The 72,089-nt window shown below is 43.3% G+C and overlaps 1 protein-coding gene across 2 annotated transcripts; it reads left to right on the top strand.

Annotated features, from left to right (window-relative positions):
• The first annotated feature begins 3,465 nt into the window (after nt 1-3,465).
• On the top strand, nt 3,466-49,396 carry CDC42EP1 (CDC42 effector protein 1). 2 transcript variants are annotated; one of them, XM_077278277.1, is made up of 3 exons: nt 3,466-3,542; nt 45,877-46,701; nt 48,309-49,396. In XM_077278277.1, the coding sequence occupies exons 2-3, from the start codon at nt 46,293-46,295 to the stop codon at nt 48,845-48,847; spliced, it is 948 nt and encodes a 315-aa protein (XP_077134392.1). In that variant the 5' UTR covers nt 3,466-3,542; nt 45,877-46,292; the 3' UTR covers nt 48,848-49,396. The 2 variants fall into 2 exon arrangements, with proteins under 2 accessions (XP_077134392.1, XP_077134393.1); XM_077278278.1 differs by lacking the exon at nt 3,466-3,542 and adding an exon at nt 30,508-30,592.
• The last annotated feature ends 22,693 nt before the right edge of the window (nt 49,397-72,089 follow it).

Consider the following 72,089-nt stretch of genomic DNA (forward strand, 5'->3'; position numbering starts at 1 on the left):
TATTTTAAAGTACTGTTAGTGGATCAAGAAATGTTGGTGTAGTAGTTCACGGATTGTGTCAAACTCGGATTTTATAAATATGGCATGGAAAATATTGTACTTCCATTGTGATGTGAGGCTTCTGTTATGATTAGCATCTCTTTTGTAATGAGAATGTACACAGTCAAAGTTTTCCCTTCCAACAACTGTCAGCTACTGGTTAATTACTTTTTGTACACACTACATGTCTGCTCTCCATCAGATAACCTGCTTCAATTACCTGTTCACAGCAGGTGGGGAGAGCAGGAAGTGATCCAGTGACCCCTGTCTGTATAATTCACAACTCTATATATAACAGGCATTATTATGACACTGTGTTTTTTAATGGCACTGTGTTGTGATGTTCTGCAGAAGACTGGAAAAGAGGAAAGTCTGCAGAGATGTGACCCGCAGCTGTGAAAAGTCACCCTGGCTTGAGGACCAGCAGGAGTATAAAGAGCCTAGGGCAGCATTAACACCAAATATGGCCCTGTCTATTAGCCACAAAGAGTGTGTCATTAATATGAATGATATCTCATTCAAAAATTCTCCTGTGGTGTTTGCTTCAAGAGGAATGTCTGATTAGATGTGGTTTATCCAAGGAGATCAAGCATCGCTGTGGGCTACTAGGAGCCAGATCTATGCCACCAAATTTGAAGTAAGTTGTTTATGGTTAGAAAATCCCTTTAATTACAGCTGTTAGGAGAATATGATAATATAATTCTGTAGCGATTATTAAACTATTTTGTCCTGTTTTCCCATAGAATGCAACTGGGGTGATTGAGAAGCAGGATCAGTTTACTACAAACAGGAGACCCCTTTAACAAAAACAGATCATAGTTGGCAACTTCTTAGCCCTTATTTTTTCCAAGAGTACACCTTAAACGAAAGTCGGCAGAACCTACCGATATCTGTAGCATTGTCCGACAGTCTAATATGTGTGAAGGCCTACTATATCTCTGACAGATAATGTAGGGACAAAGGAGGGACCAGTCAGTGGAATTTCAATGTTTTGTTTTGCGGGGAGATAATCTCCAACCAGAGGAATGTCTCTCATACAGAACACAGAAGCTCATGACCGAGGTGATTATTCCTGTACATGGGGGAGATAGGGGAAAATAGCTTTCAGACGAGGGCCTTTAAGGGGCTGTCCGGTCTAAATTGATAAATATGCTGTCACTTTGTGTGACTGTAGACTTATGAATCCTTCCAGCACACGCATTGTGCGCTGCTAAAATTCGTCAGTTCCTGAGCAGGGACCAGCAGGTATGTATGAGTTATGCATACTCCTGGTCAGAGCCACTCTAGTGTGCCTGGTCTTGCTTTGTACAGACGGGCACTGGCCAGGAGTATGCTTAACGCATACGTACCGGCAAGTCCCAGCTCAAAAAACGGTGAATCCTCGCAGCGCACAGTTCGTGTGCTGGGTGGATTCATAAGTCTACAGTCACACAGAATATTATACAACTGTTCAGTATTCAGAGGCGTAGCTAGGGGTTTATCTGGGGGGGCGAAAAAGGTAGTCATTTGTACAAAAACGACGATGCACCCTACTCATACGTATATGGGAACCTCAGCAGATGACCGCACTGTTACTGAAAATCCCTATACAAAGAGTAGCACCGATATTACCACCATACGGTGACCATATAGTGGTAGATGCCAGTCCTGCAGAGATTATACCAAAGACACACTTCTCGCATTTCCTGCACCATCCCCATCTATTTCCAACCTGCACAAACTCCTTATCCTGCTGTCACCCAAATGATGAGCTGCTGTTGTATGTATCCCTATTTCTGATCCTCTTAGCACCCCAGATAATGGTGCCCACCACTGTACCTCTTACATAGTAATAAGGTCTCCGTGCTCTTTAGATGGTAAAATTGTGCCCTAGAAAATGTTAATGCCCTGTGCAAGTGCCCTAGAAAACAGTGCCCAAATTGTGCCCCTGGAATGTACTAATGCCTCCACTGTACCCATTAGACAGTCACAATACCCTAAGTGCCCTATAACAATTATGATTCTTAAGTGCCCAATTAACATTTAATATTCTCTGAGTCTCCCCATATATAGTTCCCCTCTACACAGCATGATGCCCCACACAGCTCCAACATACACAGCATGTTTGGCTCCAAACTCCCTATAGACACCATGATGGGAACCACTGTAGCCCTCAGACTGTATGATGGTCCCCAGTAGTCCCCTCACCCTGTATTATTGCCCCCAGGAGTCCCCCCACACTGTATAGATGGCCCCCATTATTCCCCCATGCTTTTCGATGACCTGCAGAAGTCACCGCACACTGTATGGATGGCCCCCAGAAACCCCCTTCACACTGCACATATGGCAGTCAGTAACCCCCACACTGTATATAGAGCCCCAATTAGCCCCCCAAGATGGTATGCATGGCCCCAGTAGTCCCCCTACACTGTATGCATGGCCTAGAGTATTCCAATAGCCTCTCACACTGTATCCATGGCCCCCAGTAGCCACCCCCACATTGTATGTAGGGACCCCAGTATTCCAGTAGCACCACTAAATTGCATGGATGGGCCCCAGTATTCCAGTAGTTCCCCACACTGTACGCATTGCCCCCAGTAGCCCTCCACACTGTATACAGATTCCCCAGTAACCCCCCCACATTGTATGCATGGTCAGCAGTAGTCCCCCCCAAACTGTGTGCATGGCCTCCAGTAGTCCCCGCACCCCCACACTGTATGCATGGCTCCCAGTATCCTCCCACACTGTATGCATGGCCCCCAGCAGCCACTCCCATGCTGTAAGCATGGACGTCAGTATTCCTGTAGCCCCCCATAAACTTTATGCATAGCCCTCAGTATTCCAGTAATTCTGTAGACCACAGGCTTAAATCAACCTGTGGCCTGTAGAACGTGGAGGCGAAGCGATAGTGCAGGAAGATCGTGTCTCCCTGTTCCACCCCACTGTTTTGGTATGTTGAGCACAGCGATACAGTTTACATTAGCATAGGTCCATGTGGAACCATCTGGGCGCGGGGCCTGGGGCAACCGCACACTCTGCCCTCCTGGTAGCTACACTGCTGATTGCAATGACCAACGTTTCCACTTTCGGATCAGTTCTTTTCATGCATTTAGAGAAGTATATTAGACAAGGTTATCCTACTTATTTTGTTCCCTACACACCCACCCAAAAACTATATCAAAAGTGTGAGCACCAGTTATTTGGGAAAGCAGCATATATCACCCACTGTAAACCTTTGCAGAGAGCTCCTTTATCTTTCCTTATTCATTTTTTATGTGGTAAACCTTCTGACCTAAATTCTTCATCCATTCTCCGCTTGCTAGTACAGGACTTCCTAACTTCCCTCCTTTCTTTCTCCTATCGCCCTCTCTTCTCCGGATAGGCTCCTTCCCTGCTCGCTCTGTCCCAGCCTACTTTCCTAGCATGCTCTGACTCACTTTGTGGACCCTTATTCTTCCAGCTGTTATGGATTTCTCCTGAAGCTGTGCACTGGCAGCCTGGAACATAGACAGACGGACAGACAGGTAAGCCCTACAACATTCCATATGCTTCATATAGATCTACTTTTGAGCAACTTTTCAGTTTCCTCTCGGAGGATCCCAAAACTTGTTGAAAGCACAATAGGCATGGAGTGACGTGACAGCACAGATATAAACCCTGTAAGCCTTAAATCTCCTTCAATGTTTTATATTCATTCCTTAACAATTCTAAATACTTAATCTGCTATAATGCTGACAAGTGTAAATGGATATCCATGGCTGGGGTTATCTATCTGCATAAAAGTTCTTAGAATAACGGAGAAAAATGAATATGATATATTTCATGAAATTTTGCTAATTTTATTACTAGGATTTTGCCAATTTCTGCTGATCCAAGTCTATTTGGAAGTAGACAATTAACCAAAAGCACAGGGAGCAATGATCCACCTGACTTGATGCCAGTCATAGAATGAACTTATATCTTATATCATATATGCAGCACTGTAGCTTTGGGGTCCTGGGTTCAAATCCCACCAAGGACAGCATCTTCAAAGAGTTTGTATGTTCTCCCCGCGTTTGCGTGGGTTTCCTCCAGGTTCTCCGGTTTCCTCCCACACTCCAAAGACATACTGATAGGGAATCTAGATTGTGAGCCCCAATGAGGACAGTGATGATGATGTCTGTAAAGCGCTGGGGAATATGATGGCGCTATATAAGTGACTAAGATAAATATTATTAAGATATAGCTACACCATCGCAGGTCCTAGGTCATATTTACCTTTTTAAATCAAATGCATGTAGACTTTTGTCTTACTACGTCAGAAACACTAGAAATGAAAAGATTAGTTTAGGACAATGTTCACACAGGGCATTCAGACCTTACGATCTCTATGCCATTGACTCCCATTGAAACCACTATGTTTACAGTATCAGTGGGGAAATGGCATGAAGATCTAGTCTAGCAAAGCTTGTCTAAAAAATGCACTACTTTGGCATATTTTTGCCTGATAAACATATTATATGTAGGAAATGGATATGCTCCCAACATATATGCTACAGATGAAGGCCGAACTTGGAAAACAATGTGATATAAGTGGCAACTAGTGATGAGCAAACGTGTTTGGATGAGGTGTTATCGGGGCTTGCTCGTGTTCTAACATGTGCGTACTCGAAATACATATTCGAGTCCCCACTCCTGCATGTCTCGCGGCTGTTCGAAAGCAGCAACACATGCAGTAATTGCCTAACAAATAGGCCACCCTGCATGTGTTGAGGCTGTCGAACAGCCGCGAGACATGCAGCAGTGGGGACTCGAACATAATATTCGAGCACGCACAGGTTAGCGCACGAGCAAGCTCGGATAACAACCGATCTGAGCACATTCGCTCCTCACTAGCGGCAACTGGATGAACCTGGCTTCATAAGCAACCTTCATGCCATTAGCTTAATAATTATAACCTTTATACATGCGGTAAGTGTATTTCATATGCATCAGGCTAGGCCAAAGGAGGTTACAGCCTGAAAATTTGTCTTGTTGCTGCATTGGCCAAAGTAAATTTCCTGCACATGACGGACATTTGCGTTTTCCCACCCTGTGTCCCCTGCAGTCAGCAATGTCCTCTGTGTACTATGTTCTGACTGCTCTCTTATCTGCCCTGTATAAATAACTTTTACATTTGTTCAACTGTTTATTATTAATCTGCGCTGCCCTCTTTAAAAGAACTCGCTCCTCTCCTGAATAGTACATAGTCCACCTACTTTCACTGTAGTAGCCACCACAATCTAGAGATCAACTTTGTCATCATCTGTTGTCAGGCCACTGTCCGACTTAGAAAGTCCAGAACAAATCACAAACTAAAAATATATATATATATATATATTTTTTTTTCTATTCTGCACACCCCTATTAAGTGACAGGTCTAGTCACCTGACTAGACCTGTCACTTAATAGGGGTGTGCAGAATAGAAAAAAAAATAAAATATATATATATATATATATATATATATATATATATATATATATATATATATATATATATTTTTAGTTTGTGGAAAAAAAAAATACCAAGAAGAAACATTTCAGAATTTTTTTTCACCTTTAATGTCACCCATATTCTGTACAAATCCATTGAAAATCTAACGGAAAATTTTTAGGTGGAAAAAGAAAACTAAAGAACTAAAATAATGTGGCTGCATAAGTATACGCACCCTTAAACTAATATTTTGCTGAAGTACTCTTTGGATTTATGACATCATTCAGTTTTTTTCGCAGGAGTCTATCAGCATTGCACATCTAGAATTGGCAATCTTTTCCCCCCTTTCTTACATCAGCTCTCCAAATTTGTAAGATTGCAAGAGCATCTCTTATGTACAGCCCCCTCTTCTGGTCACCCACAGATTTTCAATTGGTTTGAGATCTGGGATCTGACTGGGCCATTTCAAAGCGCTGATCTTCTCCTGGCATCGCCATTCTCTTGTTGAATTGAAGGTATGCTGAGGGTCAATGTCATGGTGAAAGGTGAAATTCCTCTTCATCGTTAGCTTTTTTAGCAGATGACTGAAGGTTTTGATGTAGAATTAACTAATCTTTGGAACTGTTTAGAATTCCTTCCTCCTTCACTAAAGCTAAAAAACAGCATGAAAACATAATGATGCCTCCCCCCATGCTTCACTGTGGATATGGTGTTCTTTTGGTGATACAGTGTTGGCTTTGCACGAAACATACCTTTTCGAATTATAATCAAAAAGTTGACCTTTGGTCTCATCAGGCCATAACATGTCTTCCACATGCCGTTGTCAGATTCGATGTAGATTTTTGCTAAACATATCTGGACTTGAATGTTTTTCTTTGTAAGAAGCTTCCATCTTACCACTTTATCCCACAGGTCAGACATATGAATAATTCAGGTTTTTGCTGTCACGTGCACTACAAAATGTGCCTTCAAAAACTATGTACCGCGAAGAATGAATGCTTTGATGCTGTTTTGAAGTAATTTGTCAGGAAGGTTGTTCTAAACATCTTTAAGAACAAACTGCAGATGTTCTGTAGATGTCACTTGTGCAAATTCTTGTCTCTTCATATAATCCTGCACAGTCTTGATGATGTTGATATCATGGCTCTGAGGGGCCATATCATTATTTCCAGGACTCCTCTTTCTTTACGTGGCAGATAGTCCTTAATGACATTTTCTGTATGTTTAGGGTTGTTATCATGCTGCAGAATTAATTTGGAGACAATCAAACGCTTCCCTGACAGTATTTAATGATGGAGAAGTATTTTTCTGCATTTCTCAGTATTGAGGACCCCATTAATCCAAATAAAAACCCCAACTCCATTTACTGAAATGCAGAGCTAAACTTGCAAGGACCCTCCACCATGCTTCACTTCATAAACTGCCTTCATGTCTCGTTGTTTTGCCATGATGTTTGTGCATGTCTCTCACATCTTCACCTTTGCTGCATAATTTTGCTGTCCCTCGCCCAATTTTTAGACTCCTATACAGCTATTTCCATTAATAGCTGTGTTTCAACCTACATGTGAAAATAATGATCATTATCACCTATTTGCTATAATTGGTTACTCACACACCTACTAATCCCTCAAAATCCCTCAAGCGTTACTTTAAGAATTGATGTGGTTTTGAAAGCAAAAGACGGTCACACCAAATATTGATGTGATTTAGATTTCTCTTTTTTTTGTTTATTCACTTTGCATTTTGTTAATTTTTAAAAAATAAATTATTAATAGTAAAGAGCGAATATACTCGTTACTCGACATTTCCAGAGCACACTCGGGTGACCTCCGAGTATTTTTTAGTGCTCGGAGATTTAGTTTTCCTCCCCTCAGCTAAACGATTTACATCTGTTAGCCAGCTTGATTACATGTGGGGATTCCCTAGCAACCAGGCAACCCCCACATGTACTTATGCTGGCTAACAGATGTAAATCATTCAGCTGCGGAAATTAAAACTAAATCTCCGAGCACTAAAAAATACTCTGAGAATGCCCGAGTGTGCTCGGGAAATCTCAAGTAACGAGTATATTCGCTCATCACTAATTATTAACACTTCTATTTTTGAAAACAGTCTTACTCTGCAGCATTATTTCCACACCTTCCTCACACTTTTGCACTGCACTGTGTAAAAATAGACAACGGAAGTGGGTGCGTGGGTTCAAGAAAATCCTACAATGGTATAACGAATGTTACAAATTATTGAAGTAATGATATATACAGTGGGTGAAATAAGTATTGAACATGTCGCCAATTTTCTAATTAAATATATTTCTAAAGATGCTATTGAAATTAAATTCTCACTGGATGTCGGAAACAACCCATCCAATCTACACAGGCAAAGAAAGCAAACCATAGATGTTCATAAATTACGTGTAATAATGAGAAATGAAACAGGGAAAAAGAATTCAACACGCTTACTGAACTTTAATTAATACTTTGTACAAAAGACTTTGTTGGTGATATTGTGGCGCCCCTGAGGGTCCAGTCGCCACAGAGGTACTGCACCTCAGCCAGAGGTGTGGTATCCCACTCTCGGGTAAGGAGGAGGCTCTATCCTGGACCCACACACTAGCATCCAACACCACTCCAGGCCAGGGGATCTGGGTGGACCCTTTAAAGGGAGGGCCCCATCTCAGGCTGGAGGGGGGAACTAGGTTGAGAGTGTAGGTGGAGGAAGTAGACAAGAGTAGGAAGCAGGAAGTAGTTAGTCAGTGAGTGGTGAGGAGTTGATGAGAGCAGATGTGGAGAGAGGAGCTCCTAAGAGAGAGAGAAGGAGTCCTAGGGGCCAGGGAAGCGGGGAATTCACCCGTGGCACCCGAATCCAGACCGACCGTAGTCGAGTGGAAGGACCAGGTCGCAGTGGGGGGACCGACCCCCAAACTAGTGGAGGAATTACAAGACTCAGCTAGCAAACCGGAGGCTGTGGTATCTGTATGTACCACAGCCAAATCCACACACATTCGCTGAAAAGGCAGCCATATAGATCAAGGGGACTAGGAAGACATCGCCCAACAGGATCCGAGGCTGCTGGCTTGGGACACTATTGTGAGGTGCAGGGCAGGAGGGCGAGAGCCAGTGCAGAGAGATGGCCAGGGAAGGTAAACAAGAAGGGAGTCTTGGAAAAGTGCACCCCAAACTACCTGAGAGCTGGCTGGACCACAGACCCGGAGGACACAGCACCCGGCTGGTGACTGTCACCAACTGACTGTGAGTAAAGGTGTGAAAACTGCACCCTGCTGTGTCCTCAGAATTATTACTGCATCACCTGCCTTGCACTACAACATTTACCATCATCAAGTTTACCACATAACTGCCCTGGGGTCACTGATGCCGTGACATCCCCCGAAGAACTGTCAGACCTGGCTCGAGTACCCCAAGACCCTGAAGGGTGCTCCAATATCAACTTCAAGAAGCCTCCTGTATAGAGAAACTAGTCGCAGGCATTGCTCAGGTGTGATTTTGGCCCATTTTTCCATACAAGCGCTCGCTCATCAAATATTGAAGGTCTCATAAGCTTCCTCTATGCACTCTGAACTTTAGTTCCTTCCATAAATATTCTATTGGATTCAGGCTGTGCCATTCTAGAAGCTTTATTTTCTTTGTTTGAAACCAATTGAGAGTTTCCTTGGCCCTGTGTTTGGGATCATTCTCTTGCAGAAATGTCCACTCTTGTTTCATGTTCATCATCCTGGTCGAACGGCAGCAGATTTATATCATGAATGTCTCAGTACATTTGTTAATTTATTTTTCCTTCAATTATATGAAGTTTGCAAGTGCCTTGTGCTGAAAAACAGCCCCATACCATAATGCTCCCACCTCCAAACTTCACTGTTGGTATGGAGTTTTGGGGTGATAAGCAGTGCCGTTTGGTCTCGAAGCATGGTGTGTATTATGGCATACAAAGAGTTCATTTTTGGTCTCAACTGACCACGCTATATTATATTCTACCAGTATTTCACAGGCTTTTCTACATGTTGTTGAGCAAACGTTAAACATGCTTGAACATGCTTTTTTGTTCAGCAATGGAGTTTTGCGTGGTGAGCGTGCATACAGGTTGTACAGGTTGAGTGTATTACTTATCGTTTTCTTTGAAACAATTTTACCTGCTGATTCTTGGTCTTTCTGTAGCTTTACACAGGTGGTCCTTCGCTCTTGGACAACTCTACTATTAAGTAGTTTCACTCCCCTGTCTGAAATCTTGCGAGGAGCACCAGGTCGTGGCCGTTTATGGTGAAAAGATGTTCTATCCACTTGCGGATTTCGCTCCCAACAGAGCTCAGAGAAATTCTTTATTAACCAATGCCATCAGTATGTTTTGCAACAATAAGGTTGCAAAGGTCTTGAGACAGCTTGCTGGTTTTACCCATCATGAGATGTTTCTCGCGTGGCGCCTTGATAATAAGACACCTTTTTATAAGCCATCAGTTGAACCAGTTGATATTTCTCACTAAGTGACAGGATTGCTTTCTTATGACTGATAGATTTCAACTGGTGTCATGACTTCATGTGTTCAATACTTTTTCCCTGTGTCATTTCTCATTATTACACATAACTTAATTTCGGGACATCTATGGTTTGATTTATTTGCCTATATGGATTGGATGGGTTGTTACCGACATTTGGTGAGAATTTCATGTCAATAGCACCTTTACAAATATATTTACTTAGAATATTGGTGATGTGTTCAATGCTTATTTCACCCGCTGTATATATAATTAAGAATTAATTGATTCTTTGTCTGTATCATTTATGTTTCTGGTTTTCCTCTCTATAACTAATAGTTCTCTGCTTCATTCAGGGTATTGACCTGGTCCTTATGCTTTTTATTCTGTATTTTTTCTATGTACTGGTAATACAAGGGTGGATCTTCTGGACAAAGCCAAATATGCTGCAGAAACTGCTGATTATACCAAATTTAGCTCAGCCTCAAAATGAAAACTGCTACTGAAAGCAAAGAATGAGAAAGTGAGAGTGAATGAGGGAGTGACTTCTGGAGAGAAAGTATCTGGTGGGCATGAGAACTGTACTTTTGGCAGACCCTGTATATTAATGTAACTCTTTCATTGCTGCAAACGTCTGGAATGCAGCAGTATAAGTGTCCGTCCAATTTGGCAGCATATATCCTAGCTTTTTTTTATTAGATGCAGATAGTTATAAAACTGTTATCACATTCTTATTACTATGTGCCCACTTTACTAATGGTTTTGGCACACACACACAAGTTAGTGCCATAATAATATATAGGAATGAATGTAATGGCTCAGGCATTATGTCGAATATAGTAAGAATGTAAATAAAATACAGACATAAAACGATATGCAGTATAGAGACATTGCATTTTTTTTTTAAATGACTGTAAGAAACACCAGTGCCGTGTCTCGGATCTTAGTACATTTCTGATTTGTGAGCAAATGTTTCCCGTAATTTGCTTTCCACAATTTCTCAGCCAGTAGGATCTATTAGGCTATTTGATTTGTATATTTAAGAATCACTTTTGGTAACTTTTCAAAATAACGAGTGAATATTTGTCCCTTTGCGTTCTATGGCTGGTTAACCATAAATCATTTATGAAGCATAAATTCACTTTCCTATGCTGCCTAACTCCAGCCTCTCAGTTTCTTAGAGAATCTATCACATGCCATAAATACTTTATGTCATTTTTTGACCTGGTATAAATGTCGCTGTACTCCTGTATGTGCCATTTTTTTGTTTGTTTGTTTGTTTTTTAATTTTAGCTCTTGCACCTCTCCATTTTTGAGATATGGAACCCTCTTTCTTATAACCCCAATTACAAAAGAGTTGGGAATCTGGGCTATATGTACAGAAAACAAGAATGAAAACTCTTACGGAGATAGATTATTCACTACAGAACATAGAACACAGATCAGAAGGTGAATATTAGACACTAGATGGTGGCCGGATTCTAACGCATCAGGTATTCTAGAATATGTATAGTAGTATATAGCACAGCCCACGTAGTATATAGCACAGCCCACGCAGTATATAACACAGCCCACATAGTATATAACACAGCCACGTAGTATATAACACAGGCTATGTAGTGTAATGCACAGCCACGTAGTGTATAACACAGCCCACGTAGTATATAACTCAGGCCACGTAGTATATAACACAGCCACGTAGTATATAGCACAGCCACGTAGTATATTGCACAGCCACGTAGTATATAACACCGCCACGTAGTATATAGCACAGCCAACGTAGTATATAGCACAGAGACGTAGTATATAACACAGCCCACATAGTATATTGCCGAGCCACGCAGTATATTGCACAGCCACATAGCATATAGCACAGCCACGTAGTATATAGCACAGCCACGTAGTATATTGCCCAGCCACGCAGTATATTGCAGAGCCACGTAGTATAAAGCACAGCCCACATAGTATATAGCACAGAGATGTAGTATATAACACAGCCCACATAGTATATAGCATAGCCCATGCAGTATATAACACAGCCCATGTAGTATGTAGCAATGTGGGCACCATATCCCTGTTAAAAAAAAGACTTAAAATAAAAAATAGTTATGTACTCACCTTCTGTCGGCCCCGGATCCAGGCCAGGCGTTTACCAATGGTCCTCGCGATGCTCTGGTCCCAAGAATGCAATGCGGCAATAACATGTGATGATGTAGCGGTCTCGCAAGACCGCTACATGATCTCGGGTCATTGCTTAAATGCATTCTTGGGACCGGAGCGTCGCGAGGAGCGGGAAAGGCGCTGGAAGGTGAGAATAGAATGATTTTTTATTTTTTGATTATTTTTAACATTATATGTTTTTACTATTGATGCTGCATAGGCAGCATCAATAGTAAAAAATTGGTCACACAGAGTTAATAGCAGCATTAACGGACTGCTAAAACCCTATGTGGCCGCTGACTGGAGGGAAGTATGGAGGGGGCACTGACTGGAGGGGAGTAGGGAGGGGCCAATTCGCGGCCGGACTGTGCCTGTCGCTGACCAATCAGCGAGCCGGGATTTCCGCGACAGACTGACGGAAGTACCCCTTAGGCAATTATATATATAGATTTTTTTCTTTTTTCACGTTAAAAAATGGACTCATTTAGAAACTGGTGGCAACAACTCGTCTCAATAAAGTTGTGACAGGACCGTGTCTACTGTTGTGGAGCATCCAATCTTTTGACAACAAATTGTAAATGTCTGGGAAGTGAAGAGACAATCGCTGGAGATTTAAGAGAGGAATGTTGTCCCGTTCTTATCTGAAGTAGGATTCTTGCTGACCAACAGTCCAGGGGTCGTTGCCAGGTTTTTAGTTTCATAATTTTCCAAATGTCTTCCATTGGTGAAAGGTCTGGAATGTCAGCGGCCGAGTCATCACCAGAACTCTGGATGCAGTATGTGGTTTACATTGTCTTGCTGGAATATGCGATGTCTTCCCTGAAATAGACGTGGTCTGGATGGATCATACGTTGTTCTAACATCTCTATATAATTCTCAGCATTGATGGAACCTTACATGTGTAAGCTGTCCATGTCATAGTCAATAACGCAACCCCAACCATCAGAAATCCAGGAACTGTGATCTGATAACAAGCTGGATGGTCCCTCTCCTCTTGAGTCCATAGGACACGACGTCCATGGTTTCTATAAAGAACTTTACATTTTGATTCATCCGACCTCAGAACAGTTTTTCACTTTGCCTCAGTACATTGTAAATACGCTTTGGACCAGGGAAGATAGAAGTGTTTCTAGATTGTGTTGATACACTGGTTGTTCTTTATACAATAGAGCGTTAATTGGCATTTGTGGATTGCACTGTGTTCACAGATAATGATTTCTGGAAATATTCCAGGGCACATGCAGTGATGTACACACTGCATGACTTGCAGATGTCATTGTGCAGGAAGGGGGAAGAAGTGAGCTGTGACACTACTTACTGTCAATGGTAGTTTCTGTTATCTCTCATTGTAATCCTTCTTGTTATGATAACGAGGTGACAGCTGGAAAGGGGTCTTTTCTGGACCAGTCAGTCTATTAGAAAAGCAGTTTCTGTTTATTATTCTATGATATAAGGGGTGGGCCACAGGGTGGGCAAGTGGGAGGTTGGATGCGGGAATGGGAGGTAGGACAGGCAAGTGGATGAGTGAGTGTGCTGGCGGGTGCGCGGGCCCTCAACTCCTGCTTACAATGTGCCACCAGAGTCTGGGGTGCACTGGCAGTTTAGGAAAAGGAGGTGGGTCGGCAATATCTGACGTCACTGATGCTGCGGCTGTGAGTGGCTGGCGCCCCGAGGCTTAATAACACAAAGTAAATAATTAGTCCAGGTCCCAGTGTGTTACGTAGTCTGCCAGACAACTTATACTGTGCAGCATGTCTCACCTGGTCCGGGCCCCATCCACCAGTAATGGCAGTAATGCCCTGATGGTGGCCCTGATATTCTGGTGTTGGATAGCAAAGCAGTGTCATATCCTAAGGATTCCATATAATTACACATATGGTAAAATCAAGAGTATCTAGATCTCTTGCAAAATTACCAAACAGGATCTATTTCCCAGGTATATATCCACCTCTCCTGTGGCCCTTTTCTATCCTGATATGGTCTGGTTATGATCAGAAAAAAAATATTATTAACCCATTCTCATGAGGGAAACTTGTGGGATCACTTTTTAGAAGCAACCATGTTTGGGTCTTTATTGCCTGAAAAGAATAGAGCCTAGAAAACGCACGATGTGGCTTCTATGTGACTTTAAATTGTAAAGGGGCATCCGAACTGTCTTGGCATCTTTCCCCTGCCCAGTGGGTGATATGAATTTGCACAAGGCTTTAATCTGCATAGGCATGGCAGTGTTAGCAAAAAAAGGGATGTAGGAACCGGAACAAAATGTTACAGAACTATTCTTTCATTCTTTCCTTGCCTATTTATAATGCAGTCTGTAAGTATAATTTTCTCTTAAGCTCTGTTAACATCTGCTTAACCATTTCTATTAGAAGTCTCCATTGCAGATATTGTAAAAAAAAAAATGCTGGTTTAAGAGTGCAAGATGCAAATTGTTGCCTTTGATATAACCTCCCTGACATTATTAGAGTCAATGAAGTTGTTGCATGCTGTTGGCGCAGCTGACTCCATCTGTATGCGTGTCCTTACGCAAGTTGGCACTTCTTTGCTTTTAGATTTTCCTCTTCACTTTCCTAAAAAAATGTATAAATAATATTTTCAATGACAATGCCATTGGCTTCCCGCAATCATGTTGTGGGGAGCTTGACACTTTCCCCGTTATTTCTAAGAGGTTAAACTGCTGCAATTGGAGCTACAACACACCCGAACCTATGCTATATAGAGTCGGCTCATGCATACATGCGGTGCAAACCTCTGTCCTACATAGAGTACTGTTCAAAAGTTTTAGGTAGGTGTGGAAAAAATGCTGCACAGTAAGAATGCATTCAGAAAAAGAAATGTTAATTGCATATTTTTATCAATTAACATGAAAGTACATAAAAAAAGAAAAATCTAAATTGAAGCAAATTTTGGCCATTCTCCTGGCCACCTCCTAATCCACACCCATTTACCATTTCTTTCTCCCCTGTCAGGAGGAGTTGTCAGAGGGGTGGTGGTAGTGAGGGAAACTCAGCAGATGCCTGAGACTGCAGGATGTAGACCCAAATCTGGGACTGTCCGCTGTGTCCAGGATAGTTGGGACTAGAGATGAGTGAATTGATTCACAGGACTTCGATGCAGTGTCCAGGTCAGTGCTACCTGATGGCTGGATGGGAGGCTGTGAATATCTTGCCTTCTGACGTCCCCACCACAGTTTTTGATTATTCAGGGCTGGTGCAACATACAAAAAAACATACATACAGCTCAGGAGAGGGAGGCCACACCCTGGCTTGCACAGAATGCAAAAAAATACAAATAAAAAAACATAAAAATAAACATAAAACATAAACATAAAAATTAAGCTTGGTTTGAGTTGGTATACATGCAGCACATAAACGCATGTTCACATTGGCCATAAAACATACAAAACCTACAAGAAACAAAATGAGCAAAAACCCTGCTGTGACTAAATAATTAAAAAAGCAAAAGTGCATTTAAATATCACAGAGTTCTTAGTAATACTGTTTTTGATCAAAAATAGCATAAAAGCCATCCCACCGTCGACTTCCCCTATACACAGTATGATGAGCCCACAGCTCGTCCAAACGACAGTATAATGGTCCACACAATGTATCACTGCCCACACACCATATAATTGCCCCCACAGCAGTACCCATACTTTTATTGGTCCCCACTGTAGCCTCCAAACTGCATAATGGCCCTCACATTAGATTCCACACTGTATAATGGCCATTAAAGTAGTCCCCACAGTTTATGATGGCCCCTACAGTAACTTCCACACTTTATAAAGGCCTGCACACTGTATAATGGCCCCAACAGGAACTTCCACATTGTATAAAGGTCCCCACAGTGTATGATGGCCCTCAGAATACTCTTCAAATTGTATAACGGTACCGCTTTAGCTCCCACACTGTATACTGGCCCACACAGTAGTCCCCACATGTTATGCCTTAAACTGTAATTCAGGATCCTGACGATTCCATCCCGCAAAACGCCGACTGACCAATGCGCTGTCATCGCACATACAGGACATCAGAGTCCCTTTGCTCCGCCATGACGTCACCGTGCTGGGACTTTGAAGTCCTGTGCTTATGCCGACACATCACCTACTATTCTGTAGACTGCAGGCTTAAAATGACCTCCGGTCTACAGAACAGAGAGTGGTAGTGCAGGGAAATCGTGTCTCAATGCTCCACTGCGGAGCTTAACTATATCGGAGAGCTGTGCACGTTCATAGAGTTATCAGTGGCAATAGCTCTGGGTGGGTCCATCCAAGCATTGATCCCCGAGCCACCGCACCCTCTGACCTCCTGGTAACTATGCTACTGCACTGAAGATACTTCTTAATGACATTGGCTGTATGTGTTGGGTCATTATCCTGCTGCCTAATAAACTTGGAGCCAATCAGACGCCTGCTTGATGGTTTCGTATAATGGATAAGTATTTGCCTATGATTGTCAACTTTGAGGACACCAACAATGGGCAGCGTCGAGGATTGTAGATATATTGGTCAGCCAAGGAAACCTAGTGCAGCAGATTATTATTATTATTTATTTATATAGCACCATTGATTCCATGGTGCTGTACATGAGAATGGGTTACATACAAGTTACAGATACCACTTACTGTAAACAAACAAACAATGACAGACTGATACAGAGGGGCGAGGACCCTGCCCTTACAGGCTTACATTCTACAGGATTATGGGGAAGGAGACAATAGGTTGAGGGTTGCAGGAGCTCTGGTGTTGGTGAGGCAGTATCTCCGGTAGTGATAAGGAGACAGCGGGGTCAGTGCAGGCTCTAGGCTTTCCTGAAGAGATGGGTTTTCAGGTTCCATCTGAAGGATCCGAATATGGTTGATAGTCGGACATGTTGGGGCAGAGAATTCCAGAGGATGGGGGATATTCTGGAGATGTCTTGGAGGCGGTTGGATGAGGAGCAAATAAGTGTGGAGGAGAGAAGAAGGTCTTGGAAGGTCTGGAGATTACGTGAGGGAAGATATCGGGAGATTAGTTCAGAGATATATGGATGGCTTTGTAGGTCAGTATTAGTAATTTGAACTGGATATGCTGAGGGAATGGGAGCCAGTGAAGAGATTTGCAGAGGGAGGAAGCGGAGGAGTAGTGAGGAGAGAGATGAATTAGTCGGGCAGCAGAGTTAAGGGTGGACTGGAGAGGTGCAAGGGTGTTAGCAGGGAGGCCGCAGAAAAGGATGTTGCAGTAGTCAAGGCGGGAGATGATGAGGGCATGCACAAGCATTTTAGTAGATTGACGGTTTAGGAAAGGACGGATTCTGGAGATATTTTTGAGCTGGAGGCGACAGGAGGTGGACAGAGCTTGGATGTGCAGTTTAAAGGACAGGGCAGAGTCAAAGGTTATTCCGAGGCAGCCGACTTATGGTAAGGGGGAAAGCATAATGTCGTTGATTACGATAGATAGGTCAAGTAAGGAAGATCTATGGGATGGAGGAAAGATGATGAGTTCAGATTTGTCCACATTGAGTTTGAGGAAACGAGAGGAGAAGAAGGAGGATATGGCTGATAGACACTCTGGGATTCTGGACAGCAGAGTGGTGATGTCTGGGCCAGAGAGGTAGATCTGAGTGTCATCAGCATAAAGGTGGTACTGGAATCGATGGGATTTTATGAGTTGTCCCAAGCCAAGTGTATAGATTGAGAAGAGTAGGGGTCCTAGAACAGAACCTTGGGGGACTCCAACAGAGAGAGGGTGGGATGAGGAGGTAGTGTGGGAGTGGGAGACGCTGAATGTGCGGTTGGAAAGGTATGAGGAGATCCAGGATAGGGCGAGGTCTTTGATGACAAAGGAGGAGAGGATCTGTAGTAGGAGGCAGTGGTCAACTGTGTTGAAAGCAGAGAACAGGTCTAGAAGGAGGAGTACAGAGTATTGTCTGTTAGCTTTGGCGATAAGTAGGTCATCGTTAGTGATTTTGGTCAGGGCAGTCTCAGTTGAGTGATGGGGGCGGAAACCAGATTGTAGATTGTCAAAGAGCAAGTTAGCTGAGAGGTGGGAGGAAAGTTCAGAGTAGACGTGCTGCTCCAGGAGTTTGGAAGCGAATGGGAGCAGGGATATCGGGCGATAGCTGGACATAGCAGTTGGATCGAGGGTATGCTTTTTAAGGATAGGTGTGATTGTGGCATGTTTGAAAGCAGAAGGGATGGTGCCAGAAGTTAGTGATAGGTTGAAGAGGTGGGTTAGGGATGGGATAAGTGTAGTGGTGAGGTTGGGGAGGAGGTGGGATGGGATGGGGTTGAGCGCACAGGTGGTGAGGTGCGATTTGGAGAGGAGATAATTAAGCCCCCCTTCAGTGATGTTGGATAGGGAAGTTATGGGGTTTGGGCATTGGTCTGGTATACAAAGGGGTTGTGGTGGTTGAACAATGAAGACTTGCCTTGTCTGGTCGATCTTATTTTTAAAGTGTGTGGCAAAGTCCTCAGCAGAGATAAGGGAGGTTGGAGGGGGCAGTGGGGTCGGGGGAGGGAGTTAAAGGTTTTGAATAACTGTTTGGGGTTGTAGGATAGGGAAGATACGAGGGTTGTGAAGTAGGCCTGTTTAGCAGAGGTGAGAGCAGATTTAAAAGCGAGTGTTGCTTGTTTGAATACAGTGAAGTCATCTTGCCAGTGTGTTTTCTTCCAACGCCGCTCTGCAACACTGGACAATTGCCGGAGCTTTTTAGTGGTGTTATTGTGCCAAGGTTGTCTATTGATACGTCGCACTCTGCCATGGACGAGAGGGGCAACCGTGTTAATAGCTGATGCGAGAGTGGCATTGTAGGAAGCAGGGGCACTGTCTGTGTCGTGGAGTGAAGATATGGATGCCAGTGGTAGGATGGAGTCAGAGAGTGTGTGGGTGTCTAGGTGTGCAAGGTTTCTGCGGGGGTGCGCATGTTGCTGGACATGGGTGACCGTTGAGGAGGACGGGGATGAGAAAGTGAGCAGATGGTGGTCGGATAGAGGGAGAGGGGATGTGGTGAAGTTAGATAGAGAGCAGAGACGGGTGAAGACGAGGTCTAGTTTATGTCCGTCTGTGTGGGTGGGTGCGGAGGACCACTGAGTAAGTCCAAAGGATGAAGTAAGGGACAGAAGTTTGGAGGCTGTTGACTGAAGGGTGAAAATGAAATGAAATGCACATCATGTTTACTTCCCTTCAAAATTGAAAGATGTCTAGTAGTACCATCAGCTCAAAACTAACAGAAGGATTGCGCAAGCCTGTATCTACAGATGATCTGTGGTTAGTTCTCCAAGATGTTTGGAACATGGATCTTGGTAATGCTTTAACAAAATTAAGTAAGGATTATGAGGTATGTGTTTGAGTAAATGCTACATAACTAAGAAACTACTCTAGCAGTGCTCTGAATGCTGAGCCTTGTAAAACCCCACCCACACCACAGATTGGCAGCTTTCTGTGTACACTGTACAATGACAGAAAGCTGCCAATCAGTGGTGGGGGTGGGGCTGCACCAGAAAGCTTGAGACACCTAGTCCTGTAGTGATAATCTCCTGCTGATAAAACACGGATTTCACTGAAACAGCGAAGCATCCTCGTAAGTGACACATCACTGGAATCAGGGTCTTTGCTCCTACATCATGTCAGATTACATAGCAAAAACCTGCTGACAGATTCCATTTAGTCGGGTTCACCTTGGCTACATGCAAGCTAATCCGCAGTCTTTTACCTTTTTAGACTAGCCAACCGCAATTCTATATACACAGAATGATCATTAACTGATTGAGGTTGCTTAAAGGGAATCTGTCACCTTGGAAAAATCTATTTACCTGCACTTATAGGGTTAATCTGCTGTTAAATAGCGTTACAATGCTGTCAGGCCACCTTACTTATAGTGCGGCTAATAGCCAAAAATTTAATTATTTCCTCCCAGGAACCACCAACTTTCAGTCATAGGATCGTGCATGGAGCGATTACAGTCACGGCTCACTGAACTGTGAGCGACTGGGGTAAACTTGCCCTTGCACTTTGATAATTAAATAAATCAACATGCAGCTGTAAAAAGAGAGCTGTCAATCAAAGTGCTGGGGTGTGTTTAGAGCCACCACTCACAGTATACTGAGCGGTGCTGTGAGTGGTGACTGGAGTCACTTCATGCACAACCCCGTGACTGAAAGTCGATGGCTCCTGGGAGGGAATAAGATCATTTTTTCCTGATAGCCGCGCTTTCAGCAAGGTGGCCAGGCAGCATTGTAGCATTTATCTACAGATTAGCCTTATATCTGCTGGTATATAGCGTTTTTTGCCTTTAAAAATCATCTCACTTGAAAATTTAGCATTTTGCTAGTTTGCTGAGTGATGACTGCCGCTCTGACACACCTGTCCAGAGCATCCCAGGCTCCACGACCTTTTCTTGTGTTCTCTGCCCTCTGTTGTGGTCCACATTAGGTTTTGCAGTGTTTCCCGGCTTGAATCTATGACATCACCTCCCTAGACCCATTTAAGACCCATTGACACACACCTGGTTCTTGGGATTGAGACTCTATTGTTCCATGTTTGATATGTTCCATATCTGTACTGTGCTTCAACTCGTATCCATCACTGCTGGGTTCCCCTCCATCTGCCATCTACACCTGAGTTTCCAGTTAGTCCTAGTCTCCACGATATCATGTGTCCTCTGGAAGCTGCACCAAATTCTGGGGTCCATTGGTCCAGAGACTTGGAAGATCCACCTCACTTGGTGAGCCCTTACAGCCTCCCTATTCTGACTGGTCTATAAGTGTGAAACAATTATTCGTAGGAACGCTCATTCCCAATCATGAGATTTTAAAACTTGGCCTAAGCAGAGAAAAACAGCTTTACAACCAATAATTTTGTATAAATCTACCTGAATTTTTAGAAATCTTGATGTACTTATAGAAAAAAATATATAAATTGTTCAAGTCTGTTCTGTGGGGGCTGTTACATACAAATAGACTATTGGAAAGTCTAAGGAGACTGCTCAATTATGAATTTGATGTATCAGAAGACCGGATATTGACTTCAAAGCGTTCCATTTCTAGTCTTTTCGAGGCTCAATAGTTGTGTGATGTTTAGCACAATACAACTCAGTGTCTGGAGGCCATCGGTACAGTTGTTCCATCCATGCTCCAGAATACATTTTACTAATATGCATCAATTTCCATGTGTCGGAATATTCCGTGCTGAAGATAAATTTGCTTTCATAAATGATAGAACTTTGGTAAAGGACGTGGAGATTTTTTTCTTAAGGATTTAAAGGAAGGAAGTCCCATTAGGTTCTAAGAATTTCACTGGGGCCAGAGGGAGCGCAGGAAAAGCAATGTAAACTTCCCCCTATTAACAGAGCACTGAGAGGGAAGAAAGAAGACAATGGGATCTTGGAGGGGAAGGGTGAGGGCACGAGTTGAACGTTGAAGAATGAGAACTGTTTCCACCTGGGCCAATAACGATATAAACAAGCAAGTCACCGAGTGACATTACAAGAGAGTTTAATTTTGGAGATGATCCAATTCCAGGACAAATAAGGAGTAATGAGCAGAATTTATCAATGTCCTCTGTCTCCAGGAGGTAGAATACTGACAGCTTTATCAGTGTACGTACAACAGTACTTTTCAACAGAGGATAGTTTGCACATGGATAAACCGAGAATGAGGAAAGCAGAACAAGATCTCATCAAAAGATACGTTCATGTGCAGCCATTGATAGTTTTACCGGCCAAATAGGAAGAACAAAGCCACAAAGGGTCCCTGATAAGTAATGATTGTAGAAGAAAAAATTAAAGTAAACCTTTTGCTGGATATTTGTTTAATTTAAACCAAATCTTTCCTCCAATTGCTGCTGCTCAACTGATTCTGGAACAGGTTTTGATTTTCTTCTGCGCCCCTCTGTTCCAAAGTTATGCTCCGCGGTTATAAAGGTGCAAATTTTAGCAAATTCAGCAAACTGGATGTTCGCCAAAAGAATTTTCCAGTGGGTGTTTGATTTTTCTCCTTTGATTCTGACCAATCAAAGCACAGCTACGCCCACAGAGAAGTTCTGTTGCATATGCCCCTTTGGTCAAAGAGAAAATTTATTACCGGGGGTCATAACTTCACGACGGAGGGGCACAGAAAAAAAACAAAAAGTGTTCCAGAATCGGTAGAGTGGCTCAAATTGAAGAGGTACTCCATGTAAATTAAAAACTACAGTGAAAGGTCATTTTTAAAACTATATCACTTTTCTCTTGGTCAGTGTTACTTGTCTTCTTGCATTCGGCAGTAGCTTATCTCTCAAAAAACAAAAGGATTGACCATTGGAATTCCAAGAGGTTGGATCTTTCTCTATCCCAGCATCATCTATTAAGAGAAAGTCACGAGACCGTGATACACATTAGGCAGGTTTCACACATCGTGATATTTCCAGTACCGGAAAAAATGGTACCGGAGATATCCGTGTCCGTGTGTGTACTACGTGCCGCACACGTGTGGTAACTGTGTGCGACCCGTGTGCCGCATCAGTACCACAAGGACGGCCGCCGGGGAAGAAGCGTTACAGTAAGCACAGTTCCCTGGCGGCTGGTGCTGAAGACGGCTGTCATCATTCTCCCCTGCCGGCGATCAGCGCGAGCAGAGGAGAATGATGAGAGTTATAATAAAGTCTGAACAATGACAGCAGGTGATGGCTTTTGGGACAATTACTCCCATCATCCAACACCTGCTGCCACTAATAACAGTGACAGTAGGTGCGGATGATTGGAGTATTCCACAGCCGCCACCTGCGATCTAACAAAATAAATGAATGAAAAACCTGAAGTGGGTTCCCCCCTATTTTCTTGAACCCACCAGACAAAATTCACAGCTGGGGGCTGCAAGTGCAACCCTCAGCTGTCAGCTTCTGCAAGGTTGGTTATCAAGAATAGAGGGGTCCCCATGCTGTTTTTTTTAATTATTTAAATAAATAATTTAAAAAAACGGTGTGGGGTCCCCCCCATTTTTGACAACCAGCCTTGCTAAACCTCACAGCTGGGGGCTGCTATTCTCAGGTTGGTAAGGGGCCATGATATAGGCCCCCTAGTATAAAAACAGCAGTCCGCAGCTGCCCAGAAAAGGCACATCTATTAGATGTTCCAATTCTGGCGCTTTGCCCAGCTCTCTCCTCTTGCCCTGTAGCGGTGGCAAGTGGGATTCATATTTGTGGGGTTGATGTCACCTCTGTTATGTCAGGTGACATCAAGAGAAATTCCAGAGAAACACACATTTATCTTCATATGCAAGTAAGATGCTAAGATCTAAGGGCTGGACATAGATCTCCCCGAGAATCTGCACTAGAGCTTATGTCAAATGAAAGTGGGTGCTAGCTGTGTGAGACATGTAATGGCTGACAGTCTGCTCTCCTGATCTACATGTCTCACACTGGTAACTCCCCCTTTCATTTGACATAAGCTATGGAGGCAGATTATCAGAGAGATCAGTGTTCAGCCCATAGATCTTAAAAGCTCATTTACATATTAAGAAAAACGTAGATTTCTCTGGAATGACACATCAGATTTCAGATATCAAGGTGTCATTTTATTCAGCTTCCTATGACCTGTATGCCCATATAGACAGTTTAGGAGGTTTGATCTTACTGACAGGCTCCCTTTAAAGTGAACGTGTCATGTGAAAATAATGCTTTTAACCTGTAGATATGGGGTTAATCTGCAGGTTAATAGTATTCTGAGCCTGCCCAGCGCCAGCACTTAGACCCACACTGCCGGGAGGAAACAACCTGATTGCCTCTGGCAGCTTTTGAGTTTCAGCCATAAGGGGTGTCACCGGCGCGCGTTCAGTGTATAGAGAGCGGCAGCTGTAACCGCACCCCCTGCACTGACTGACAGCAGCTCAGCATTATGGACGGCTGTCAGTCAGTGTCGGGGCTCGGATATTATACACAGAGTGGTGAGTAAACCTGTGCCAGCACTACTACCCCTGTGTCTGACACCAAATGCTGTGGCCCCGGCAGTGGAGCTCTGCGCCGGGCAGGCTCGCTCTTGACTTGCAGATTTACCAAATATGCGCAGGTTAAAAGCGTTTTTTCACTTGACAGGATTCCTTTAAAATGGATGAGCTATAGCATAGAGTACGAATGGTACAGCAACATCTCTCCTATCCACCTGTACAGGGATACAGTATAATTCATGGCCACTAAACACAATACAGCACTTGTCATTTTTAGAGCCCTGCGGCATCTTCGATCAGCTGATTGTGGGGCTACCAGGAGTGGGGCTCCATCGTAATGACCTGGGCATAGATAAAATTAAAGAACTGGAAATCCCTTTTTAATCCTTTTTGGAAGGTACTTTTGAAACTTTATTGATTACCTGTAAATATTTACCTGTGTAAGAACTTTCCCTATGTATGGAGTGAACCAGTATTAGAAATATGCCAATAGGTTAATAGGTTTTATGATGCACGTGTTCCGTATATGAGGCGCAGTGTCCAGTGTGTATGACTAATTGATAACCTCGCCCCGTGGTGATGGAGGTCAGGGTCTGAACAGGAGCCCATGACATGTGCCTGTTTACCGAAGCATTGATAACAGAACAAAGGGAAACTTGTGTGCTGCTGGATCTCTGGAGACTGGGAGGGGTGTAAAACAGTCCTTAGAGGACGCCCTGGGGGTTCATATGGAAAAGAGGAAGACTTACATGATTACGATTGATTCACGCCCATACGATGATTCACGCCCATTTTCGTTTTTGTGTTTCTGTTTTTTGCTCCCCTTCTTCCCAGAGCCATAGCTTTTTTATTTTTCCATCAATATGGCCATGTGAGGGCTTGTTTTACCATATCGTGTACTGGAAAACAGGAAAAAAAATTCCAATTGCAGTGAAATTGCAAAAAAAAGTGCAATTCCACGAAAGTTTTTTGAGATTTTTTTTTACCATGTTCACCAAATGCTAATACTGCACTGCCATTATGATTCTCCAGGTCATTACGTGTTCATAGACACCTAACATGTCTAGGTTCTTTTTTATTTGTTTTGAAAAACAAAATCCAAAGTTTGTTAAGAAAAAAAAAACTTGTGTCATTTTCCGAGACTCATAGTGTCTCCGTTTTTTCGTGATCTCGGGTTGCGTGAGGGCTTATTTTTTGCGTGCCGAGCTGACGTTTTTATTGATACCATTTTGGTGTGCATACAATCTTTTGATCGCCCGTTGCGGCAATAAAAAAACCTTAATTCTGGCTTTTTGACTTTTTTTTCACTATGACGTTTACTGATAGGATTAATTATTTTTATATCTTGATTGATCGGGCGATTCTGAATGCGGGGATACCAAAAATGTGTAGTTTTTATTTTTTTTAATTGTTTTATTTTGAATGGGGTGAAAGGGGGGTGATTTGAACTTTTATTTATTTGTTTTTATATATATTTTTAAAAACATTTTTTTTTAGTTTTGGTATGCTTCAATAGTCTCCATGAGAGACTAGAAGCTGCCATATCCCGATCGCCTCTGCTTTTTTCAGGGGATGATCAGATCACCTGTGTGTATCAGAAATGCTCACTTGCTATGAGCCCCGACCACAAGGTGGTGCTCATAGCAATCCGGCAATGACAATCACAAGGTCTATTGCAGACCTATTGCTTCCTGCACAATCACATTAAATGCTGCTGTCAGAGACTGACAGCAGCATTTATCAGGTTAACAGCCGCGGGTGGATCGCGATTCCACCCGCTGCTGTTAGGGGCACATGTCAGCTGTTCAAAACAGCTGATATGTGCCAGGAAAGATGTGGGCTTAGCACCGGAGTCCATATCAAAGTGGTTAATATTTCATGTCTGGTTCTTATCTCCCTAGTCCAGGTTACAGATCCATTGGACAGGATATTTGTTTTGAGAATCTAGGAAGTTATTTGCTTGGGGTTTTTTATGAGTTTTTTTCTCTTGAGGGTTTTGCATTGCTTTTGTTGATGGACATTTAGGTTATGTTCACACTGGGCATTATTTTCTTTGAGTTTTTTTAATGCTAATTTTCAGCTGTGTTCTCCTGTACCAGCAAACTATATCAGATGTCAGAAATCTCATGCACACAGCTTGTTTTTTTTTTGTCACAAGTATTTTGTGCTTTGCATGTTTTTTTTGCACAAGAGAGTATGTCACTTCTTTCAGCATTTTTTCGACTTTTTTTTCAGCGTTTTTCACCCATTGAAAGTAATGTCTTGTGAAAAGACACTGAAAATCTGCACCAAAAATGCAGGTATTAGGTTTTGCAGAGATTTTTGTGCCAAAACCTAATTAAATAGAATGAGATTTTTTTTCCACTAAACTTTATTAGCATGCATAAGAAACAAATGTAGCATGCCCAAACTGCTTTAAAAAATGCACAAAAACCGCAGCAAAAAAAGCACCAAAAACACAACAAAACCTGCGGTTTTTTTTTGCAGCTTCATTCCTGCCAAACGATCAGGTTTTTGCTGCAGAAAAAAAGGCTGTAAAAAACGCCTAGTGTGAACATAGCCGTAGGGTATGTGCACATGTTGATTTTTGCAGTGTTTTTTTTTTCTGCCAGCGTAGTGGGAGGAAAAACTCAGCATACAATCCACGTGTTTTTGTCTCATTTTTTGTGCATGTTTACTTGCACTATCCACTCTTTTATTTTTAAAAGGTGAAAAGCGCTGCAAAGACACTGAAATAATTGACATGCAAAAAGCGCCAGAGATCAAAATGAGTGCGGGAAAGAAAAATGCAGATTTCTGAAATCTCATTAATTATGCTAGTACGGTATAATCCTGCATACTTATTGCATAAATATAGAGAAAAAATGCCACGTGTGAACATAGCCTAAGGGACAAGGTTTTTTTTTTTAAGTCTACCAAATTCGTATGTGACTTCACCACTATTAATAGTTACTTCTATCTGAGTTGGGTCTTGGATTGACCACCAGAATGGCCGACTGAGATATGCAGCTCATTCATTTCCGATATTAATGTTTGCAGCCATTGTATCGTAGCCGCAGAGCTCTGAATCTTTTCACTTTCTCTCATTATCTCACATTGTAAGGAGCGAGTGAACAGAACGTGATTTTCCTCCATCCCTTTTGGTTTATTTGCAATTGGCATTCTGCTGGGGGAACATTATTTGTCTGCGGCATCAGATAATGTCCAAAGGAAATCTGAAATTGTCTAAACCAGTTCTGTCACAACTAAAATCATTCTACAGATAGCCAACGCCAAAGACAGAAGCTTGATTTCCCTTATATTTAAAGTTTTGGGGTTTTGTTTTATAAGTGGCTATCCCACCAACCAAGGATATTCATAGCATGTCTCCATAAGTAGAACCCTAGTGCCACAATTGGGGTACGTCGACCTCCGCCACTCAGTGACTGATGCATCCTAGTGGAGAGCGAATAATCAGCAGGTTTTTCCAATGTAATCTGAGAGCAGAATAATGTAGGGATAGAGACCCTGATTCCAGGGATGCGTCACCTGATCAGCAGCTCACTGTGGTTTCAACTGCCTGACTGCAGGACTAGGTGCCTTGTGCCAAACAGTCCAGATAATCTAAGTAACTCCACCAGTTGGCAGTTTGCTAACAACGAATGGTGTATACAGAAAACTGCCAATCTGTGGTGTGGGAGGGGTTACACCGAGCTCAGCATTCAGAGCACTGCTAGATCTGCAGTTATTCTATCAGAACTGCACCAAACAGACCAGTAAGTGATACATCACTGGAATCAGGGTCTCTGCCCCGTAATCACTGACATTGTGCAGATGACAGATTACTCATTACAGATTATTCATAATCTCCCAATACCTAGGACAGGCTGAAATGGCAAATACCCAGATTTCCATGGTAGTAAGCTCCTTCATTATTCTACTATAAAGATTAGCAGGAGTGATGCTGAATTTCAGTCCTTACAGTAGTGATGGGGGTTATCATGCATATAAACTGACCTAGATAGCAAGGAAAATCCCAGTATGTAGCCGGTGCTCCCGTATGGAGATTCTCATAGATGTTATATATAAATATCTGCTTTATTGAGGTAATAAAAAATTACAGGACAACGCATTTCGACTCCTACACCCTGGAGTCTTCTTCAGGTCATTAAAAAATAAATAATATAAAAAGATCAACCGCACTCTCATTTTATTCAGCTTCCTGTAATCTCAGATTTTATAATTATGTGACAATTTGGGTGTATGGAGGTTGGGGCTAACACACTATTAAAAGGAATCTGTCAGCAGGTTTTCGCTATTTAATCTGAGGGCAACATGATGTAGGGGCTGAGACACTGATTTCAGCGATCTGTCACTTATTAGGCTGTGTGCTGTTGTTTCAATACAATGAATATTTTATCACCAGGAGATTATCACTGCCTGGACTACAGCTCATGTGAGCCCTGGTCTGACCACGCCCCCATTATACAATGTACACATAAAGCTGTGGTGTGGGCGGGGCTAGCTTTCTGAGCTCTGCTGCATGCAAAAGCGCCAGAGATCAAAATGAGTGCGGGAAAGAAACATGCAGATTTCTGAAATCTCATTGATTATGCTAATACGGTATAATCCTGCATACTTATTGCATAAATATAGAGAAAAAATGCCACGTGTGAACATAGCCTAAGGGACAAGGTTTTTTTTTTTTAAGTCTACCAAATTGGTATGTGACTTCACCACTATTAATAGTTACTTCTATCTGAGTTGGGTCTTGGATTGACCACCAGAATGGCCGACTGAGATATGCAGCTCATTCATTTCCGATATTAATGTTTGCAGCCATTGTATCGTAGCCGCAGAGCTCTGAATCTTTGCACTTTCTCTCATTATCTCACATTGTAAGGAGCGAGTGAACAGAACGTGATTTTCCTCCATCCCTTTTGGTTTATTTGCAAGTGGCATTCTGCTGGGGGAACATTATTTGTCTGCGGCATCAGATAATGTCCAAAGGAAATCTGAAATTGTCTCAACCAGTTCTGTCACAACTAAAATTATTCTACAGATAGCCAACGCCAAAGACAGAAGCTTGATTTCCCTTATATTTAAAGTTTTGGGGTTTTGTTTTATAAGTGGCTATCCCACCAACCAAGGATATTCATAGCATGTCTCCATAAGTAGAACCCTAGTGCCACAATTGGGGTCCGTCGACCTCCGCCACTCAGTGACTGATGCATCCTAGTGGAGAGCGAATAATCAGCAGGTTTTTCCAATGTAATCTGAGAGCAGAATAATGTAGGGATAGAGACCCTGATTCCAGGGATGCGTCACCTGATCAGCAGCTCACTGTGGTTTCAACTGCCTGACTGCAGGACTAGGTGCCTTGTGCCAAACAGTCCAGATAATCTAAGTAACTCCACCAGTTGGCAGTTTGCTAACAACGAATGGTGTATACAGAAAACTGCCAATCTGTGGTGTGGGAGGGGTTACACCGAGCTCAGCATTCAGAGCACTGCTAGATCTGCAGTTATTCTATCAGAACTGCACCAAACAGACCAGTAAGTGATACATCACTGGAATCAGGGTCTCTGCCCCGTAATCACTGACATTGTGCAGATGACAGATTACTCATTACAGATTATTCATAATCTCCCAATACCTAGGACAGGCTGAAATGGCAAATACCCAGATTTCCATGGTAGTAAGCTCCTTCATTATTCTACTATAAAGATTAGCAGGAGTGATGCTGAATTTCAGTCCTTACAGTAGTGATGGGGGTTATCATGCATATAAACTGACCTAGATAGCAAGGAAAATCCCAGTATGTAGCCGGTGCTCCCGTATGGAGATTCTCATAGATGTTATATATAAATATCTGCTTTATTGAGGTAATAAAAAATTACAGGACAACGCATTTCGACTCCTACACCCTGGAGTCTTCTTCAGGTCATTAAAAAATAAATAATATAAAAAGATCAACCGCACTCTCATTTTATTCAGCTTCCTGTAATCTCAGATTTTATAATTATGTGACAATTTGGGTGTATGGAGGTTGGGGCTAACACACTATTAAAAGGAATCTGTCAGCAGGTTTTCGCTATTTAATCTGAGGGCAACATGATGTAGGGGCTGAGACACTGATTTCAGCGATCTGTCACTTATTAGGCTGTGTGCTGTTGTTTCAATACAATGAATATTTTATCACCAGGAGATTATCACTGCCTGGACTACAGCTCATGTGAGCCCTGGTCTGACCACGCCCCCATTATACAATGTACACATAAAGCTGTGGTGTGGGCGGGGCTAGCTTTCTGAGCTCTGCTGCATGCAAAAGCTAAAAACCCTGATTGTGTCACAACAGCTGAACCCAGTATACTAAGTAACTCATCACCGGAATCAGGGTCTCTGTCCCTACATTATGATGCTCTCAGCTAAGGTAGCAAAAACCTGTTGCCAGATTCCCTTTATTTCTATAATAGCAGCCATAAAACTTTGTCACCCAGAATTTCTTACTCTTATAGGGGACCAAGGTTGCTCAGAAACGGCAGAAAAGAATGTGAAAGACAAAAGCCAGCTGCTGCAATTTCTACATCATTCCCTGATTTGTGGGTAAAAGCTCTCTCCGATGTGTCAGCACTGAACTAAACGTTCCCTTTAGGAATAAACACATAGCGCTGCCAGAAATAAAGGGATATTACTAATATTAGAGGATATTAGCCATCCATAGAATCCAACATACTGATGCTGCATACAAATAGGTTTTATCTGCGACTATAGTCCTTTTTAATGCAGGGTTCTCCGAGAAACCTCTAAATTGCGGCGTATTTGAATTTCATGGCTCGGATTTTATCTATGACTGTGGGCATTGGGACTGATTGGAAAGGTGAGGGACCATGAATGGAACATTTACCAAATTGCTTTTCATGTAGGAATCTACTAACGGCAAAATATAAAGCGCTCCGTCCTTTTAATCCTAATGTCTTGGCGTACAGTATGCGTTTTATTTATTCCCAGCGCTCTTTATGTACATTCGATGGAATGCTGTGCTTGTTTGTCACGAGATATTTTAGGAAAACCTCTACAATACCGGCTTTGTCTGAGTTTCTCGACAAGTGAATGGGAGTCATTTTGGAAAAAAAAGAAAGTTCATTACTGTAAACTCATCTTTTTTTCCAAGTCAGTGGAAATAAATTACCACTTTTTTTTTTTTTTTAATTTTTGTCCTTCTGAAAAATAAAATAATTTTCTAAAAATTATTTTAGATTTCTGTCACAATAAGTCTTGTGATTTGTTTGTAGAATTTATTAAGGAAAGAGTCTGGGCAAAATGATTACATTGTTTTATGCCCAGGGCAAGGTCAAGCATGACCCTATTGATTCTATTTGGGGGGGTTTTGAACCCCTTATATCCTATATTGGAGGGATTACTAATACCCAATACTGTTGGTAAGCATGTGTTGATAATGGCCTCAAGTCATCATATGCATTTTTTAAGTCACTTTTCTTTATTTGTCGTATGGTATTCTTTTGCCTTTTTGGGGGCCAAATTCATCAAAATGGTGCATGTGGTTCATAAATTTGCCAGAAAGTTAAAAAATGATCTTTTCTTGCTGTCTTGGAACCATTCTTTTCAAAGTTGTGGAAAAAAACAACTTTTGAACTAAGTGCATAAAACTACACCAGAGGGCTAGGGGGGTGGGGAGTGGAGTTGCGCCAAATTTAGTAAATTTTTAAAAATTTTCACTTGATGAATCAGGCAAAAACATCTGGAATATAAACCATTAAATGGAACTATAAACCCATATCAATATCGTATAAGTAACAAATTTTGGAGGTACCCTAATTCTAACATATTAGACCAATTATCACCAAGTATAATAAATCATATCTATCACGTCAGATACATTTTTAGAATCTCAATCTTTATTATCAAATAAATTAGACACAACATACAAATAATAAAATAACCCTATAAAAAACCCTTAAAAAACAGAGACAATAGGTCAGTGCGATTACAGGCACAGTAATAGTAAATATATCAATTATTATACAGCATAGAGATGTATATGTTTCCTTATATAACCAATAGTTCAAAAGTTTATATATAGCAGGATATCATTTAGGTGTAGTAAATTAAACCTGCTGTATACAATCAGTATGAAAAAACTTGACATATCAGCATATAATAATAAACAAAGCTCAAAAGTACATCAATATTGATGAAACAGACCTATATTTCAATTATATCTCCCTTTAAGGGAATCTTGCACAAGATAGAACACTCTATACATACCATGTGTCATTATATAATTGGAACATTGAATCACACCTCGACGCGCGTTTCAAGTTCAGATTCATCAGTGGGGTGGGGTTCTGTTTTTTAAGGGGTTTTTATGGGGTTATTTTATTATTTGTATGCTGTGTCTAATTGATTTGATAATAGAGATTGATATTATAAAATTGTACCTGACGTGATCGATGCCATTTATTATACTTGGAGGTAATAATTGGTCTGATAAAAACATCTAGAATCACTACACTTCATCCACAAAGCGAAAGAAAAAAAATAGGTGAATACGCACCTATTCGCGCAAGCAAAAAAAACAGGAGCAAAGGCAGTTATGAATTGGGGATGATATGTACATTGAGTTTTTCTATGAGTCTATATCTATTAACTAATATGTGTTACTCTTTCTGAACATTGGTACTTACAGAATAGCTTTACAATGCATTCAGTTAAAAAAAAAATTCAGACAAAAAATGAGACACAGACAGTTCCTGCTAAAGTTATTGATAGAGTTAGCTCATCCTAGAGCTGGATTCACAGCTACACAGCTCAGTATTTCTGTATAAAGTCTTCTATGCTGCTCCTGCTTCTGTCTTTGTGCTAATGAGGGAATGAAGAGCAGGAACCCCTGTGTGTGTGTCTTGTTATGTTGTGTATGGGAGACATCATAGCAGCTAATCTCCTCACACCAGCTCAGAGTCAATTGCAAATTAGACATAGAACCTGAAAAGGGGAAAACTGGTGAGAATGGCAGATACAAGACACATAATGTCCAGAAATAGTTTTATTCTTCATATATAACACACAATAGCTTATTCTGAGTGGTCACTTGAGGGTACAGCTACTCATTAATTGCTCATGTGTCGATGCTTTAGGGGAACTGAGCTGCATTACTCCGCTAGAAACAGTTAATAGATGAGGTGCAGAGACCAGGACTTCTTATGATTAGTTTATTTGGAGTACCCCTGTAACAAAAAAGGATTATCTAAAATATGCCATATTCTGTATTGCCTATAGCGAGGTATCAGGTAGCTCTATATATTGTAATACATATAGTATTAACATTTCAACAATATTTGCTGCAAAGTATAAAATTCATTCTAAAAAATTAAAGGGAATCTGTCACCAGGATTTCAAACCCCAAACTATTTATATTTACGTGTAGCTTTTTCAAAAACAAGTCCGACAATACTTTTACATTTCCAGTCTGTTCCTCCATAATTGAGAAATCAGCATAGGAATTGATAAGCAAATGAAGCTGAAGTGCTATGGAAGATCTGAAGCCTCAGTCTCTCCATCTCTAGCTCTGCATCCTCCTGCTTGACTGACTCACACAGCATAGAGGCTGTCAGTCAAGTACGAGGAGGCAACGTTTGGACGGGGAATAGAGCTGGAGTGACAGAGGATTCAGATCTACAAATAGATCTTTAGTCTAATTTGCATATCAGTTCAAATGCTGATTTCTCAGTAACGAAGGAACGGGCCGGCCACGTAAAGGGTTTGCTGGACTTGTCTTTGATAGAGCTTTATGCACATATAAATAGTTTGGGCGGTGAAATTTTGCTGACTGGTTCCCTTTAAGGATTTATTATATATTATCATATAAACCAAAAATTATGGCTCTGTGCATCATGACATTGGCATCATCAGGTTTCCATTCTTTAAGGAGCAGACAACAGTTTTAGGATCCTTAATTTTGCCTAGTGAAAAAGACAAAAAGCAGAAGCCTGAGATTGTAACCTGATCTACTACAAGTCACATAGAACCAATCTAATCCAGCTATGACCTCAGATTGAGGGCTCGTGTACACGACCGTTTTTATATCCATCTGATCTGAGAAAAACGGTCTGATTATGTGGATCAGAGTTTGATCACAGTGGGATCAGTTATTGTCGGAGGTGGAGAAAACAATCCCCATCTTCTCCATTCTGTCAGTCCAGGAATGTAAACCATGCTCAGATGTCTTCTGAGCGCAGTCCAATGTTCTCCATTGACCCATAGACTTGTTTTGATGATTTTGATCTGACATTGGTCATGTCACCAATTTTTTTTCTCTGACTACGTCCGATATAATCGGTTGTGTGCACGAGCCCTTGTTAAGGCTAGCTCATCAATAAATGGCATTGTCTACTGAGAACGTAGTGCTGCAGTCCAGAAGTGTGTCACTAGGGTTGAGCGACTTTCATTTTTTAAAGATCGAGTCGGGTTTTGTGAAACCCGACTTTGTCCAGAGTCGAGTCGAGTGCAGTCGGCCGATTATCGCTAAAAGTCGGGGATCGACCGAAACACGAAACCCAATGCAAGTCAATGGGGAAGCATAGTCGGCAGTGCGTGGAGGCCAGGAAAACACCTACAGTGCCCATTTTAATGCCAAAAACATCCATTCTTGCTTCTGAAGCTTGTCAATCTTAATTAACTTTATAATAATAGTTGGGCATAGGAAATTGGGGGTCATTTGGCAAAAGTTGTGGGGGGTAGGGCTGGTTCAAGGCTTTAGTGGGCCCAGGAAATGGACTCCGTCACGGCGGTGGAGCAGGGAGAGGTAAGTATTTCAACGTTGCAAGTGCTGTGATCCTGAGCAAGCAGGGGGGGCCCACTCGTTCGCATTGGCACTGGCACAGGGCCCCTCAAAGTACAGCGGTGTGTTTGCATGGCGGGGGCGCCTCCCACCGGCAGCGACACTTTTGCGTACTCTGAGGGGCCCTGTGCCCGTGACGTCGCCAACGAGTATGCCCCCCCCACCTGATGAAGGAACCTGCACTTTCATCTGCACCTTCCTCTTTGTCCCTGTGTAAGGTGGTATAACATGCGGGAAGGGGAACCTTACTTTCAGCAGGGTCAGATTCTGGCTGTGTAGAGTGCAAGGGGAATGTAGTGGTCTAGGTCAATGTACCAGCAGACTCATCTAGCAGTGGCTGGGCAATGGGCAGGATGAGGAGGAAACAGATATAGGGCCAAAGAATAAAGTAGGCTAAATGCAGTTCAAAATTGGTAACAGGACTAAACAGGCGGCATTGCTTTGTTCAGTGGAGTATCAAACCCAAGAGCAGCAGACACTGTTTTAAGGGCCCAACCACACTAGTAGGCCAAATGCAGTTTAATATCTGCTACTGTAGGCCAAAAGCCAGAAGGTTGAAGCTCAGCTTTATTCAGTTGAGGACAAACAACATGGAGGGGCAGACACCGTTAGTAGGCCCTAACCACCAATTTTTAAAAACACAGCACTTAATGAGAGCCAGAAGGTTGAAGCTCAGCTGTATTCAGTTGAGGTCAGACTCAACACCAGGGAGGGGCAGACACCGTTAGTAGGCCGTAACCAAAGTTGAAGGCCAAATGCAGTTTAATATCTGATACTATAGGCCGAAAGCCAGAAGGTTGAAGCTCAGCTGTATTCAGTTGAGGGCAAACACCAGGGAGGGGCAGACACCGTTAGTAGGCCCTAAACACCCTTTTTTTTTTAAATACCAGCACTTAATGAGAGCCAGAAGGTTGAAGCTCAGCTGTATTCAGTTGAGGTCAACACCAGGGAGGGGCAGACACCGTTAGTAGGCCCTAAACACCCTTTTTTTAAAAAAAAACAGCACTTAATGAGAGCCAGAAGGTAGAAGCTCAGCTTTTTTCAGTTGAGGACAAACACCAGGCAGGGGCAGACACCGTTAGTAGGCCCTAAACACCCTTTTTTTTTAAATACCAGCACTTAATGAGAGCCAGAAGGTTGAAGCTCAGCTTTATTCAGTTGAGGACAAACACCAGGCAGGGGCAGACACCGTTAGTAGGCCCTAAACACCCTTTTTTTTTTAAATACCAGCACTTAATGAGAGCCAGAAGGTTGAAGCTCAGCTTTATTCAGTTGAGGACAAACACCAGGCAGGGGCAGACACCGTTAGTAGGCCCTAAACACCCTTTTTTTTTTTAAATACCAGCACTTAATGAGAGCCAGAAGGTTGAAGCTCAGCTGTATTCAGTTGAGGTCAACACCAGGGAGGGGCAGACACCGTTAGTAGGCCCTAAACACCCTTTTTTTAAAAAAAACCCAGCACTTAATGAGAGCCAGAAGGTTGAAGCTCAGCTTTTTTCAGTTGAGGACAAACACCAGGCAGGGGCAGACACCGTTAGTAGGCCCTAAACACCCTTTTTTTTTTTTTAAATACCAGCACTTAATGAGAGCCAGAAGGTTGAAGCTCAGCTTTATTCAGTTGAGGACAAACACCAGGCAGGGGCAGACACCGTTAGTAGGCCCTAAACACCCTTTTTTTTCAAATACCAGCACTTAATGAGAGCCAGAAGGTTGAAGCTCAGCTTTATTCAGTTGAGGACAAACACCAGGCAGGGGCAGACACCGTTAGTAGGCCCTAAACACCCTTTTTTTTTTAAATACCAGCACTTAATGAGAGCCAGAAGGTTGAAGCTCAGCTGTATTCAGTTGAGGTCAACAGCAGGGAGGGGCAGACACCGTTAGTAGGCCCTAAGCACCCTTTTTTTTTTAAATACCAGCACTTAATGAGAGCCAGAAGGTTGAAGCTCAGCTTTATTCAGTTGAGGACAAACACCAGGCAGGGGCAGACACCGTTAGTAGGCCCTAAACACCCTTTGTTTTTTAAATACCAGCACTCAATGAGAGCCAGAAGGTTGAAGCTCAGCTTTACTCACTTGAGGACAAACACCAGGCAGGGGCAGACACCGTTAGTAGGCCCTAAACACCCTTTTTTTTTTTAAATACCAGCACTTAATGAGAGCCAGAAGGTTGAAGCTCAGCTGTATTCAGTTGAGGTCAACACTAGGGAGGGGCAGACACCGTTAGTAGGCCCTAAACACCCTTTTTTTTTTTTTAAATACCAGCACTTAATGAGAGCCAGAAGGTTGAAGCTCAGCTTTATTCAGTTGAGGACAAACACCAGGCAGGGGCAGACACCGTTAGTAGGCCCTAAACACCCCTTTTTTTTTAAATACCAGCACTTAATGAGAGCCAGAAGGTTGAAGCTCAGCTGTATTCAGTTGAGGTCAACACCAGGGAGGGGCAGACACCGTTAGTAGGCCCTAAACACCCTTTTTTTAAAAAAAACAGCACTTAATGCGAGCCAGAAGGTTGAAGCTCAGCTGTATTCAGTTGAGGACAACTTGAATTAGGGACTGCAGACAGACTTACCAGGCTGTCCCCTGTGTGGACCATGCATCCAATACATTAACCCATTGCGCCACAAAGGACACGTAACCTTCCGTGGCCATGCCTACAGGTCCATGTGTCTGTTGTCAGGTGTACCTTTGGACTCACAGATTGACATAGTGCATGGACAATGCGGTCTTTTACATGCTGGTGGAGGGGTGGGATGCTTTTCTCGCAAAAGAATTGTCAACTGGGTAGCCCATAGCGTGGTACAGCGTAGTCCATCATGGCTTTATTAATATTAAATAAAATTAAAAAATAGGCTCTATGCACTGTAAAATAGGTTCCAGGGGTAAACGGGCAGCATTGGTGTGGTCAGTGGAGGAGTAATGCAAGTAGGGACCGCAGACAGGCTATCAAAGGCCTAAAATAACAAACAATAGGCTCATGGCAATTTTACATCGGTTACATGGATGCACAGGCAGGCAGCATTGTGGTCAGTGGAGGAGTAATGCAAGTAGGGACCGCAGACAGGCTATCAAAGGCCTAAAATAACAAACAATAGGCTCACGGCAGTTTTATATCGGTTACATGGATGCACAGGCAGGCAGCATTGTGGTAAGTGGAGGAGTAATGCAAGTAGGGACCGCAGACAGGCTATCAAAGGCCTAAAATAACAAACAATAGGCTCATGGCAGTTTTACATCGGTTACATGGATGCACAGGCAGGCAGCATTGTGGTCAGTGGAGGAGTAATGCAAGTAGGGACCGCAGACAGGCTATCAAAGGCCTAAAATAACAAACAATAGGCTCATGGCAGTTTTATATCGGTTACATGGATGCACAGGCAGGCAGCATTGTGGTCAGTGGAGGAGTAATGCAAGTAGGGACCGCAGACAGGCTATCAAAGGCCTAAAATAACAAACAATAGGCTCATGGCAGTTTTACATCGGTTACATGGATGCACAGGCAGGCAGCATTGTGGTCAGTGGAGGAGTAATGCAAGTAGGGACCGCAGACAGGCTATCAAAGGCCTAAAATAACAAACAATAGGCTCATGGCAGTTTTAATTTGGTTACATGGATGCACAGGCAGGCAGCATTGTGGTCAGTGGAGGAGTATTGCAAGGAGTGTCTGACACAGTTAGTACTCCAAAAAAATAAATAGATGTTAATGTCTCGCAAAACAACTATAAGTAAAAAAAGGGTGTCATGCTTAGGTACAGGGGTGGGCTCAACTGCAGAGTTTATGACAAAGTAATTTGGCAGTAAATTAGTATTTACTGGTGTCAATATAGGACACTGACCCAGACTACTTTAACTAGCATCATAGATGCAAACAAATTGGTATTGTTTGTCAGTGCCAGGCATTGAATGATGTCAGTGCATAGACTAAACATTGGTGGAGCTGTGCGAAATAATTTTGCATGTGGTAGAGCACAGTTTGAGCTGGGGGGGAACTCTCTTGTGGCCGGCGGTACCGCCCCAGGGCCCCTCATGTTACAATGGTGTGTCTGACGTTGGGTGCGCACCACCACCGCCAGAGACACTACATTGTACTATGAGGGACCCAGTGGCAGTGCCGTCGACCAAAAGCGGGCACACCCACCTCTTCAGACAATCAGCACTGTAATGGGTGCTTGCGCCAAGTGGCGAGACCACGGCCCCGTGGGGGGATTTTTTCCATTGGGGGAGGTGTAAACATGTCGTATGCTGGACAAACAGCTGCTGCAAATTAAGAGATTGGAACACTCAGTAAGACCAGTCCACAAGCAAGACCTTTTTATAGGAAAGCTAGGTGTCAGCCGGGAAAGGTGGGGCAAAATAATTTGAAATCCAGGAGTGGTTCATTTTAATGAAGGTGAGATCATCCACATTTTGGGTAGCCAGACGAGTCCTTTTTTCGGTTAATATTGAACCAGCAGCACTGAATACTCTTTCTGATAGCACACTAGCTGCTGGGCAAGCAAGCTCCTGCAACGCATATTCTGCCAATTCAGGCCAGGTGTCTAATTTTGATGCCCAGTAATCAAATGGGAATGACGGTTGAGGGAGAACATCGATAAGGGAAGAAAAATAGTTAGTAACCATACTGGACAAATGTTGTCTCCTGTCACTTTGAATAGATGCTGCAGTACCTGTCCTGTTTGCGGTCATTGCGAAATCACTCCACAACCTGGTCAGAAAACCCCTCTGTCCAACGCCACTTCTGATTTGTGCACCTCTAACACCTCTGCCATGTAGCCCCCTGCAGCTTGTGTGAGACTGAGAACCATCACCGGCGCTGTGTGCTGGGAATGCCTGAATCAAACGGTCTACAAGAGTAGCTTGTTTGGTTGCTAATATTTGTTCGAGGTTCTCATGTGGCATAATATTTTGCAATTTGCCTTTGTAGCGAGGGTCAAGGATGCAGGCCAACCAATAATCGTCATCGCTCATCATTTTAATAATGCGTGTGTCCCTTTTGAGGATACGTAAGGCATAATCCGCCATGTGGGCCAAAGTTCCAGTTGTCAAATCTGCGGTTGTGCTGGTTGGAGGGGCTGTTACAGGCAAATCTACGTCACTTGTCTCCCTTAAAAAAACAGAACCCAGCCTTGCAACGCCACTAATTTCTGTTGGCCCAGGAGAAGCTTCCTCATTCAAAAAGTACTCATCCCCATCATCCTCCTCGTCCTCCTCCTCCTCTTCGCCCGCTACCGCATCCTCTACACGGCCCTGACCAGACAATGGCTGACTGTCATCAAGGCTTTCCTCTTCCTCGGCTGCAGACGCCTGCTCCTTTATGTGCGTCAAACTTTGCATCAGCAGACGCATTAGGGGGATGCTCATGCTTATTATGGTGTTGTCTGCACTAACCAGCCGTGTGCATTCCTCAAAACACTGAAGGACTTGACACAGGTCTTGAAGCTTCGACCACTGCACACCTGACAACTCCATGTCTGCCATCCAACTGCCTGCCCGTGTATCCTCCCACAAATACATAACAGCACGCCTCTGTTCACACAGTCTCTGAAGCATGTGCAGTGTGGAGTTCCACCTTGTTGAAATGTCGATGATTAGGTGATGCTGAGGAAGGTTCAAAGACCGCTGATAGTTCTGCATACGGCTGGAGTGTACGGGCGAACGGCGGATATGCGAGCAAAGTCTGCGCACTTTGAGGAGCAGGTCGGGTAACCCCGGGTAACTTTTCAGGAAGCACTGCACCACCAGGTTTAAGGTGTGAGCCAGGCAAGGAATGTGTTTAAGTTGGGAAAGGGCTATGGCAGCCATGAAATTCCTTCCGTTATCACTCACAACCTTGCCTGCCTCAAGATGTACAGTGCCCAGCCATGACTGAGTTTCATTCTGCAAGAACTCGGACAGAACTTCCGCGGTGTGTCTGTTGTCGCCCAAACACTTCATTGCCAATACAGCCTGCTGACGCTTGCCACTAGCTGTCCCATAATGGCACACCTGGTGTGCAACAGTGGCAGCTGCGGATGGAGTGGATGTGCGACTGCGGTGTGTGGACGAGCTCTCGCTTCTGCATGAGGAGGAGGAAGAGGAGGAGGGGGGGTGAACGCCTACAGCCAACTCTTTCCTTGACCGTGGACTAGGCAAAACTGTCCCAATATTGCTGTCCCCTGTGGACCCTGCATCCACCACATTCACCCAGTGTGCCGTAATGGACACGTAACGTCCCTGGCCATGCCTACTGGTCCATGCATCTGTTGTCAGGTGCACCTTTGTAGTCACAGACTGCCTGAGTGCATGGACGATGCGGTCTTTAACATGCTGTTGGAGGGCTGGGATGGCTTTTCTAGAAAAGAAGTGCCGACTGGGTAGCTCGTAGCGTGGTACAGCGTAGTCCATCAGCGCTTTGAAAGCTTCGCTTTCAACTAACCGGTAGGGCATCATCTCTAATGAGATTAGTCTAGCAATGTGGGCGTTCAAACCCTGTGTACGCGAATGTGAGGATGAGTACTTCCTTTTCCTAACAAGAGTCTCATGTAGGGTGAGCTGGACTGGAGAGCTGGAGATCGTGGAACTAGCGGTGGTGCCGGTGGACATGGGTGAGTGAGAGAGGGTTGGAGATGGTATTCTTGCCAGTGCCCTACATGCAGTGTTTCCTACTGCAAACCTGGTGATTCCCTGACTGCTTTGGCCTGGCGACGAAAGCTGCACAGATACTGCCGGTGGTGCGGGAAATGGTGGGTTTACAGTGAGGGAAGGGATGTAGCGTTGCTGACTAGCTTCATTGGCCGAGGGTGCTGCAACCTTTAGGGACATTTGGTAGTTATTCCAGGCTTGCAAATGCATGGTGGATAAATGTCTATGCATGCAACTTGTATTTAGACTTTTAAGATTCTGACCTCTGCTTAAGGTAGTTGAACATTTTTGACAGATGACTTTGCGCTGATCATTTGGATGTTGTTTAAAAAAATGCCAGACTGCACTCTTTCTACTATCGGATACCTTTTCAGGCATTGCAGACTGAGCTTCTTTAACCGGATGGCCACGCTGTCCTCCAACAGGTTTTGGTTTTGCCACGCGTTTTTGGCCAGATACGGGCACGGTAGATGGAACCTGTTGTGATGTTGATGCCTGCTGCAGCTCCTCCTCCTCCGCTTCTGAACTACTGCCGCCTGCACCCTGTTCCCCCAATGGCTGCCAATCGGGGTCAACAACTGGGTCATCTATGACCTCCTCTTCTATGTCGTGTGCAACTTCGTCTGTGTCACCGTGTAAGCCGGTGGTATAGCGTTCGTGACAGGGCACCATAGTCTCCGCTGGGTTTGATTCTGCCTCAGTACACTGCGAGGGCAATGTTCTGGTCTGAGTCAAAGGAACAGCATAGTAATCTGGCTGTGGCTGTGCATCTGTGCACTCCATGTCCGATTCAACTTCTAATGGGCATGGCCTGTTAACTGTTTCACTGTCTAACCCAGGAACGGTATGTGTAAAGAGCTCCATGGAGTAACCTGTTGTGTCGACTGACGCATCCTTCACTGTTGTTCTGGGTGAAGGACACAAGGAAGCGACTTGTTCCTGACCGGGAGCATCCACTGATGATGCACTGCTCTGACATTTGGCACTTTCCGAGGAGGAGGCGAAAGAGTTAGAGGCAGAGTGAGCAATGAAAGCCAATACTTGTTCCTCCTGCTCCGGCTTCAAAAGTGGTTTTCCTACTCCCAGAAAAGAGAGCGTTCGAGGCCTTGTGTAGGCACACAACGTTTTTGGCTCAACAACTCGAGACTTAGGTGCTGTACTGCTTTTACCACGACCACCTGATGCTCCACCACCACTACCATCATTACCAGCTGACAATGACCGCCCACGGCCACGACCTCTTCCACTAGACTTCCTCATTGTTTGCAAAACGTAACCAAAGTAACACTATTTGTTACTGTAAAACAACTTATAAGGTGAACTCAAACTTCTGTAGGATTTATATATACCTTTATAGGTGCCTGACACTGAAAGGAAAATCAGGCCCAATGTTACACACTAGGCTTTCTGTGCCCCAATAATTTGAGACATATAGCACACACAGGAGCAGCACTCAAGCAGACTTGACAATATTTATCACCCACAAATTATTTTTTTTTTAAAAGGGAGAATTTACCCAAAAATAAAAAAAGGCCCAGTATTACACAGTGGTTTTCGGTGGCACACAATGAGAGAGAGATGCCACCCACAGCAATGGCACGGAGGCAGACTTGCCAATATTTATCTCCCACTAATTTTTTTTTGGGAAAAGGGAGAATTTAGCAAAAAAAAAAAAAAAAAATGGCCAAGTATTACACAGTGTTTTCGGTGGCACACAATGAGAGACAGATACCACACACAGCAATGGCACGGAGGCAGACTTGCCATTATTTATCTCCCACTAATTTTTTTTTTGGAAAAGGGAGAATGTACCCCCCAAAAAAAAAAAATGGCCAAGTATTACACAGTGTTTTCGGTGCCACACAATGAGAGACAGATACCACACACAGCAATGGCACGGAGGCAGACTTGCCAATATTTATTTCCCACTATTTTTTTTGGGGGGGAAAGGGAGAATTTAGCAAAAAAAAAAAAAATGGCCAAGTATTACACAGTGTTTTCGGTGCCACACAATGACAGACAGATGCCACACACAGCAATGGCACGGAGGCAGACTTGCCAATATTTATCTCCCACTAATTTTTTTTTTTTGGAAAAGGGAGAATGTACCCCCCCCCCCCAAAAAAAAGGGCAAGTATTACACAGTGTTTTCGGTGCCACACAATGACAGACAGATGCCACACACAGCAATGGCACGGAGGCAGACTTGCCAATATTTATCTCCCACTAATTTTTTTTGGGGAAAAGGGAGAATTTAGCAAAAAAAAAAAAAAAAAATGGCCAAGTATTACACAGTGTTTTCGGTGGCACACAATGAGAGACAGATACCACACACAGCAATGGCACGGAGGCAGACTTGCCAATATTTATCTCCCACTAATTTTTTTTTTTTGGAAAAGGGAGAATGTACCCCCCCCCCCCAAAAAAAAAGGGCAAGTATTACACAGTGTTTTCGGTGCCACACAATGACAGACAGATGCCACACACAGCAATGGCACGGAGGCAGACTTGCCAATATTTATCTCCCACTAATTTTTTTTGGGGAAAAGGGAGAATTTAGCAAAAAAAAAAAAAAAAAATGGCCAAGTATTACACAGTGTTTTCGGTGGCACACAATGAGAGACAGATACCACACACAGCAATGGCACGGAGGCAGACTTGCCAATATTTATCTCCCACTAATTTTTTTTTTTTGGAAAAGGGAGAATGTACCCCCCCCCCCCAAAAAAAAGGGCAAGTATTACACAGTGTTTTCGGTGCCACACAATGACAGACAGATGCCACACACAGCAATGGCACGGAGGCAGACTTGCCAATATTTATCTCCCACTAATTTTTTTGGGGGAAAAGGGAGAATTTAGCAAAAAAAAAAAAAAAAATGGCCAAGTATTACACAGTGTTTTCGGTGGCACACAATGAGAGACAGATACCACACACAGCAATGGCACGGAGGCAGACTTGCCAATATTTATCTCCCACTAATTTTTTTTTTTGGAAAAGGGAGAATGTACCCCCCCCCCCCCCAAAAAAAGGCCAAGTATTACACAGTGTTTTCGGTGCCACACAATGACAGACAGATGCCACACACAGCAATGGCACGGAGGCAGACTTGCCAATATTTATCTCCCACTAATTTTTTTTGGGGAAAAGGGAGAATGTACCCCCAAAAAAAAAAAAATGGCCAAGTATTACACAGTGTTTTCGGTGCCACACAATGACAGACAGATGCCACACACAGCAATGGCACGGAGGCAGACTTGCCAATATTTATCTCCCTGCAGTTATCTCAGAAAAGTATGGCAGGCAGCTATAAAAAGGACTGCTGCACACAAAAGTGTGGACAAACACACAAGATAGCTGTGCAGAAAGGAAGGAAAAACAGGATTTGTGCTTTGAAAAAAGCAGTTGGTTTGCACAGCGGCGTACACGCAGGCACAGCAACGCAGCTATCAGGGTCAGGGAGCCTTCTAGTGCAGCCCAATGAGCTACAGCGCTGAGGAAAAAAAAATGTAGCTTCCACTGTCCCTGCAATCAAAAGGTGGTATTGGACAGTGGAAATCGCTACAGCACAAGCGGTTTGTAGCTTTATGTACCCTGCCTATCACTATCCCTGCTTCCGAAGAAGCTGCAGCAACCTCTCCCTACGCTCAGATCAGCAGCAGTAAGATGGCGGTCGGCGGGAACGCCCCTTTATAGCCCCTGTGACGCCGCAGAAAGCAAGCCAATCACTGCAATGCCCTTCTCTAAGATGGTGGGGACTGAGATCTATGTCATCACGCTGCCCACACTCTGCGTCCACCTTCATTGGCTGAGAAATGGCGCTTTTCGCATCATTGAAACGCGACTTTGGCGCGAAAGTCGCGTACCGCATGGCAGACCCCACACAGGGATCGGCTCGGTTTCATGAGACGCCGACTTTGCCAAAAGTCGGCGACTTATGAAAATGAACGATCCGTTTCGCTCAACCCTATGTGTCACCTTTGGTTTCTAGTGCACGTGTAATGCATCCACAGTAGAAGAGCATTTCATTGTAAATTATAGCCTTTACCTTGAATGCCTTCCCTATGCATTCACTAGGCAGGAAGATCATGCTAAGCCCCCTATATAAATGATTAAGCAGCTAAATTTGTATTTTGAGGGAGATGGACTCTGGAAGAAAATTGAACCGTTTTGTATATTGTAGTCGATTCTGATTGAGGCTTTCATTTGGCACAGTTATTAGTCAGATAACAGTATTAAATTAGGATTGTATATTCTATTTCATAAAATGTATAAGAAAATTTAGAATATTTGTTGGAAAAGATAGAAAATATTATACTAAAAAAGGAACTAAATTAAAAAAGGTCACCACACAAGATGAGAGTCTACAAAGAATTCTATTTGACTAAAGTCATTCTTTCTTTTTCAGGTTGGACATCAGTCTTTGCTGTCAGGTTGCACAAATCTCATTTGGGCTAATTTTTACAGAGTTCATTGATTTTTGTAAACATCGACAATTTTCTTTTCCTGCTTCCACCATCTGAAAAGCGCAAGATTCTGAATTAGCTGATATAAGATCTTCTCTACTGAGCTGTCTGGTGATTCCTTACATCTATTGCGTGGTTTCAGTATTTCAATTTCACAAGAAGCACATACGCCGGTTATAGAAGATAACTACTTGTCGTCTTTTGTAATACTATTGTCACTTTTGGTTTAGGAAACCTCAAGAGTTTCTTGTCAAGAATCTTATAATAAGTATGTGAGACATTATTAGAAAAGACAATGGTGTAAGGATCTTCTTTATGTGTTTCTTATTCAACAATTTCACATCGTTAAGAAGACAAAATGAGTCTTGGCAGTCTTCCGGTCATAAAAAACCTAGTTTCTCGATCCAGACGAGAACGGGTATCATTAACACCAGAAATGATTAGTCCTCCTCTTGGTGACTTTAGGCACACAATGCATGTAGGACGAAAAGGAGAAGTCTTTGGGGACACCTCCTTTCTCACCCATTGCCATGAGAAGCACAGGCACCCTCGTTGGAATTACATCACCAAGAAATTACGCCAAGCTCGATGGATGTCTCCTGAACGCCAGTCCCTTGGACATCCAATATCACCCCCTCCACCTGTTTCTCCAATTATTAAGAATGCTGTGTCCTTGCCACTTCTCCATAAGCGAAATTGGGATGAAGAGATAGATGGGAGCCCAGGAGAAGCCTGGAACTCTATGTCAGAGTCACACAGCCATTATGGTAAGTTTGAAACCTAAAAGTACATTTAAAGCCTAAAACTTAAAATATAAAGTGAGAAACCCTGTAATTATGATAGTTAAAAGTTTGGATGTTTCCGATTGAGAGGATGCTTGCCATTTTCAAGCAGCTTATAGTAGAGTCAAAAGGGTTCTTGGAAGTTACTGGTTCTCATTTTGGAGATCCATGTGGTATATGGAGTCAAACGGCGATACTATCTGGGAAAAGTGTGCAAAGTTGCTCTCTTCCAGACAGAATTATATGGTTTCCCAAGTGCTACATATAGGTAGATACCTGTTAAGTCAATTTACAATCTGTTAAAGAACCTTGAAATATGAGGGATATCAACAAAACCAAGAGACATAACTGTGGAAAGTGCTGTTTTACTGATTTTTGTTTTTCCTCTTTAAAGGTTTTGGGGAAGTCAAGCTCATGTGGGGTGGCTAAAAAAGGTTGTCCACATCTATAAAATTACTGTTTCATATGTTTCTTAGATGAAAAAAATGTATTTATCTATTTTTTTATTCTCAAAGATACCCCAACTATCAGCATTGGACCTGGATTTGAGCAGCTCCACTTTCGGTTTGTGTCTCACACGCATGTACTGGGCTGTGTCTTCGTGTCATCAGAGCTGTGTGTGAAGGGGTCTCGCTGATTTCTAATTTATTTGGCTAAGCCATTCTTTAAGATAAACAATACGTAGACAGAGAAGAAGTTTGGTGTCACAATTAAAATTAGTAGCCAGCCTGCCCCCTTCACACACAGATGTGCCATCACAGGAAACACTCTACTGTGTCAAGCACAAGACCAGAAGTGAAGCCCCTAAACCTGGTGCCAGAGAAGATATCTAAGCATCAGGATATTTTGTTTTAAATAAAAATATATTATGAAATTCTACATAATCATGTCAGGAATACATATAAAAGTAATAGTTGGCAAACTTTTTAAATTTAGCTTACACTCTTTCTCTGTGTTCCCTAAATTGCTCAAACAATCCTAATTTTGATATCCTCCCTTTGAACTGAAGAAATTTTAAGTAAACATAGGCCACATACAGATAACCACATAGACCATGGGATATGGTTTATAAAGAGGCATTTCCTACTTTTATTGACTACTATTAGGCCATTAGGATGAAACTGAATGGGAGGAGACACAGATTAGATATTAGAAAAAACTTTTTGACAGTGAGGGTGATCAATGAGTGGAACAGGCTGCCACGAGAGGTGATGAGCTCTCCTTCAATGGAAGTCTTCAAAGAGTGGCTGAACAGACACATGTCTGGGATGATTAAGTAAATCCTGCTTTGAGCAGGGAGTTGGACCAGATGAGGTCCATTCCAACTCTAACATTCTATGATTTTATGCTTCTATGATTCATTATTTTCATGCATAGTACAATCAGTTAATGGGTAAATCTGACAGAGATGGGCTTTAAGAACAAGTGTTGAGAAGGCACAAACTTCTATCTGTGAGACACAGACACTGAATCAAATTTGACTTACAGGACATAGTTATTTTTTATTCAGTCTGTAGCTCAATTCTCTGATCTTAAACTGCACAGTTATTCCACTACAACACCAAGTAAAATTTTTGTATTTCTCTGTGCAGGTCTAGGATCTGGATTTTGCACCATGCCAAGGCTCTCATCCTCAGAAGATCCATCAGAGGATACTAGCTCTCAAAAACCTGATGAAGACTGGGCCAGCTCCGGATTTCCAGATACAGAGGATTGCAGCGTCTCCACTGTTCCTTCTGAGCCTTCTAGCAGTCTGTGGCGCGCTGACTCTATGCAATCGTTGGTTATGGACTTTGGCCCATCACTCATGACTGAGATTCTAGAAGGTATAAGCTTCTCAGATATTCCTAAAAAAACAGAAGGTGCAAGCGTTCTCCACGAACAAAGTATGTTATCAACTACCAATGACCTGTCCAATTTTGATGGAACTTTTGTGAAAAGCCAATCTGAAACGCATCAATTCCATTGTGATATTCACAAACCCAAAGGTTTTGCAAGTTGGGAACCAACCACAATAGCTGAGGAAATGGAGATTGATACAGACAGTGGAATAACAGGATCTGAGCAGGGAAGCAGATGCATCACCGCAGAATTATATGATTCTGGTGATGGTTCTGAAATAGAAATGTAGACATTTCCAAAATACCGAAAAAGACTTTGGGGATTTGTACTTAAAGATATAAAGTCATATTTTTACTGATGAAAGTTAACATTTTAAGAGAATACACTAGAATTGTTTATGAACTGAGAATACATATGTAACCTCATGCACAAAATATTTTGAACCTTTATACAGAAGGACAATATCTTCCTGGACGATAACAAGACCTTCCTCAACTCTACTAATATATAAAGGAGATAGCTTACATGTTCAAGACCAAAGAAGAACATTTGTTTCTGATCATTCAAATTACATAATGGATCATGTAAAGAATGTGATTTTTGTATCTGTACACAAGTCTCAGCAGGACGTCTTCCGCTTTATAATATATAAATATACACTCACCGGCCACTTTATTAGGTACACCATGCTAGTAACGGGTTGGACCCCCTTTTGCATTCAGAACTGCCTCAATTCTTCGTGGCATAGATTCAACAAGGTGCTGGAAGCATTCCTCAGAGATTTTGGTCCATATTGACATGATGGCATCACACAGTTGCCGCAGATTTGTCGGCTGCACATCCCAAAGATGCTCCATACAAGGCAGGATGGATCCATGCTTTCATGTTGTTTACGCCAAATTCTGACCCTACCATCCGAATGTCGCAGCAGAAATCGAGACTCATCAGACCAAGCAACGTTTTTCCAATCTTCTACTGTCCAATTTCGATGAGCTTGTACAAATTGTAGCCTCAGTTTCCTGTTCTTAGCTGAAAGGAGTGGTACCCGGTGTGGTCTTCTGCTGCTGTAGCCCATCTGCCTCAAAGTTCGACGCACTGTGCGTTCAGAGATGCTCTTAGGCCTACCTTGGTTGTAACGGGTGGCGATTTGAGTCACTGTTGCCTTTCTATCAGCTCGAACCAGTCTGCCCATTCTCCTCTGACCTCTGGCATCAACAAGGCATTTCCGCCCACAGAACTGCCGCTCACTGGATTTTTTTTCTTTTTTGGACCATTCTCTGTAAACCCTAGAGATGGTTGTGCGTGAAAATCCCAGTAGATCAGCAGTTTCTGAAATACTCAGACCAGCCCTTCTGGCACCAACAACCATGCCACGTTCAAAGGCACTCAAATCACCTTTCTTCCCCATACTGATGCTCGGTTTGAACTGCAGGAGATTGTCTTGACCATGTCTACATGCCTAAATGCACTGAGTTGCCGCCATGTGATTGGCTGATTAGAAATTAAGTGTTAACAAGAAGTTGGACAGGTGTACCTAATAAAGTGGCCGGTGAGTGTATATACAATATTGGTCAATAGTTTGGACACACCTGTTCATTGAATGGTTTTCCTCATTCTTATTGGAATGAGCACCACAAATGACATGACAAGTCATACCTGTTCATTTGAAGTCATTCCATTTGACTACCTAATGAAGCTACTTGAGAGAATGCCAAGAGGGTGCGTAAAGCTGTCATTAGAGTAGAAGGAGAGTGCTTTGAAGAACCTAAGGTTTTACACATTATCTGGTTCATTTCACACATATTTCTTTACTCCTTGTTTCCATATATGCTGCCTTAAGTCTGAATCTACAGCATGCACATTCCAATAAGAACAAGGAAAACCATTGAAAGAACACGTGTGTCCAAACTTTTGACTGATATACAGGTTTGTGACAATCCTTGCAATCTTTTAAAGCAGTCTACCATTAACATACTCTACAGCCAAATGAATTGACAACTAAGATATGGAAAAAGAGTCATCCAGCCATTTACTGTATATATATTTAATTTTTTCATAAAAAAATACTTATAAAATAAATAATACCTTAAAGAGGTGGTCCAAAGGTGAAAGTAAATTTTATCTAAATTCTTATCTATGTGATGCTATAATCTAAGCTATTTTCTAGTATACTTGCTTTAACCCCTTCCCGACATGCGCCGTACTATTACTGCGCATGTCGTGTCTCCCCCTTTGATGTGGGCTCCGACGGTGAACCCACATCAAAGTCGCGACATGTCAGCTGTTTTGTACAGCTGACATGTGCACGCAATAGCGGCGGGTGAAATTGCGATTCACCCGCCACTATTAACCTGTTAAATGCCGCTGTCAAACGCTGACAGCGGCATTTAACTTCCTCTTCCGGCCGCGCGGCCGGAAATGAGCGCATCGCCGTCACATGATCGGGGATCGGCGATGTGTCAGGACAGTAACCATAGATGTCCTTGAGACCTCTATGGTTACTGATCCCCGGTAGCGGTGAGCGCTACCCTGTGGTCGGCGCTCATAGCACACCTGCATTTCAGCTACATAGCAGCGATCTGATGATCGCTGCTATGTAGCAGAGCCGATCGTGTTGTGCCAGCTTCTAGCCTCCCATGGAGGCTATTGAAGCATAGCACAAGTAAAAAAAATGTTTTTAAAAATATGAAAAAATATAAAAAATATAAAAGTTTAAAACACCCCCCTTTCGCCCCATCCTAAATAAAACAATAAAAAAAATCAAACCTACACATATTTGGTATCGCCGCGTTCAGAATTGCCCGATCTATCAATAAAAAAAAAACATTAACCTGATCGCCAAACAGTGTAGCGAGAAAAACATTCGAAACGCCAGAATTAGGTTTTTTTGGTCGCCACGACATTGCATTAAAATGCAATAACGGGCGATCAAAAGAATGTATCTGCACAAAAGTGATATTATTAAAAACGTCAGCTCGGCGCACAAAAAATTAGCCCTCATCCGACCCCAGATCATGAAAAATGGAGACGCTTAGGGTATTGGAAAATGGCATTTTTTTTATTTTTTTTTAGCAAAGTTTTGAATTTTTTTTCACCACTTATAGAAAATAACCTAGACATGTTAGGTGTCCATGAACTCGTAATGACCTATAGAATCACCATGGCAGGTTAGTTTTAGCATTTAGTGAACCTAGCAAGAAAGCCAAACAAAATTGCACTTTTTTTGCAATTTCACCGCACTTGGAATTTTTTTCCCATTTTCTAGTACAAGACATGGTAAAACCAATGGTGTTGTTGAAAAGTACAACTCGTCCCACAAAAAAATAAGCCCTCACATGACCATATTGACGGAAAAATAAAAAAGTTATGGCTCTGGGAAGGAGGGAAGTGAAAAATGAAAACGCAAAAACGAAAAAGGGCCGCGTCTTGAAGGGGTTAAAATGTCCCTAACGTTCCTTATTTAAACCATCTAACTGCTAGTGTATAATTTTGTCTTGCTTCATGTCTGATAACGATTCATTTTAATGACCCCAGTGCATCCTGGGATACTCAAACAAAGCATCATTGGAGCAGCGGGCAGTTGCTTCCAGTCACTGCCACAGCCTCTGTTCCCTCCCTGAAGCAAAGCGCCATCAGAGACTGTCGTTTCAGGGGCAGGACTTGTCCCTGCTTTAGCCCTGCACTGTGCACAGTGTGATGTGCACAGTTACAGCACCCGCTCTCTTGTCGGCTCAGATCTGCAGTACTAAGCTGACAAAAGAACGGCATCAGAATACCTGGCATGCAGGAGATCAGCGTCGCACTCCCCAGGTACTGTAACACCGCTGTATTGGCAGCTCATTACTGCAGATCTGAGCCGACAAGAGAGCCAGCGCTGTCACTGTGCACACTGCACAGCATGGGAACAGAGCAGGAAGCAGACCCACCCTTGAAATGACAGTCTCTGATGGCGCGTCATTTCAAGGAGTGGGCAGAAGCTGTAACAGTGACCACAGCCTATGCCACTTGCTCTGATGACTCTTCATTGGAGAATCCCAGGAAACACTGGGGGTTGTCAAACGAATCGTTACAGACAGGACGTAAAAAAAATAGACGCAAATAGTAGGGGATAGGGAATTTTTAAAACAAGTATACTACAAAATAGTTTAGATAATGGCATCAAATAGATGGAGATTTAAAATAAAAAGTTACTTTTGCCTTCAGACCACTTCTTTAAAAGGATCCTGTCTGGTGATTCATGCTGCCTGTGGTTTGGGCATCATGAATTAGGGAGGGACAGGCTCTCTAATTGCAAATATCTATGTTTTGTCTTTAAAAGGCTATGACATTTCAGGGAAAATATACTTCATGGTGGAGCAGGAGAACAAGGAGACTAAAGGGAACCATACATATAAGATAAAAGGCGTCTTAACTAATGACTTTGACAATAATGAACGATGGATGTTTCATTGAATTGAACTATTGTTTGTTTTGACCCATGTCTGATCGATAAACCATGATCTTTCAAAAGACGTATCAGACATTAGATTTTTTCAGATGATGATAAGCACTGGCTGCATCACTAGCTGAAAAAATGAAAAAATGCTACAAGGCCGATGTGTGAGATACATAGTTTTTACATCAACAAGGTCATTCGTCCTTTTTCTCTAATACTTATAGGGACCTTAAATAACTAGTACCCACCCCAACCTGCTCCATTCATGAAAATTGACAGGTCTCTCCCAATATACACATAGCCTTATTAGCTTCTCAAATATTCCCCCAAAATTTACACCTAGACAGAGAAAAATAATCACCATCCTGCCCCAGTCTGCTAGATTGATAGATCTCTCCACATACATAAGGAGAGACCGGTCAATGTAGCCAAACCCAAAGAAACGTGAATCACCAGACAGACTTCCTTTCATGATCCTCTACCATTCACATTCCCACCTTTCCAAGGTCCTCCTCCTGCTCAACCAGTGAAATATGGATACAGATATGTGACAGCTGCAGGCAATCACTGTACTCAGCGGTAACATCAGTAGATTTGACATCAGTCAATCATTTATAGCATTGTGAGTAGTTTTCCAAAACGGTGGCTAGACAACTTTTATAACATGGCCACATTTTGATTTTAATTGTTTTTATAATTCTGAATATTCTCTGGTGTAAATACTTCTATGCCCCAAAATGACAAAAGTAGTCTAGGAGCGATGCCTTTATTTGCAACCAGAAAAAAATCATGTTTGCAATCTTTCAGAGCATAGATGCTTCTTCTTCAGGCCTTCAGATGCAAAAACTTCTATGCCGAAAAAGACAAAAGTATTCTAGGAGTGATACCTCTATTGCCTAACCAGAAAAATGATCACTCCTAGAATTGTTTTGTCACTTTGAGGCATAGAAGTATTTACATCGGAAGGCCTGAAGAAGAAGCATCTATGCTTCTTTCAAAGCTTGCAAACATATTTTTTTCTGGTTAGCCAATAAAGAAATCGCTCCTAGAATACTTTTGTCATTTTGGGGCATAGAAGTATTCGCATCAATTTTTCTGACTAACACGGTACCGCAGTATAATTTTTAGTGTACATCTGAATATTCTCTAGAAACGACCTTTACTGTAAATTGTAAATGTCCATCCTGAAGTGTTAAAAAAATGTGAAAAACAAGTATAAGTTATAAAGTTACCAAATACAGATGTAGAAAGTGCTGGTAGATAAAAGGATCCAGAACAATTTCATATCATTGATGGTCTCAGCCAATATTGATGATGATGAGAGCAAAACAGTGAGAACATTGAATGTGTCATTAGGTAGCATGTTGAAATGTTAGCTTGCCTTCAACATTTAAAAATGTTTGTTTCCGATTTCAGTTTTGCTCTTATCCCCAGATGTTACAAAATAGACCATTGGCTTAAATTCAGGTCTAAATCTGAACATAATTTACCCATGCTCCTAGACAAAGAAGAACTAAATTACACGTCTCAACGTTCCAACATTCCATGTTCCAAAAGTGAAATCGTTATGGTCAGGAAGCCAACATAGTTTATTGTTGCCAAGGGTTGCCAAATCATACAAGAATTATAAAAGCAATGGATGACCTCCATACAAACCTAACTCAAGCTGTATTCACATGGATTTATATAGAGTCCCACAAGAGTGATTTTTGGCTCTTGTCTATAGCACCTTTATTTTGAGAAATGCCAAAGCAAAAATGTCCGGGTGCAGCCGATGTAGCAAACAAACTGGGTTTTTTTTGTATCTGTTTAGTCTCTATCAAAAGTGGTTATGATGCTTTACAATGGCATGTGGTTTGGCATACAGTTTTATATCACTTTATTTTTTGCGAAAAATACTTGAACATCCATTCACCCATACCAGTTGTTCAAAGGTTAAAATTGAAACTGCCGAATATTGTTTTGGTCTTCAGAAAAATTCTCTTCGATGTGACATTTGGGCAAAACATCTTGTGGATTTTGTTGTTGTACATAGTATAGATAAAAAGGATTTTTTTTAATCTACCTTGAATCCTTGAGGGCCAAAACAACAGACTTATTTAATTTAGAACCTATTCAACTCATTACTTCGTCAATATCCTCAGTTTAGTTTTAGATTTTTCAAGTTCTGGCTTTCAAAGATTTCAAGAGTCCACGGAAGGAGATGTAGATTTCAAAATTGGGGGTGACACTCCAAAGTGATTGGTCACATATACAACTACCTAAGCACATGGATGACTATGTAACCTAGACCCTATAGGAATGGTTCTATACCCTGGTTACGGGTAGTTGATTTATGCTGTATAATAACAATGTGTTCAATGTACCTATGCAATATAAATAATGTGGTGCACATGCGGGACATTGCAGAATGTAGATTTTCTATGTATCTAACATTATATGGTTTATGCCTGTATCAGTGAGAAGGCAAAAAAGAATATAAAGAAAAACAAAAATACTTTATTTTGATCAATATCAACTTTGCTTCTTGTTATGTAACAGAATCAGCTTATCTTATAACAAAGAATAAATATTATTGTAATGAAAAATTGTAGGCTTTCTGCTTATGTTTTTCCAGGAATACAACTCATATATTAAAGGGTTTGTTTTGAGAGGTGCATGCACCTGTGCTATTCATCAGAATGGGATGCATACATTACACCTGCCAGCCGTGCATATTTTCTGGTGGATGTGATGACGTCACACTCTTGTTGCAGGCGACAACTCTAGTTCCATGACATCTGGGATTTGTAGCTCCATCCGAGCTGACAAATTGAGAGTTAACTTATGTCTGTATTTGCTCACTGCTATGTGGCATGTGCTGGGCTGCAAATTATTTAAGCTCCTGAAATCCTGCTTTCCACTGCCAGTTATAACTTTACTAGTTTTAGTGAACTCCTGTGTGCTTTGCTTACTTTCCCAGTGGACACTCCTATTTTGACCTCAGTTCATTTTCTGCCTATTCTCCTGCCTTACAATATTGTCACTACACAAACCTCCTAGTTATAACCCGGCTCTCAGATCATTATTTCTGCCAGCTTGCACCACCCTGCACAATCCTCCTAGTTCTTATACGGCTACTGGATCATTATTTCTGCCAACCATAACCACCGGCCAGCAGCTGACTCTGAGGCCCCAACTAAGGAGTCCCTGTGTAAGTCCAGATTCCTGTACAGGGATTAAAGGATGAAGACCAGAGCAACTCCTGGGATCTGGTAAACAGAGTGACTTGTGAGAAGTCTGTCCGTGGTCACCATTTTTCTGCTACCAGGGACCCCTGAACAGACTTGCATTACAGTCATTCAATTATCGATACAACAATCATCAGCACTTCTCATCTCCCATTTGGAAGTAGAAGGCGCCAGAAAACCCCTCTAAGGTAATTATGGAGAGATTGGAAAAAGGAAGAATTACATGGATTGTCTTTTCAGATCAGCCCCCTTCCTAAATTAATCAACCAGTTGGTTTGCAGTCCAACCTATAAAACCCCATGCAACAGTCTATATCACTAGGGAAAGTAGAGACTGTTGCAGGACAATTGTACAATCACTTAAGTTACGAAGCATTCAAATAATGGTGCACTTAGACATGCCGATTTTGAGCGCCAATCAGTTGTATAATATGTTGCTTGGTGCTCGTTTATTTAAGAACAATGATGGGAACAAAACACTCGCTGATACAATTTTGCAAGTTTATAGGGTGATCGCTTCTTGCTAAGGGCTCATTCAAACTTACGTTTTTTTGCATATGGGTGCTAGCCTTGTTTTAGTAAAGTAAATGGGGTCATTCACATGCCCATCATTTTTTGTGGACCAAGTGATCAAAATCAGTAATGCAAGTCTATAGGTCTGTGAAAAAGTCAGACAGCATTTGGATGCCATCAGATTGTGGTCCGATTTTCACAGACTGTTGGATAGGAGAAGGTGGAGAAACATTTTTTTCCACGCATGAGAACAACTGATGAAACTCGGACCAAACTCTGATTAAACTGTTGAAATCAGTGATGAAACTTGCTCAGTTTTTCTCGTACTTGACAAAAACTAACATGTGAATGAGCCAAAATACCATAGATGGAAATGCCAAGTAGCTTAATGACCTACAGTGGGAAAAATAAGCATTTGATACACTGCTGATTTTACAAGTTTTCCGACCTAAAAAGAATGGAGAGGTCTTTTCTATTTATCGTAGGTACACTTCAACTGTAAGAGACAGAATGTAACAACTCTGCTGGCATCACTACATGGCCTGCCATCCCTCACACACCATCTTACTCACTGCTCCATGTCATGTTGTGTTCTGTCTGTTGCCGGCTCCATATTCTGTGCCTCTGCTCTCTGCATGCTTCCTGGCTGTGTGCATAGGGGGGCAGCGCCAGAACTCTCTGGTTCTTGTGGAATCAGGGCGCACCTGTCTAATCTGTTCCTGACCAATTACCTAGAGGCCTCCAGTATTTAGGGCAGCTCCACCCTGTGGACTGGGCCTGTGTAATGTCTAAACTCAGATAGTGTCTTGCTTCTGAGCTGCCATGCCTTGCTCTGTGGTATTCCTTCTCTGGAGGCTTTTCTCATTGCCTTGCCTTGATCTTGTTTGTCTGCCCTCCAGGAGGCTGTATACCCTAGTCTCAGTGTCTGTGTCCTTGCTTTGCCTTGTTTTGGTCTGTCTGCCCTCCAGGAGGCAGAATATCATGGTCCCTGTGTCTTTGTTCTTCTACCTTGTCTTATTCCATTACCTTGTCTGAACTTTGTCCTACCTCTGTCTTCTTGTCTGTGGCTTCTTTCCCTGCTGTCTTTCCTTGTGTCCTCTCTGTTTGCTTATGCTCCGCACTCTTGTGGCTCTTGTGGCTTTGCCTGTGCTCCACTCTCTTGCAGCTTTACCTTTGCTCTGCACTCCTGCGGTTCTGCTCTATTCTGCTCTGCTCTGCTCCTGCTGCTGCAGAAATCTCTTGCTGCAGCTCCTCTCCGCATTCCTTGCGGTTCCACTCTGCTTAGCTTCTATTGCTGCTATATCTCTTGCTGCTCTACTACTCCTATCCCCAGCCTTGCGGTTCTCTTCTCCTGTGTGAACAGGTCCCAACCTGTTCCTTCATACTTCATATCTGTACCTGGATCTCCTGTGTGAACAGGTCCCAACCTGTTCCTTCATATTTAATTCCTGTCTGCTTGTTTCCTTACTTGCACCTGCTGTGTGAACAGGTCCCTACCTGTTCCTTCATACACCACACCTGCCTTCCCTGTGTCTCAGCCGTGCCTGCCAGCCCTGTGTCTCAGCCATGCCTGCCAGCCCTGTGTCTCAGCCATGCCTGCAAGCCCTGTGTCTCAGCCATGCCTGCCAGCCCTGTTTCTCAGCCATGCCTGCCAGCCCTGTGTCTCAGCCGTGCCTGCCAGCCCGGTGTCTTAGCCGTGCCTGCCAGCCCGGTGTCTCTGCTGTGCCTGCCAGCCGTGTGTCTCTGCCATGCCTGCCAGCCCTGTGTCTCTGCCGTGCCTGCCAACCCTGTGTCTCTGCTGTGCCTGCCAGCCCTGTGTCTCTGCCGTGCCTGCCAGCCCTGTGTCTCTGCTGTGCCTGTCAGCCCTGTGTCTCTGTCGTGCCTGCCAGCCCTGTGTCTCTGCCGTGCCTGCCAGCCCTGTGTCTCTGCCATGCCTGCCTACTCGTCTGAGTTTCAGCTGTGCTCTTCTGCCTGTCCTGCCTGATGCCCGCTCCTGTCCTAGTGTTCCTGTTCTCCAAGTGGGATCAGCAGCCACAGCCAGAAACCACCCTTGAGTAGCACCTGGCAGCTGCCTGCCGCACAAGTCTGACCTCACCATCAGAGGCTCCAGAGAAGACCAAGGCAGCTGTCATAGTCACGCCCCTTCCAGGGTAGTCTGGTTCATGGCACAGTGGGGCCACAAACCCCCTGGCTCACGCCCACCAGTCAGGGCGTGAGCGTGACACAGAATCTAAACATAAATCCAGAAAATCCCATTGTATGATTTTTACATAATTCATTTGTATTTTATTGCATGAAATAAGTATTTGATACAATAGAAAAACAGAACTTAATATTTGGTACAGAAACCTTTGTTTGCAATTACAGAGGTCAGATGTTTACTGTAGATCTTGACCAAGCTTGCACACACTGCAGCAGGGATTTTGGCCCAATCCTCCATACAGATCTTCTCCAGATCTTTCAGGTTTCGGGGCTGTTGCTGTGAAAAATTGAGTATCAGCTCCCTCGAAAGATTTTCTGTTGGGTTCAGGTCTAGAGACTGGCTAGGCTACTCCAAAACCTTAAAATGCTTCTAACAGAGCCACTCATTAGTTGCACTTGCTGTGTTTTTCAGGTCATTTTCATGCTAGAAGACCGGCCGAACAGTTACAAAAATACAAAAGTTTTGGTTCGGGTACCAGCACAGTGAAATAGAAAAAAGTCCAGCTCACCCTAGTAGACATCCTTAGGTGTTCGCAGCAGGGAGAACGCTGTGTCAAAGCGTGGAGCAATCAAAACATGAGAGGTACAGCTTGACGAATTTGTGAACAAACTTCTTTATTCACCAAAAAGTGCTCAGCAGAGGATAAAACAACATCTGCGTTGACAGTTACATGATATGCGTCATCGACGCTTTTCAGGTGAGTATGCACCCTTAATCATGAAAACGCGTCATTATCGCTTGGAATGCGTCGATGTTGCATATCATGTAACTGTCAACACAGATGTTGCTTTATCCTCTGCTGAGCACTTTTTGGTGAATAAAGAAGAAGCTTGTTCACAAGTTCATCGAGCTGGACCTCTCATGTTTTGATTACCAGCACAGTACCCTGACCCAAATTCATTCACTTGAATCCGGTGATTGCCACGCTGTCATGTGCATGACAGATGGGCAAATACTGCTTCAGATCAGCAGTAAAATCATCACTCTCGGTGAGACAGCTGTGGTTCCCACACTGTCAAAAGACAGCGTGAGCGCGCAGCTGTGATCGGAGATATAAAGTTTACCTCCGATCACTGGTATCAGCTGATGGGACTGGCGTTGTGGGGTCCCCCCATTTTTGACAACCAGCCTTGCTAAAGCAGACAGCTGGGGGCTGGTATTCTCAGGTTGGTAAGGGGCCATGGACAATGCCCCCTCCCAAAAAAAATAGCAGCCCGCAGCTGCCCAGAAAAGACGCATCTATTAGATGCACCAATTCTGGCTCTTGCCTGAGTCTTTCCACTTGCCCTGTAGCGGTGGCAAGTGGGGTTTATATTTGTGGGGCTGATGTCACCTTTGTATTGTCAGGTGACATTAAGCCCATTGCTTAGTAATTGAGAGGTATCTATAAGACACCCATCCATTACTAATCCTATAGTTGTATGGTAAATAAAGACACAGCCAGAATAAAGTCTTAAATTAGAAATAAAACAAAACACTTTTGCTTTTTTATTTAAAAATAACAAACACAGTTACACCCACCTAAAGTCTAATTCCTCCAAAGCCCTCGTCTTCTGTAATAAAACAAAAATAAAAAAACAACAATATCCCTCACCTGTCATTCACTGAGACTGCGCTCGCAGCAGCTCATTCACCAGTGGTTCTCAGGATTGACGGTCGTATCTTGGCATTGTGCAGGTTGAAAACTGTTTATCCTCCAGACATGGATTACGGTGTGGAACAGAAAGACGGACATGTAAGGGATATTTATATGTTTTTTATTTTTGCTTTATTACAGAAGACGAGGGATTCAGTGGAATTAGGCTGTTGTGAACTCTGTTTTTGGGCTCCCTCTAGTGGTCACAAGCGGTACTGTGTAGTGTTGTCTTTCTGCAGGTTGGCAGCATCAGCTGGTTCATTATCCTTGGTTGGTTTCCTATTTAGCTCACCTGGATACTCAGTTCCTTGCCTGCTCTCAATGTATTCAGTGCTCTTCTGATTCCTTGTGACTACCTTGCTCCCAGTCTCTCCAAGACAAGCTAAGTTTTTGTTTGATCATTTTTTGATTATCAGCATTTATTATGTTTTTAGTCCAGCTCGCTAAAATGTGATTTCCTCGCTTGCTGGTTGCTCTAGGGGACTGAGTTTCTCCCCCCACACCGTTAGTTGGTGCGGGGGTTCTTGAAATCTCAGTGAGGATATTTTGTAAGGGTTTTTTACTGACCGCACAGACCCCTTTTCTATTTTCTGCTATCTAGTATTAGTGGGCCTCATTTGCTAAATCTGTTTTCACCCCTGTGTATGTGCCTTCCTCTTACCTCACCGTTATTATATGTTGGGGGCTTCTATATCTTTGGGGATTATTTCTCTGGAGGCAAGAGAGGTCTTTCTTTCTCTCTAGGGGTAGTTAGTTCCTCAGGCTGGCTCGTGACGTCTAGGATTTTTAGGCACGTTCACCGGCTACTTCTAGTGTGTTTGGATAGGTTCAGATTTGCGGTCAGTCCAGTTTGCCACCTCCCTAGAGCTTGTCCTATGTATGTTACTTAGCTGGAGTAATTTGTGATCCTCAACCACTAAGGATCATAACAGTAGAGCAGGCCCAAAAGTGTTTAATGCATCGCAGAAGTGGGATAAAAAGAAGACCTGAGTACATTTTTTTTTCTCTCCTCCCGCTTTTCCTTTGCTGCAGTCTGTTTAGCTTCTTTCATCCCCTTGAACTCTGGGTGGTTTTGAGCTCAGCTGCAGACATGAATTTTCAGACTCTGACTTCTAGTGTGGATCATCTGACTGCACGGGTGCAAAGTATTCAGGATTTTGTTATTCATAGCCCTATGTCAGAACCAAAGATACCCATTCCTGAGTTGTTTTCTGGTGATAGATCTAGGTATCTAAACTTTAAGAATAATTGTAAGTTATTTCTATCTCTGAGACCTCGTTCCTCTGGTGATTCCGCTCAGCAAGTTAAAATTGTTATCTCCTTGTTGCGTGGCGACCCTCAAGATTGGGCTTTCTCTCTGGCGCCAGGAGATCCTGCATTGCTTAATGTAGATGCATTTTTTCTGGCTCTTGGACTGCTTTATGAGGAGCCTAATCTTGAGAATCAGGCAGAAAAAGCGTTGCTGGCTATCTCTCAAGGTCAGGATGAAGCAGAGGTGTATTGTCAAAAATTTCGGAAATGGTCGGTGCTTACTCAATGGAATGAGTGTGCCCTGGCTGCAAATTTCAGAGAAGGCCTGTTATGGTGGGGTTTCCCACCCCTACAAGTCTGAGTGATTCTATGGCTTTAGCCATTCAGGTTGATCGGCGTTTGCGGGAGCGCAAATCTGCTCATCCTTTGGCGGTATTTTCTGAACAGAGACCTGAGTCTATGCAATGTGACCGAACTCTGACCAGAATTGAGCGACAAAGTCATAGACGTCAAAATGGGTTGTGCTTTTACTGTAGTGATTCTACTCATGTTATCTCAGCATGCTCTAAACGCTTAAAAAAAATCGCTAAACCTGTCACCATTGGTACTATGCAGCCTAAGTTTATTTTGTCTGTTACTTTGATTTGTTCTTTGTCAACCTACCCGGTTATGGCTTTTGTGGATTCGGGTGCTGCCCTGAATCTGATGGATTTGTCGTTTGCCAGGCGCTGTGGTTTTGTCCTGGAGCCTTTGGAATTTCCTATTCCTATGAGGGGAATTGATGCTACGCCATTGGCTGAGAATAAGCCTCAGTATTGGACGCAAATGACCATGTGCATGACTCCCGTACATCAGGAGGTGATTCGCTTTCTTGTTCTGCATAATTTGCATGATGTTGTCGTTTTGGGTCTGCCATGGCTGCAGGCTCATAATCCAGTTTTAGATTGGAAAGCTATGTCTGTGTCAAGTTGGGGTTGTCAGGGAATTCATGGCGATGTTCCGTTGGTGTCTATTGCTTCTTCCACTCCTTCTGAGGTCCCTGAGTTTTTGTCTGACTACCAGGATGTATTTGATGAAACCAGGTCCAGTGCCCTGCCCCCTCATAGGGATTGTGACTGTGCTATAAATTTAATTCCTGGTAGTAAATTCCCTAAGGGATGACTTTTTAATCTGTCTATACCAGAGCATGCCACGATGCAGAGTTATATAAAGGAGTCTTTGGAGAAGGGACATATTCGCCCATCCTCTTCCCCTCTTGGTGCAGGATTTTTTTTTGTGGCCAAGAAGGACGGTTCTTTGAGACCTTGTATAGATTATCGTCTTCTGAATAAAATCACAGTCAAATTTCAGTATCCTTTACCACTATTGTCTGATTTGTTTGCTCGGATTAAGGGTGCCAGTTGGTTCACCAAGATAGATCTCCGTGGTGCGTATAATCTTGTGCGCATTAAGCAGGGAGATGAATGGAAAACAGCATTTAATATGCCTGAAGGCCATTTTGAGTACTTGGTGATGCCTTTTGGACTCTCTAATGCTCCTTCTGTGTTTCAGTCTTTCATGCATGACATCTTCCGAGAATATCTGGATAAATTTATGATTGTTTATCTGGATGACATCTTGGTCTTTTCTGATGATTGGGAGTCCCATGTGAAGCAGGTCAGGATGGTGTTACAGGTCCTGCGTGCTAATGCTTTATTTGTGAAGGGCTCAAAATGCCTCTTCGGAGTACAGAAGGTCTCCTTTTTGGGTTTTATTTTTTCTCCTTCTACTGTGGAGATGGACCCAGTCAAGGTCCAGGCTATTCATGACTGGACTCAGCCCACATCTGTTAAGAGTCTTCAGAAGTTCTTGGGTTTTGCTAATTTTTACCGTCGTTTCATCGCTAATTTTTCTAGCGTGGTTAAACCTTTGACGGATTTGACCAAGAAGGGTTCTGATGTGACTAATTGGTCTCCTGCGGCCGTGGAGGCCTTTCGGGAGCTGAAGCACCGGTTTTCTTCAGCTCCAGTCTTATGTCAGCCAGATGTCTCTCTCCCCTTCCAGGTCGAGGATGATGCTTCTGAGATTGGAGCAGGGGCTGTTTTGTCGCAGAGAAGCTCTGATGGCTCTGTGATGAAACCATGTGCTTTCTTTTCAAGAAAGTTTTCGCCTGCCGGGCTGAATTATGATGTTGGTAATCGGGAGTTGTTGGCTATGAAGTGGACATTTGAGGAGAGACGACATTGGCTCGAAGGAGATAAACATCGTGTGGTGGTCTTGACTGATCACAAAAATCTGATTTACCTTGAATCTGCCAAGCGCCTGAATCCTAGACAGGCTCGTTCGTCGTTGTTTTTCTCCCGTTTCAACTTCGTGGTCTGTTATCTGCCTGGTTCGAAGAACGTGAAAGCTGATGCACTTTCTAGGAGTTTTGTGCCTGACTCTCCGGGAGTTTCTGAGCCGGCTGGTATTCTCAGAGAGGGAGTGATTTTGTCTGCCATTTCCCCAGATTTGCGACGAGTGCTGCAGAAATTTCAGGCGGATAGACCTGACCGTTATCCACCAGAGAGACTGTTTGTCCCGGATAGATGGACCAGCAGAGTTATTTCCGAGGTTCATTCTTCGGTGTTGGCGGGTCATCCTGGGATTTTTGGTACCAGAGATTTGGTGGCTAGGTCCTTCTGGTGGCCTTCCTTGTCACGGGATGTGCGTTCCTTTGTGCAGTCTTGTGGGATTTGTGCTCGGGCTAAGCCTTGCTGTTCTCGTGCCAGCGGTTTGCTTTTGCCTTTGCCTATTCCGAAAAGGCCTTGGACGCACATTTCCATGGATTTTATTTCGGATCTTCCGGTATCTCAGAAAATGTCTGTCATCTGGGTGGTGTGTGATCGTTTTTCCAAGATGGTCCATTTGGTGCCCTTGCCTAAGTTGCCTTCTTCCTCCGATTTGGTTCCTCTATTTTTTCAGAATGTGGTTCGCTTGCACGGCATTCCTGAAAATATTGTGTCTGATAGAAGATCCCAGTTTGTGTCCAGGTTTTGGCGGACTTTTTGTGCTAAGATGGGCATTGATTTGTCTTTTTCGTCGGCCTTCCATCCTCGGATGTCATGAGTCCCAATGGCAGGGACTTAGGCAAAAACGGACTAGCTCTAGGATGATGGAATCTCAGATGACCGCGATACTGAACCTAACACACAACTAATAATAGCCGGGGGGCGTGCCTACGTTTTATCCCTAGACGTCTCGCACCAGCCGGAGATCTAGCTACCCCTAGTAGAGGAATACACAGACCTGGCTTGCCTCCAGGGAAACCCCAAAAGTGATAGTAGCCCCCCACATATAATAACGGGTAGGTAAGAGGAAAACACATACGTAGTATGAATATAGGTTCAGCAAAGAGAGGCCCTCTGACTAGATAGCAGAAAATACAAAAGAGGACTTCGCAGTCACCTCAAAACCCTAACAAGCCATCCTGAAATTACCTTAACTCCGATATAAACTCATGACACCGGAGTAGTAATTTCAGATCACTAGAGCTTCCAGCAGCAAGAGTATATAAATGCGTGCTGGACAAACAAACACAAAAAATGCAAAAGATCCAACTTAGCTGAATTGCAGACTTGGAGCAGGTAGCAAGCAACAGAGGTACTCTTGTAACATTGATTGCCGGCACTAGAATGACTGAAAAGCCAGACTAAATAGGAAACTCCCAATTCCTGATGGGAACAGGTGCACTGGAAATAAAAGACAAAAGTAAGCCAGTACCACCAGTAGCCACCAGAGGGAGCCAAAAACAGAATTCACAACAGTACCCCCCCCTTAAGGAGGGGGCACCGAACCCTCATGAGAACCACCAGGGCGATCTGGATGCGCCCTATGAAAGGCGCGGACCAAATCAGAGGCATGAACATCAGAGGCAGTCACCCAAGAATTATCTTCCTGACCGTATCCCTTCCATTTAACCAAATATTGAAGTCTCCGTCTGGAAACGCGAGAGTCCAAAATCTTTTCCACAACATACTCCAATTCACCCTCCACCAGCACAGGAGCAGGAGGCTCAACAGAAGGAACAACCGGTACCTCGTACCTCCGCAACAACGACCGATGGAAGACATTATGAATGGTGAAAGATACTGGTAGGTCCAAACGAAAAGATACCGGATTAAGAATCTCCAAAATCTTATAAGGACCTATGAACCGAGGTTTAAACTTAGGAGAAGAGACCTTCATAGGGACAAAACGAGAAGATAACCACACCAAGTCCCCAACACGAAGACGATGACCCACACGACGATGACGATTAGCAAACTGCTGAGTCTTCTCCTGAGACAACTTCAAATTGTCCACCACATGACTCCAAATCCGGTGCAGTCTATCCACCACAGTGTCCACTCCAGGGCAATCCGAAGATTCCACCTGGCCAGATGAAAAACGAGGGTGAAACCCTGAATTGCAAAAGAAAGGTGAAACCAGAGTGGCAGAACTGGCCCGATTACTAAGGGCAAACTCTGCCAACGGCAAAAAGGCGACCCAATCATCCTGATCAGCAGACACAAAACACCTCAAATAAGTCTCCAAGGTCTGATTAGTTCGCTCCGTCTGGCCATTAGTCTGAGGATGGAATGCAGACGAAAAAGACAAATCAATGCCCATCCTGGCACAGAACGCTCGCCAGAACCTAGACACAAATTGAGATCCCCTGTCAGAAACGATGTTCTCCGGGATACCATGTAAACGAACCACATTCTGAAAAAACAAGGGAACCAACTCCGATGAAGAAGGCAATTTGGGCAAGGGTACTGTCATGGTTCCCAATGGCAAGGGAACGTAAGAAACATATAAATAACGAACGAGCTCTCGGGTGATGGAAACTCGAGTTGACCGTGAGCTAAATCTACCACACAACTAATAGTAGCCAGGGAGCATACCTACAGCTTCCTAGATGCCACGCGCCAGCCGGAGGACTAACTACACCTGGTAGAGGAAGAAACAGACCTGGCTTACCTCTAGGGAAATACCCCAAAAGATGATAGCAGACCCCCACATGTAATAACGGTGAATTAAGAGGAAAAGACATACACAGTATGAAAGTAGATTTAGCAAAGAGAGGTCCACTTACTAGATAGCAGAAGGATACAAAAGAGGACTTCACGGTCAACTGAAAACCCTTTCAAAAACCATCCTGAAATTACTTTAAGACTCCTGTGTCAACTCATGACACAGGAGTGGCAATTTCAGCCCGCAAGAGCTTCCAGCTTCAGAGAAAAACAAAAACTGCAAACTGGACAAAGATACAGAACAAAAGGACAAAGTCCACTTAGCTGATCAGCAGACTAGTAGCAGGAACATGCAACCGAAGGCTCTGGTTACAATGATGACCGGCAAGGAAATGACTGGAGAGCAAGGCTAAATAGGAAACTCCCAAACACTGATGGAAGCAGGTGAACAGAAGCAGCAAAGAGCAAACAAGTACCAGTACCACCAGCAACCACCAGGGGAGCCCACAAAGCGGATACACAACAGTACCCTCCCGTTAAGGAGGGGGCACCGAACCCTCACAAGAACCGCCAGGGTGATCTGGATGAGCCCTATGAAAGGCACGAACCAAATCCGAGGCATGAACATCAGAGGCAGTTACCCAAGAATTATCTTCCTGACCATGGCCTTTCCATTTAACCAGATATTGAAGTCTCCGTCTGGAAATACGGGAGTCCAAGATCTTCTCTACGACGTACTCCAATTCACCCTCCACCAGCACAGGAGCAGGAGGTTCAGTAGAAGGAACCACCGGTACCTCATATCTCCGCAACAACGACCGATGGAAAACATTATGGATAGCGAAAGATGCCGGGAGGTCCAAACGAAAGGAAACAGGGTTAAGAATCTCCAAAATCCTATAAGGACCGATGAACCGAGGCTTAAATTTGGGAGAAGAAACCCTCATAGGGACAAAACGGGAAGACAACCACACCAAGTCCCCAACGCGAAGGTGGGGACCAACACGACGATGACGGTTAGCAAACTGCTGAGTCCTCTCCTGGGACAATTCCAAATTATCCACCACTTGTCCCCAAATCCGATGCAACCGATCCACTACCGCATCCACTCCAGGACAATCCGAAGATTCAACCTGACCAGATGAAAAACGCGGATGAAACCCAGAATTGCAAAAGAAAGGAGAAACCAAAGTGGCAGAACTAGCCCGATTATTAAGAGCAAACTCCGCCAACGGCAGAAAGGTAACCCAATCATCCTGATCCGCAGACACAAAACACCTCAAATAAGTCTCCAAAGTTTGATTAGTTCGCTCCGTCTGGCCATTGGTCTGAGGATGGAATGCAGACGAAAAGGACAAATCAATGCCCAACCTGGCACAGACTGCCCGCCAAAATCTAGACACGAACTGGGTACCCCTGTCAGAAACGATGTTTTCCGGAATACCATGCAAGCGAACCACATTTTGAAAAAACAGAGGGACCAACTCAGATGAGGAAGGCAACTTAGGCAATGGCACCAAATGAACCATTTTAGAAAAACGGTCACACACCACCCAGATGACAGACATCTTCTGAGAAACAGGGAGATCCGAGATAAAGTCCATAGAGATGTGCGTCCAAGGCCTCTTAGGAATAGGCAAGGGCAACAACAACCCACTAGCCCTAGAACAACAAGGCTTGGCCCGAGCACACACATCGCAAGACTGCACAAAAACACGCACATCTCGAGACAGGGAAGGCCACCAGAAGGATCTAGCCACCAAATCTCTGGTGCCAAAAATTCCCGGATGACCTGCCAGAGTAGAAGAATGAACTTCCGAGATGACTCTAGTGGTCCAATCGTCAGGAACAAACAGTCTACCAGACGGACAACGATCAGGTCTATCCGCCTGAAATTCTTGCAAAGCACGTCGCAGGTCTGGAGAGACAGCAGACAAAACCACCCCATCTTTAAGGACACCAGCAGGTTCAGAATTCCCAGGAGAGTCAGGCTCAAAACTCCTAGAAAGAGCATCTGCCTTCACATTCCTAGAACCCGGTAAGTACGAGACCACAAAATTAAACCGGGAAAAGAACAACGACCAACGTGCCTGTCTAGGATTCAGGCGCCTGGCAGACTCCAAATAAATTAAATTCTTGTGATCAGTCAAAACTACCACCTGATGTCTGGCACCCTCAAGCCAATGACGCCACTCCTCAAATGCCCACTTCATGGCCAAAAGCTCCCGATTACCAACATCATAGTTTCGCTCGGCGGCCGAAAATTTTCGCGAAAAGAACGCACAAGGTCTCATCACTGAGCAGTCGGAACTTCTCTGCGACAAAACCGCCCCCGCTGCGATCTCGGAAGCATCGACCTCAACCTGAAAGGGAAGAGAAACATCAGGCTGGCGCAACACAGGGGCAGACAAAAAGCGGTGCTTAAGCTCCCGAAAGGCCTCCACAGCAGCAGGGGACCAATTGGCAACATCAGCACCCTTTTTAGTCAAATCCGTCAGAGGTTTAGCAACGCCTGAAAAACCAGCTATAAATCGACGATAAAAATTAGCAAAGCCCAAGAATTTCTGAAGACTCTTCAGAGAAGTAGGCTGCGTCCAGTCGTAAATAGCCCGAACCTTGACAGGGTCCATCTCAATAGAAGAAGGGGAAAAAATGTACCCCAAAAAGGAAATTTTTTGAACCCCAAAAACACACTTTGAACCCTTTACACACAAAGAATTCTCCCGCAAAACCTGAAAAACCCTCCTGACCTGCTGAACATGAGACTCCCAGTCATCAGAAAAAATCAAAATATCATCCAAGTACACAATCATAAACTTATCCAAATATTCACGGAAAATATCATGCATTAAGGACTGAAAGACAGAAGGTGCATTAGAAAGGCCGAAAGGCATTACCAAATACTCAAAATGGCCCTCAGGCGTATTAAATGCGGTTTTCCACTCATCCCCCTGCTTAATTCGCACCAAATTATACGCCCCACGAAGATCAATTTTAGAGAACCACTTAGCCCCCCTTATGCGAGCAAACAAATCAGTCAGCAAAGGCAACGGATACTGATATTTGACTGTAATTTTATTCAGGAGTCGATAATCAATACAAGGCCTCAGAGAGCCATCCTTTTTAGAGACAAAGAAAAAACCGGCTCCTAAAGGTGATGAAGAAGGACGAATATGTCCCTTTTCCAGGGACTCCTTAATATACTCGCGCATAGCAGCATGTTCAGGTACAGACAGGTTAAACAAACGACCCTTTGGAAATTTACTGCCAGGAATCAGATCTATGGCGCAATCACAATCCCTGTGAGGAGGGCGTGAACCAATTTTAGGCTCTTCAAAAATATCACGATAATCAGACAAAAATGCCGGAATCTCAGATGGAATAGATGACGAAATGGACACCAAAGGAGTGTCCCCATGAGCCCCCCGACATCCCCAGCTTAACACAGACATAGCTTTCCAGTCAAGGACTGGGTTATGAGACTGTAACCATGGTAATCCAAGCACCAAAACATCATGTAAATTGTACAACACAAGGAAGCGAATCACCTCCTGATGGTCTGGAGTCATACGCATAGTCACTTGCGTCCAGAACTGTGGTTTATTACAAGCCAAAGGTGTAGAATCAATACCCTTCAGAGGTATAGGGACTTCCAGAGGCTCTAAATCAAACCCACAGTGCCTGGCAAAGGACCAGTCCATAAGACTCAGAGCGGCACCAGAGTCCACATAGGCATCCATGGTAATAACTGATAATGAACAAATCAAGGTTACAGACAAAATAAATTTGGACTGCAAAGTGCCAATTGAAATAGACTTGTCAACCTTCCTAGTACGTTTAGAGCATGCCGATATAACATGAGCAGAATCACCACAATAGAAGCATAACCCATTTTTACGCCTATAATTCTGCCGCTCGCCCCTGGACATAATTCTGTCACATTGCATTTTCTCTGGCGTCTCTTCAGAAGATACCGCCAAATGGTGCACGGGTTTGCGCTCCCGCAAACGCCGATCAATCTGAATCGCCATTGTCATGGACTCATTCAGACCTGTAGGCGCAGGGAACCCGACCATAACATCTTTAACGGCATCAGAAAGGCCCTCTCTGAAAATTGCCGCTAAGGCGCACTCATTCCACTGAGTAAGCACAGACCATTTACGAAATTTTTGGCAGTATATCTCAGCTTCATCTTGCCCTTGAGATAGTGCTATCAAAGCTTTTTCAGCTTGAATCTCCAAATTAGGTTCCTCATAAAGCAACCCTAAAGCCAGGAAAAACGCATCCACATTGAGCAACGCAGGATCCCCTGGTGCCAATGAAAATGCCCAATTTTGAGGGTCACCTCGCAGCAAAGAAATTACAATCTTAACTTGCTGGACAGGATCTCCTGAGGAGTGAGGTCTGAGAGAAAGGAATAATTTACAATTATATTTGAAATTCAAAAACCGAGATCTATCTCCGGAAAACACCTCTGGTGTAGGGATTTTAGGTTCAGAAATAGGAGTATGCATAACAAAATCTTGTAAATTTTGCACCTTCGTGGCAAGATTATTTAAACCTGCAGCCAAACTCTGAGGATCCATCTTTAAACAGGTGAGCTCAGAGCCATTCAAGGATTATAAGGAGAGAAAGGCAAAGGCTGTAATTAGAGCTGAAATACAACTGATCCAACTATGGAGCAAGCATAGGGGGAAAAAAAAAATAAAAAAAAATTTACAGACTTCTTTTTTCTCTCCTTTCTTCTGCCAATAAGTTTAACACAGGCCGGTCATACTGTCATGGTTCCCAATGGCAAGGGAACGTAAGAAACATATAAATAACGAACGAGCTCTCGGGTGATGGAAACTCGAGTTGACCGTGAGCTAAATCTACCACACAACTAATAGTAGCCAGGGAGCATACCTACGGCTTCCTAGATGCCACGCGCCAGCCGGAGGACTAACTACACCTGGTAGAGGAAGAAACAGACCTGGCTTACCTCTAGGGAAATACCCCAAAAGATGATAGCAGACCCCCACATGTAATAACGGTGAATTAAGAGGAAAAGACATACACAGTATGAAAGTAGATTTAGCAAAGAGAGGTCCACTTACTAGATAGCAGAAGGATACAAAAGAGGACTTCACGGTCAACTGAAAACCCTTTCAAAAACCATCCTGAAATTACTTTAAGACTCCTGTGTCAACTCATGACACAGGAGTGGCAATTTCAGCCCGCAAGAGCTTCCAGCTTCAGAGAAAAACAAAAACTGCAAACTGGACAAAGATACAGAACAAAAGGACAAAGTC

This window comes from Ranitomeya variabilis, chromosome 8 (genome assembly GCF_051348905.1).
Source record: "Ranitomeya variabilis isolate aRanVar5 chromosome 8, aRanVar5.hap1, whole genome shotgun sequence".
In the NCBI taxonomy this organism is placed as follows: domain Eukaryota; kingdom Metazoa; phylum Chordata; class Amphibia; order Anura; family Dendrobatidae; genus Ranitomeya; species Ranitomeya variabilis.

Excerpts from the sequence above, each read along its gene's own strand:
- CDC42EP1 (XM_077278277.1), top strand. The coding sequence starts at position 46,293 with ATGAGTCTTGGCAGTCTTCCGGTCATAAAAAACCTAGTTTCTCGATCC. Across the intron at positions 46,702-48,308 it reads AGAGTCACACAGCCATTATG|GTCTAGGATCTGGATTTTGC; the intron begins GTAAGTTTGAAA and ends TTCTCTGTGCAG.